This window comes from Chanodichthys erythropterus, chromosome 7, assembly GCF_024489055.1.
Source record: "Chanodichthys erythropterus isolate Z2021 chromosome 7, ASM2448905v1, whole genome shotgun sequence".
Classification (NCBI taxonomy): Eukaryota; Metazoa; Chordata; class Actinopteri; order Cypriniformes; family Xenocyprididae; genus Chanodichthys; species Chanodichthys erythropterus.
In genome coordinates, this window is record NC_090227.1 from 44,041,317 (window position 1) to 44,106,008 (window position 64,692).

General features: G+C 36.3%; 3 protein-coding genes across 3 annotated transcripts; 1 reads left to right on the forward strand and 2 right to left on the reverse strand.

Moving 5' to 3' along the window:
* Positions 1–1,615: 1,615 nt before the first annotated feature.
* On the forward strand, positions 1,616–23,757 carry LOC137023497 (NAD(P) transhydrogenase, mitochondrial-like). Its single transcript, XM_067390674.1, has 21 exons — positions 1,616–1,968; positions 4,746–4,975; positions 5,045–5,262; positions 5,339–5,426; positions 7,042–7,130; positions 7,217–7,404; positions 7,492–7,625; positions 7,709–7,900; positions 8,014–8,167; positions 10,206–10,367; positions 10,441–10,551; positions 10,645–10,790; positions 10,858–11,053; positions 14,123–14,356; positions 14,463–14,623; positions 16,356–16,535; positions 16,615–16,774; positions 19,794–19,875; positions 21,880–21,998; positions 23,247–23,362; positions 23,446–23,757. The coding sequence occupies exons 1-21, from the start codon at positions 1,866–1,868 to the stop codon at positions 23,590–23,592; spliced, it is 3,210 nt and encodes a 1,069-aa protein (XP_067246775.1). The 5' UTR covers positions 1,616–1,865; the 3' UTR covers positions 23,593–23,757.
* A 32-nt stretch (positions 23,758–23,789) lies between these two features.
* On the reverse strand, positions 23,790–29,238 carry dtwd1 (DTW domain containing 1). Its single transcript, XM_067390675.1, has 4 exons — positions 28,991–29,238; positions 27,091–27,234; positions 26,821–27,016; positions 23,790–24,016 (listed from the first exon to the last, which is right to left on the reverse strand). Exons 1-4 carry the CDS (start codon positions 29,219–29,221, stop codon positions 23,790–23,792), a joined length of 798 nt encoding a protein of 265 aa, XP_067246776.1. The 5' UTR covers positions 29,222–29,238.
* A 7,857-nt stretch (positions 29,239–37,095) lies between these two features.
* On the reverse strand, positions 37,096–44,302 carry fgf7 (fibroblast growth factor 7). The gene is made up of 4 exons (XM_067389497.1): positions 44,187–44,302; positions 42,544–42,987; positions 38,477–38,583; positions 37,096–38,316 (listed from the first exon to the last, which is right to left on the reverse strand). The coding sequence occupies exons 2-4, from the start codon at positions 42,824–42,826 to the stop codon at positions 38,101–38,103; spliced, it is 606 nt and encodes a 201-aa protein (XP_067245598.1). The 5' UTR covers positions 42,827–42,987; positions 44,187–44,302; the 3' UTR covers positions 37,096–38,100.
* Between the last annotated feature and the right edge of the window lie 20,390 nt (positions 44,303–64,692).

Below are 64,692 nucleotides of genomic sequence, written 5' to 3' on the forward strand. Positions count from 1 at the left end.
GTTAAATCATGCTATCAACATGTTAAATCATGCTAACAATGTTCTAATCTTGCTAATGTTACATGCTAAATCATATTAGCAACATGTTAAGTCTTATTAACAACAATATGCTAAATCATATGCTTATCATTCTAGCAATGTTCAATTATGTTATCAATGTGCTAAATCATGTTATCAACATGTTAAATCACGATAACAATGTTGTAATCTTGCTAATGTTACATGTAAAATCATATTAACAACATGTTAAATCATATTAGCAAACATGTTAAATCATAATAGCAACATGTTAAATCATGCTAGCAACATGCTTATCATTCTAGCAATGTTCAATTATGTTAGCAACATGTTAGCAATGTGTTAAATCATGCTATCAACATGTTAAATCACGTTAACAATGTTCTAATCTTGCTAATGTAAAATGCTAAATCATATTAGCAACATGTTAAGTCATATTAGCAAAAATATGCTAAATCATAATAGCAACATGTTAAATCATGCTAGCAACATGCTTATCATTCTAGCAATGTTCAATTATGTTAGCAAACATGTTAAATCACGTTAACAATGTTCTAATCTTGCTAATTGTACATGCTAAATCATATTAGCAAAATGCTAAATCAAAATAGCAACATGTTAAATCATGTTAGCAACATGCTTATCATTCTAGCAATGTTCAATTATGTTAGCAACATGTTATCAATCTGCTAAATCATGTTATCAACATGTTAAATCATGCTAACAATGTTCTAATCTTGCTAATGTTACATGCTAAATCATAATAGCAACATGTTAAATAATGCTAGCAACATGCTTATCATTCTAGCAATGTTCAGTTATGTTAGCAAACATGTTAGCAATGTGTTAAATCATGCTATCAACATGTTAAATCACGTTAACAATGTTCTAATCTTGCTAATGTTACATGCTAAATCATATTAGCAACATGTTAAGTCATATTAGCAACAATATGCTAAATCATAATAGCAACATGTTAAATCATGCTAGCAAAATGCTTATCATTCTAGCAATGTTCAATTATGTTAGCAACATGTTATCAATCTGCTAAATCATGTTATCAACATGTTAAATCATGCTAGCAATGTTCTAATCTTGCTAATGTTACATGCTAAATCATAATAGCAACATGTTAAATCATGCTAGCAAAATGCTTATCATTCTAGCAATGTTCAATTATGTTAGCAACATGTTATCAATGTGCTAAATCATATTAGCAACATGTTAAATCATAATAGAAACATGTTAATTCATAATAGCAACATGTTAAATCATGCTAGCAACATGCTTATCATTCTAGCAATGTTCAATTATGTTAGCAACATGTTAGCAATGTGTTAAATCAGAAAAGCACAATGTGCTCTGATTGGTTGGCTGGAGGAGTGTGTTGTGATTTGGGAAATGTCCCGCCCCTTACCATAACCACCAGTTTCAACACTCAAGCAGGCCCCGCCCCTTTATTCTGCATATTAATTATTTAAATGAGGAGTATTGTGAAGAAAACTCAATGGAGGCGTTTCAGGGAGTTCAGAAACAGACACTGATATAGAGAAGAACTGGAACTTTTTCATGCTTAAACAGCAACATCACATGGAAGAAAGCATCAGATTGGTTTATTAATACAGTAAAGCTGTGTGTGTGTGTGTGTGTGTGTGTGTGTCTTGGCATCTTTCCCTGCTCTCTCGTCACTGGTCTCGCGTGGCCGTCCGAGAGCGGCAGGTGTCACCCTACAGGCCTGCAGTCTGTGTCCGGCCGCGCCGCCGCTAGAACATGCTTGTCTGCGCCTGACGGAGAGTGTGTGTGTGCTGTTGAGAGTGTGTGTTGTGTTCCTCAGAGACGCCCGAGACATGTCGTGTCTGCTGCGCTGCGTGACCTGCTGCTCGGTGCAGCGGCCGGCGAGGAGATTCTTCCAGACCTTCTCTGTTCTGTGTGATCAACAGGCTGTTAAAGGTGAGATCTGACACTGGCGGGACAGAGAGCGTCTCATTTACAGCTGAAAGTGTTGAGAGTCATAACTAATGTGATTTAGTCTTTCTGTGCTGCAGATAAGAGAGGTCAGTTAAAGGAGAAGTGCGCACTGCATGTCACTTCCCTTTCGCTTGTGCTTGAGTACGCAAGGGCACTGGATCTCTGCCAATGAGCTTCTAATAATGTCTGCTGCTTCGCTCTGATTGGATGACGCCACTTATGGAGAGAAATCTGTTAGCTGATCCGCCGTCTGTGTGTGTACAAAATGTTCCCACTGATGCATTGTAACGTAGAGGGTAAAACCTGGGAAAAAAGCATTGTGGGAGACAGAAAACAGCTGTTGAGCCTCTAAATCAGTGCGGCTCGATGTCTTTGACGCCATTATCTAACAATGTTCAGAACCTCTGGAAACTGGAAAACAAACAGAAACCTTAGTTATTGAGTGGTGAAAATTATAATTATAAATTTTTTGCATTTTTAGCATTTTAATAAAGTTATTTTACTTTATTAAAGGATTAGTTCACTTTCAAATTAAAATTTCCTGATAATTTATTCACCGCCATGTCATCCAAGATGTTCATGTCTTTCTTTCTTCAGTGGAAAAGAAATGAAGGTTTTTGAGGAAAACATTCCAGGATTTTTCTCCTTATAGTGGACTTCAATGACCTCCAAACGGTTGAAGGTCAAAATGTCAGTTTCAGTGCAGCTTCAAAGAGCTCTACATGATCCCAGACGAGGAATAAGAGTCTCATCTAGAGAAACCATCAGACATTTTCAAAAAAAAAAAAATTAAAATTATATACGTCTTAAGCATAAATGCTCGTCTTGAACTAGCTCTCTTCTTCTTCTCTATTAGAATTCCAGCAGTGTAGACACTGCTAAGTATATTACTGCCCTCCACAGGTCAAAGTTTGAACTAATTGTTATATACTTGCACTAGCATATTGTATTAGTTCATATTTAGTTCAAACTTTGACCTGTGGAGGGCAGTAATACACTTAGTAGTGTCTACACACTACACACATTAAGTTTTCTCAGTGTGTTCCGGACTGTCGACTGAAGTTGGTCCTCGTTTGTTTTTTTTTTGGCCGATTCGACTTGTTGAATTAGCGTCGGAGCTCGTCAGGCAATCTGATCATTCTGATTGGCTGTTCAGCTACTGCCACCTGCTGGTTCGGAAAGGCATTTCATCTTACGCAGGCCGTCGGCTATTGAGCGTCGGTTTGGTGTGTCAGGCCAACTTTGGACACAGACGCTGCCGACAGTCTGCTTTCGTCGCCACTGGTTCGTCGGCATCAGCTCGATGTGTTCCTGCCTTAAAACTACATTCACCAATAGATCCGACATAACATGTTAATTCGTCTTAGCAATGTGTTAAATAAAGTTATCAACATGCTAAATCATGCTAGCAAAATGTTAAGTCATAATAGCAATGTGCTAAATCAAGCTAACAACATATTAGCAACATGTTAAATCATGTTATCACCATGTTAAATGTTGTTAGCAAAATGCTAACAACATGCTATTAACGTTATATAATGTTAACAGCATGCTAATCATATTAACAATGTTCTAATCTAGCTAGCTAAATGCGAGCAATGTTAAATCATGTTAGCAAAACATGTTACATACTAAGTCGTGATAGCAACATGTTAAATCATGCTAGCAACGTTAACAATGTGTTGTCATGTCATTTAAGCAACATGTTAAGTCATGATAGCAACATGCTTATCATGTTAACAATGTGCTAAATCATGTTAGCAACATGTTAACAAAGTGCTAAATCAATTTAGCAAAATGGTAACATGTTAAATCATGATAACATGTTAAATCATGATAACATGTCAAATCCTGCTAGCAACATGTTAACAGCATGTTAAATCATGTTAGCAAAATGCTAAATAATGCTAGCAATATGTTAAATCATGTTAGCAACATGATAGCAATGTGTTAAATAATGTTAGTAATGTTCTTAATCATGCTAGCAACATGCTTATCATGTTAACAATGTGTTAAATCATGTTAGCAAAATGATAGTAATGTGTTAAATCAAGTTAGCAAAATGCTAAATCATGCTAACAACATGCTAATCATGTTAACAATGTGCTAATCTTGCTAACGACATGCTAGCAATGTTAAAATCATGCTAACAATGTGCTAATCTTGCTAACGGCATGCTAGCAACGTTAAATCATGTTAGCAAAATGTTAAATGCTAAGTCATGTTAGCAATGTTCTGATAGTTTATTGCCTTCAAAACATTCAAACTTTAAAACAACTTTAAACTTAAACTAAAAATCTTAAAACTTCAAGTTTTTAAAACGTTTTCAGACTTCAAAGTTTGTCATCAGACTTTACTCACCTAGTTATAGTAATGTTGTTTTTGTCATTTTTATTATTTTTGTATTTCTTTTTTTAATTGTATTTCAGTTTATTTATCAATTAAACTAAATGAGAAATGTTGTTTTCATTTAATTTAATAGCTGTTTTTTGGTAATAATTCTGGTCAATAGAAATTCTAACTAGATTTAAACTTTTTCTGATAATAATGTGAGTGATATTTTCATCCAAAACTCTCCACTACAGTGATAAGGTGTTTTCCAGTTGCCGGGGCGTTGCTATGTGGTTTCCGAGGCGTTCTGAGCTGTTAGCACGTTACTAGGTGGTTGCTATGCAGTTTCTAGGGGAGCTCTGGGATGCTCCTACAGTAGTTGGTTTCTTCCTGTGTCTCTCTTGTGTGTGTGTGTGTGTGTGTGTCAGGTGTGCGGTATAAAGATGTGCTGGTGGGAGTCCCTAAGGAGATCTTCGAGAAGGAGCGGCGGGTGGCCGTGTCGCCCGCGGGTGTGGAGTTGCTGGTCAAGCAGGGCTTCAGGGTGCAGGTGGAATCCGGAGCTGGACGTGAAGCGAAGTTCTCTGACGATCAGTATCGGGCCGCTGGAGCTCAGATCACCGACACCAAAGGAGCGTTCGGATCAGATCTGGTCCTGAAGGTGAGGATAAAGCCGCTCATATCCCGCATCTGCTCAGTTCTGCTGACGGCAGCGGACTCTGTGCCGTAGGTTCGAGCGCCGGTGTTTAACGAGGGGTTACAGGTCCACGAGGCGGAGCTGCTGAAGCCCAGATCCACCCTGGTGAGCTTCATCTACCCGGCGCAGAACCCCGAGCTCATGCAGCGGCTGAGCGAACAGCGCTGTACGGTGCTGGCGATGGACCAGGTGCCGCGCGTCACCATCGCACAGGGATACGACGCCCTCAGCTCCATGGCCAACATCGCAGGGTGAGACTGACGCGTCCCGCGCTCTCTGTGGAAGTCCTTATGATGATCAAAACTCAAATCTCACTCTCGTCGGCAGGTATAAGGCCGTGGTTCTCGCAGCCAATCACTTCGGAAGGTTTTTCACGGGTCAGATCACAGCGGCTGGAAAAGTTCCTCCGGCGAAGGTACAGTAAACACGTCTGTTCACTGCAGTCACGTGTAAAACCGGCTGATCAGTGAGGATCCTGGGGCTCTATGAAGTCTGTTTGACTTTTTCCCAAATTACATTTTTCTGTTTTAATTTTTTTTTTCCTTTTTTTTCTATTTTTGTTTTTTTTGTCTGAAACTTTTAGTAATCTAAAAGCATGTCTAATTAATTAAAATTAAAAACTTGTCCAATTTAACATCCATTTATGAAAAGTTTTACAAAAATTACATCTTTAGGGCCCTCTGAAATATGTTTTATTTTTTTTTCCCAAAAAAAAATTTCCCTTCAGTAGTTCTAGATTCCATTAAATTATTACACTAAATTTTAGTAATCATTTTAGTAATTCCATTCTATTTTAATTTTAAGTGAAATGAGTCCACATTTAATTAATTAAAAATCATGAAAATTGTACAATTTAATAACAATTTATTAAAAGTTTAACAAACATTACATTTTTTAGGGCACTATGAAATATGTTTTCAGTATAATTTTTTTCCATTTTTTCTGTTTTAATTTTTCAGTTTTTTTTTTTTTTTTTTTTTTTGCAATTAAATTTTTTTTGGACTTTTGGACTGAAGTAAATTTTAGTAATCGCAAAAGCTAAAGCAAAAACTAAATGTTTAGGGCCTTATGAAATATTTTATATTTTTCCAAAATTTCATTTTATTTTTTCCCAAATTAAATTTTTTCCTATTTAAATTTTTCTGGATTCTTTTTATTTTATTTTTATTTTATTTTTACTTTTTTAATTTTAGTAATCAAAAGGCAAAAAATTTATTTAGAGGGCCTTATGAAATATGTTTTATTTTTTTCCCAAATTTCATTTTATTTTTTCCCAAATTACATTTTTTTATATTTATATTTGTCTGATTTTTTTTCTGTCTGATTGATTCAGTTTTTTTCTATTTTAATTTCTTTTTATTTATTTATTTATTTTTTACACTTTTAATTTTCCTGTTTTTCGTTTTTTTGGATCGTTTTAAGGGGAAAATAATTAACCATTAATTTAGCCATTTAAATTTTTCTGGACCCTGTTTTTTTCTATTTTAAATTTTCTGGACTGGTTACACTAAATTTTAGTAATCAAAAAGCATGTTGAATTAATTAAAATCATTGTACAATTTAACCAATTTATTAAAAGTTTAACAAACATTTCATTTTTAGGGTTCTGTGAAATGTTTTCAGTTTTATTTTTTTCCAAATTCTTTTTTTTGTCTATTAATTTTTCTGTTTTTTTTTTTTTTTTTTGCTATTTTAATTTTTCTAAATGTTCTAAATGTCTTTTTACACCAAATTCTGTTTGTTTTTATTTATTTATTTCACATTTTACTAATCAAAAAGCAAACATTTCATTTTTAGGGCCTATGAAGACATTAAAAACTTAACACTAAGACATCTAAGACATTAACAACTTAAAACTCTAGATCTATTTTGACTTTTTCACTAAATGGCACTAAGTGTGACTTAATTGTCCAAATATATTTTGAGGCCATGAGTGAATAAACAAGGCTTTCACCAATCAGATATGATGTATTCAGCTCTGGAGGAAGGGTTACTGAAGTAAATGGAGTTAAACAGAAGTTTGTGTGCAGGTGCTGGTCATCGGTGGTGGTGTCGCGGGTCTGGCTGCGGCTGGAGCTGCGAAATCAATGGGCGCCATCGTCAGAGGATTCGACACCAGGTGTGTGACGCCGCTTTATCTGTCTGACTGACTGAGATCAGCATGAGGCCGTCCTGATCGGTGTCTGTCTGTCTGTCTCCCGTTAGACCGGCAGCTCTGGAGCAGTTCAAATCGTTCGGCGCGGAGCCACTGGAAGTGAATATCGCAGAGTCGGGCGAAGGGGTCGGAGGTTACGCCAAAGAAATGTCTAAAGAGTTCCTGGAGGCCGAGATGAGTCTGTTTGCCAAACAGTGCAAGGAAGTCGACATCGTCATTACCACGGCTCTAATTCCTGGTGAACACAAACACACACATATATATATATATTATACAAAAAAAAATCTTGTATCACATTTTAGTGTGTGTGTCGTGTCTCATTCAGGTAAAAGAGCTCCAGTGCTGATAAAGCGTGAGATGGTGGAGAGCATGAAGGACGGATCGGTGGTGGTGGATCTGGCGTCGGAGGCCGGGGGAAACATCGAGACCACCAAACCTGGACAGCTTTACGTCCATCAGGTATCTGTGCGTCTGTTCTTCAGCGTGTGGCGACAGTGGCGTCGTGGAGTGAATCTGACGTGTGCTGCTGGTGTGTTGTGTAGGGCGTGACGCACATCGGCTTCACGGATCTGCCCAGTCAGATGCCCACGCAGTCCAGCTCGCTTTACTCCAACAACATCATCAAGCTGCTGAAGGCCATCAGCCCTGATAAAGAGGTCTTCCACTTCGAGCCGTTGGAGGAGTTTGATTACGGCACGCTGGATCATGTGATCAGAGGGACTATGGTGATGAAGGTGAATCAAACCCCAAATAAACTCACTCCTGTGACGTGGATGACATTAGAAATCACACAAAACTTTATTAAATTCACCATAAACTATATTCATATTTTGTTTCCCGTTTCTAGGAAGGTCAGAATCTTTTTCCCGCACCGCTGCCAAAAACCAGCCCACCGCCGGCACCCGCCAAAATCAAGAGCGTCGCCGAGCTGGAAGCTGAGAAACGGGCCGTAATTTCACCTTTTAAACGCACAATGACATCAGCGGGCGTCTACACAACAGGTCAGAAATCACACGAACAACTGAATGAACAAATTAAATGAATGAATGAAGTAATATATGAATGAATGAGTAAAAGAACTAACAAATGAATGAATGAAAGATGAAATTAACTAACAAATAAATGAATGAATGAGTGAATGAATGAAAGAACAATGAATGAAAAAAATTAATTAATGAACTAATGAACAAATGAGTGAGTGAATGAACGAATAAGTAAATGAAAGAATGAATGCACAAACGAATTAATAAAAGACTAAATTAACTATTAAAGGAATGAAACAACACATTAATTAATGAATAACTAAATGAATGAACAAATTAATAAACGAACGAGTTAACGAATGAACGAATGATCAAACAAAAGAACGAATGACCGATGAATGAATGAAAGAATGAATGAATGACCGAATGAATGAATGAATGAATGAAACTAATGAATGGCTAACTTAACAAATAATCGAATGAATGAATGAACGATTGAATAAATAAATGAATTAATGAACAAATGAGTGAGTGAATAAACAAATGAGTAAATGAATGAACAAACGAATGAATGAATAAAGGACTAAATGAACTAACAAAGGAATGAAGCAACATATGAACTAATGAATAACTGAATAAATGAATGAATGAATGATCGAACAAATGAATGAATGACCGGATGAATGAATGAATGAATGAATGACCGGATGAATGAATGATCGAACAAATGAATAAATGAACAAATGAATGAATGACCGGATGAATGAATGATCGAACAAATGAATAAATGAACAAATGAATGAATGACCGGATGAATGAATGATCGAATGAATGAATGAATGAATGAATGAATAACCGGATGGATGAATGAATGAATGAATGAACAAATGAATAAATGACCGGATGAATGAATGATCGAACAAACGAATGAATGAATGAACGAATGAATGAATGAATGACCGGATGGATGAATGAATGATCTAACAAACGAATGAATGAATGAACAAATGAATGAATAACCGGATGGATGGATGAATGAATGATCGAACAAACGCATGAATGACCGGATGAATGAATGAATGAGTGATCAAACAAATGAATGAATGAATGAATGAATGAATGAACAAATGAATGAATGACCGGATGAATGAATGATCGAACAAACGAATGAATGAATGAATGAATGAATGACCGGATGAGTGAATGATCTAACAAATGAATGAACGAACGAATGAATGAATGAATAAATGAATGAATGAATGAAAGACCGGATAAATGAATGATCTGATGAATGAATGATCTAACAAACGAATGAATGAATGAATGAATGAATGACCGGATGAATGAATGATCTAACAAGCGAATGAATGAATGAATGAATGAATGAATAACCGTATGGATGAATGATTGAACAAACGAATGAATGAATGAGCAAATGAATGAATGACCGGATGAATGATTGATCGAACAAACAAATGAATGAATGAATGAACAAATTAATGAATAACCGGATGGATGAATGAATGAATGAATGATCGAACAAACGAATTAATGACTGGATGAATTAATGAATGAATGAATGAATGAATGATCGAACAAACGAATGAATGACCGAATGAATGAATGACTAAATTAACAAATAATTGAATGAACGTATGAATGAATGAATGAATGAATGAATGATGCAAAGGAATGAAATGAATGAACAGATGAATTGATGTATGAATGCATGAACAAACAAACGAATCAGGACAAACTTTGAAGGACTTGTTTTGTAAAATACATCCAGAAAAACTATAGATTTTTTATCACAAGATCAAGTAAAGAACATTTCATAGAGTTATGATGTTTGTACAAAATTGTTTAGTCTTTTTTTCTTTCTTTAAGTTGAGTTTATTAAATGTTTGTATTTATTGAATATTGAATCTGTACCTGCTGTGAAACTGATATGACAATAAAATACAACAACAAACAAACAAATGAATGAACTAATGAATGATTCAATGAACAAATGAACACTCTCTCTCTCTCTCTCTCTCTGTGTGTGGCTGTCAAGGTCTCTCGACCGTGTTGGCTTTGGGAATCGCCTCTCCCAATGCTGCCTTCACTCAGATGGTGACGACCTTTGGCCTCGCGGGAATTGTGGGATATCACACCGTGTGGGGTGTTACGCCGGCACTGCACTCGCCGCTCATGTCTGTGACCAACGCCATCTCAGGTGAGGCTCGCTCAGGTGTGAGTGTGTGTACTGATGTGTGTGTGTGTATACTGATGTGTGTGTGTGTGTGCAGGTCTGACAGCGGTGGGTGGGCTGGTGCTGATGGGTGGAGGTTTGACTCCCTCGTCTGTGCCTGAATCTCTGGCTCTGCTCGCTGCGTTTGTGTCCTCCATCAACATCGCAGGTCAGAGCACAAACTATATTTATATATATTGCAGTTATTATTAACGGGCCACAGCTCACACACAGTACTGATGCTTCATCATGTGATCTTCAGGTGGTTTCCTGATCACCCAGAGGATGCTGGACATGTTTAAGAGGCCGACGGACCCTCCGGAGCACAACTATCTCTACTCGCTGCCCGGACTGGTGTTTGTGGGTGGATACGGGGCATCACTGGCTGGCGGATACAGCATTGAGCAGGTGCTGCACGTGTAATGGTGATGTCATGTGAGAGTCACATGACTCTATAATCTCTGTGTGTGTGTAGATGATGTACCTGGGCTCGGGTCTGTGCTGCGTCGGAGCTCTCGCCGGTCTCTCCGCTCAGCGCACCAGTCGTTTGGGTAACGCGTTGGGCATGATCGGGGTGGCAGGAGGCATCGCGGCTACGCTGGGCGCTCTGAAACCCTCACCGGAACTCCTGTCGCAGATGTCCCTCGCAATGGCAACAGGTGGAACTCTGGGTAAGAACCGCTCATTCCTGCCTCAGCACTGGATTTTATTGTTGATTCCTGGACTAACACAGTGTCCTAACCAGACGTGATGTGATAAGATTCCATCTGTCCACATCAGACGCGTCAAAATCAATCTAAAATCACAGCCAATCAGAAGAGAGTGTGGGCGGAGTCTCTCTGCAAGAGCACTGCACTCGCAATTAAATCAATCACAGCCGATCAGAACAGATTGTGGGCGGAGTCTCTCTACAAGCGCACTGCACTCGCAATTAAATCAATCACAGCCAATCAGAAGAACATGTGGGCGGAGTCTCTCTACAAGCGCACTGCACTCGCAGTTAAATCAATCACAGCCAATCAGAAGAGCGTGTGGGCGGAGTCTCTCTACAAGCGCACTGCACTCGCAGTTAAATCAATCACAGCCAATCAGAAGAGCGTGTGGGCGGAGTCTCTCTACAAGCGCACTGCACTCGCAGTTAAATCAATCACAGCCAATCAGAAGAGCGTGTGGGCGGAGTCTCTCTACAAGCGCACTGCACTCGCAGTTAAATCAATCACAGCCAATCAGAAGAACATGTGGGCGGAGTCTCTCTACAAGCGCACTGCACTCGCAGTTAAATCAATCACAGCCAATCAGAAGAGCATGTGGGCGGAGTCTCTCTACAAGCGCACTGCACTCGCAGTTAAATCAATCACAGCCAATCAGAAGAGCGTGTGGGCGGAGTCTCTCTACAAGCGCACTGCACTCGCAGTTAAATCAATCACAGCCAATCAGAAGAGCATGTGGGCGGAGTCTCTCTACAAGCGCACTGCACTCGCAGTTAAATCAATCACAGCCAATCAGAAGAGCATGTGGGCGGAGTCTCTCTACAAGCGCACTGCACTCGCAGTTAAATCAATCACAGCCAATCAGAAGAGCGTGTGGGCGGAGTCTCTCTACAAGCGCACTGCACTCGCAGTTAAATCAATCACAGCCAATCAGAAGAGCATGTGGGCGGAGTCTCTCTACAAGCGCACTGCACTCGCAGTTAAATCAATCACAGCCAATCAGAAGAGCATGTGGGCGGAGTCTCTCTACAAGCGCACTGCACTCGCAATTAAATCAATCACAGCCAATCAGAAGAACATGTGGGCGGAGTCTCTCTACAAGCGCACTGCACTCGCAGTTAAATCAATCACAGCCAATCAGAAGAGCATGTGGGCGGAGTCTCTCTACAAGCGCACTGCACTCGCAATTAAATCAATCACAGCCAATCAGAAGAACATGTGGGCGGAGTCTCTCTACAAGCGCACTGCACTCGCAGTTAAATCAATCACAGCCAATCAGAAGAGCATGTGGGCGGAGTCTCTCTACAAGCGCACTGCACTCGCAGTTAAATCAATCACAGCCAATCAGAAGAGCGTGTGGGCGGAGTCTCTCTACAAGCGCACTGCACTCGCAATTAAATCAATCACAGCCAATCAGAAGAACATGTGGGCGGAGTCTCTCTACAAGCGCACTGCACTCGCAGTTAAATCAATCACAGCCAATCAGAAGAGCATGTGGGCGGAGTCTCTCTACAAGCGCACTGCACTCGCAGTTAAATCAATCACAGCCAATCAGAAGAGCGTGTGGGCGGAGTCTCTCTACAAGCGCACTGCACTCGCAGTTAAATCAATCACAGCCAATCAGAAGAGCATGTGGGCGGAGTCTCTCTACAAGCGCACTGCACTCGCAGTTAAATCAATCACAGCCAATCAGAAGAGAGTGTGGGCGGAGTCTCTCTACAAGCGCACTGCACTCGCAGTTAAATCAATCACAGCCAATCAGAAGAGAGTGTGGGCGGAGTCTCTCTACAAGCGCACTGCACTCGCAGTTAAATCAATCACAGCCAATCAGAAGAGCATGTGGGCGGAGTCTCTCTACAAGCGCACTGCACTCGCAGTTAAATCAATCACAGCCAATCAGAAGAGCATGTGGGCGGAGTCTCTCTACAAGCGCACTGCACTCGCAGTTAAATCAATCACAGCCAATCAGAAGAGAGTGTGGGCGGAGTCTCTCTACAAGCGCACTGCACTCGCAGTTAAATCAATCACAGCCAGTCAGAAGAGCATGTGGGCGGAGTCTCTCTACAAGCGCACTGCACTCGCAGTTAAATCAATCACAGCCAATCAGAAGAGAGTGTGGGCGGAGTCTCTCTACAAGCGCACTGCACTCGCAGTTAAATCAATCACAGCCAATCAGAAGAGAGTGTGGGCGGAGTCTCTCTACAAGCGCACTGCACTCGCAGTTAAATCAATCACAGCCAATCAGAAGAGCGTGTGGGCGGAGTCTCTCTACAAGCGCACTGCACTCGCAGTTAAATCAATCACAGCCAATCAGAAGAGCGTGTGGGCGGAGTCTCTCTACAAGCGCACTGCACTCGCAGTTAAATCAATCACAGCCAATCAGAAGAGCATGTGGGCGGAGTCTCTCTACAAGCGCACTGCACTCGCAGTTAAATCAATCACAGCCAATCAGAAGAGAGTGTGGGCGGAGTCTCTCTACAAGCGCACTGCACTCGCAGTTAAATCAATCACAGCCAATCAGAAGAGCATGTGGGCGGAGTCTCTCTACAAGCGCACTGCACTCGCAGTTAAATCAATCACAGCCAATCAGAAGAGAGTGTGGGCGGAGTCTCTCTACAAGCGCACTGCACTCGCAGTTAAATCAATCACAGCCAATCAGAAGAGAGTGTGGGCGGAGTCTCTCTACAAGCGCACTGCACTCGCAGTTAAATCAATCACAGCCAATCAGAAGAGAGTGTGGGCGGAGTCTCTCTACAAGCGCACTGCACTCGCAGTTAAATCAATCACAGCCAATCAGAAGAGAGTGTGGGCGGAGTCTCTCTACAAGCGCACTGCACTCGCAACGAAATGGATTAGCACGAACTCAAATTCATAAATAACACCATTAATAAAAATACACATTTTTTGCATTTTGTATTTGTTGAATTCATAAAGTGTGACGTTTGAAGAAAGTGTTTGTGGTTTATCGAATAGATTATGACTGTTACAGTGTGTGTGTGTTTGTTTGTGTGTGTGTGATCACATGATCAGGTCTGACCATCGCCAAGCGCATCGAGATCTCAGATCTGCCTCAGCTGGTCGCCGCGTTCCACAGTCTGGTGGGTCTGGCGGCGGTTCTGACCTGCGTCGCCGAGTTCATGATCGAGCAGCCGCACCTGGACGTCCATCCGGCGGCCGGCGTGCTGAAGATTGTGGCGTATCTGGGCACATACATCGGCGGAGTGACCTTCAGCGGCTCTCTGGTGGCCTACGGGAAATTACAAGGTGGGTTCACTGAAATTAAAGCCATTTAAGTCGTTCTCTCCTACAAAATGAGATGTTTAGCCCAGTAAAGCCTGAAATAATAGCCAGAACTGGTGTGTGTGTTCAGGTGTGTTGGACTCGTCTCCTCTGCTGCTGCCGGGCCGTCACATGCTGAACGCGGGTCTGATGGCGGCGTCGGTGGGCGGGATGATTCCCTTCATGCTGAGCGACAGTTACAGCACAGGCATGGGATGTCTGCTGGGCGTCTCCGGCCTCTCCACCATCATGGTGCGCTGAACCTCACAAACACACTGCGCGTTTCTCTCATTACTGCTCTAGATATATTCATCAGTTCATCTGATCCTGTGTGGAGGGAAACGTGTTTGTGCTGGAATGATTTTTTAGTCCAGTTATGAAAACTACTGGAAAGGTCATAGAGGTCAACTCCTTAAAACAACCATGAACAACATGTTTTAAAATAGAGTTTCATTTGTTAACATTAGTTTACATGAGCTAACAATGAACAATACTTCTACTGCATTTATTATTATTAGTCAATGTTAATTTCAACATTTACTAATACATTTTAATGATCAAAAATTATATCTGTTAATATTAGTAAAAGCACAGTGAAATAATTATGAACATTTTTGACTAACATTAATAAATTTAAATTAAAATACTTAAAAAAAATTATTGCTCATTAGTTCATGTTAGTTAATGTATTATGAGACCTTATTGTAGTGTTACCAAATATATTTTGTTTATTTAAATATTTTATATATTTATCATATTTTCTTTAAAAATTTTAAAAATATGTATACTCAATTTCTACCAGATAAAATATTTTAGAGCATGCCAAAACTAGTAAAATTAAAAATGAATGCATTAACTAATGTTAACAAATGAGACCTTATTGTGAAGTGTTACCAAATATAATTTTTACATTTAATTTTTTAAAATATTTTATTTGAAAATAGTTTTTTTTACATAATTTTAAATATAATAAATATTGAAAAATATCATAAATATTGTTAAAATATCTTACTTTTTTTTGCTACATAATTTTAAATATCATAAATTTTGTTTTATTCACAGTTTCTACCAGAAAAAATATTTTAATTTTTAATTAAAAATGAATGCATTAACAAATGAGACCTTATTATAAAGTGTTACCAAATATAATTTTTATTTTTATTTAAAAATATTTTAAATATAGTTTTTTTTTTACATAATTTTAAATATCATAAATATTGGTATATAACATAAATATTGGTAATATATTTTACATATTTTAAATATTTTTAAACATAATTTTAAATATCATAAATATTGTTTTACTCACAGTTTTCTACCAGATAAAATATTTTAGATATACTGGTAAAATTAAACAAAAATTATTCATTAAATTATGTTAACAAATTAGACCTTATTATAAACTGTTACCAAATATATTTTTTATATTTAATTTTTTAAAATATTTTTATTTAAAAATATTTTTAATATTGTTTTTTACTGAATTTTAAATATCATAAATATTGAAAAATATCATAAATATTGTTAAAATATTTTACATATTCTTAATATATATTTTTAATAATTTTAAATTTCATAAATATTGAAAAATATTATAAATATTATTAACATTTTTTACATATTTCAAATATTTTTTAACATAATTTTAAATATAATAAATATTAATTTACTCACATTTTCTACCAGATAAAATATTTTAGAGCTTGGCAAAAATAGTAAAATTAAAAATGAATGCATTAACTCATGTTAACAAATGAGATCTTATTGTAAAGTGTTACCAAATATATATTTTTATAGATTTAGACAGATTTTATGACTTTTCCAGGTCTAGAAATCACACTTTTAGAATGAGGTTTCCTCATATATCCAAGTTTTTCATGAACATAAACAAAAAAATGAATTAAAATAAGAAAGATCTTGATAAGAAATATTTTTAGTTTATGCTATTTTTAGTTTTATTATTAGTGTGTGTATGTGTGTGTAGGGTGTGACTCTCACCGCAGCCATCGGAGGAGCCGACATGCCCGTGGTCATCACGGTGTTGAACAGCTACTCAGGCTGGGCTCTGTGTGCCGAGGGATTCCTGCTGGACAACAACCTCATGACCATCGTCGGCGCTCTGATTGGCTCATCCGGTGCCATCCTGTCCTACATCATGTGTGTGGTGAGTAACCGTGAGCCCGGTGTGAGACACCAGGGGAGATCCTCCAGCTCTGACGATGACCAGTGTGTGTCTTCTGCAGGCCATGAACCGCTCGCTGCCGAACGTGATCCTCGGAGGATACGGGACCACGTCCACCGCCGGCGGGAAGCCCATGGAGATCGTCGGCACGCACACGGAAGTCAACGTGGAGCAGTCGATTGAGATGATCAAAGAGGCCAGCAGCATCATTATAACACCTGGTGCGACACACACACACACACACACACACACACACACACACACACACACACACACACAATCCTGGTTCTTCAAATATAGAAACAGTCAAAACAATCAAAATAATAAATATCTGTGAGCTGAGCTGATAAAAGAGATTATATGCATCAAGTCCTGTCACACTGAACTGTCAGCCTGTTTTCTCAACACTAGAGGTCAGTGTTTGTCAAAGGATGAAGGGACTGAGTCTGAATTATGAGCTGAAAGAATCAAGGCTCTGATGAAGTGTGTGTGATAATATATTGAGATGTTGGCGCACACACAGATATTATTCGATGGAAAAAGATGTTGAATGGTGTAGTTGCAACATCTGCCAGCAGGGGGACTGACACTAACACACGTTCCTCCTGCTGTAACACATTTGGAGACGATATAAACATCACCCATGTTGTTTTATTTGAGTATATGTAAAGTTGGATATACGTACAGTTTAATAGTTATGTTGTCTTGAAATCCTTTTTCTGAGACTAAAGTTAGTCAGTATCTCCTCCTAGAGCTTTAAAGCTACATCCACTGATCTCAGGTCAGATCTTCAGACTGCAGTTTTCGTTAAACGGACGATCGAAACTACGAAAAATCATATAGAGGGGGTAATTTTCATTGAGGGGGTCAAAACTTTACTAACTCTAATAGAGTTGCTTCATAAACCAAGTATCTATCACTAGCAAAGCCTAGCAACTAGCTTAGGACATGCTAACAACGTGCTAAAACATGCTAGCAACAAGCTAATTCATGCTATCAATGTGTTGAAACATACTGGCAACTATCAACTTGCTAGCAGCATGTTACAGTAAATCATGCTAGCAATGCGTCAATTCATGTTACCAATGTGCAACAACATGTTAACAATATGCTAAATAATGTTAGCCATGTGTTAAAACATACTAGCAGAATGCTAAATCATGTTAGCAATGTGTTAAACATATTAGTAAAATGTTACAGTAAATCATGGTACCAAATGCGCTAATTCATGTTATCAATGTGTTAAAACATGTTAACAATCTTAAAACATTAGCAGCATGCTAAATCATACTTGCAACATGTTAATTCATTCAAGCAATGTGCTAAAAGATACTAGCAAATATGCTATGCTATGTTAACAATATGTTAAAACATGCTAGCAGCATGCTAATCATGTAAGCAATATGTTAAATAATGCTAGCAACATGTTAAATCATACTAACAATGTGTTAAAACATTAGCAATATTAAAAAATGCTAGCAAAGTGCTAAATCATGTTAGCAACATGTTAGCAATTGATAAGACCTGGTAGTATCATGTTAATTCATGCTAGCAAACTGTTAAAACACTTGCAACATGCTAATTCATGCTAGAAATGCACTAAAACATTCTATAAGCATGTTAGCGAAAAGCAAAATAATGCTAGACACATGCTAAGACATGCTAACAGCATAATAAAACATGCTAAAAGACAAGACTTTGTCAAGTAAACATAAAAGTTTGTCCCAATGAGCTTTATTTTTTAGTTGACAGCTGAAGTTAGTCATTTGGTTTGTTGTGATTTTGAGGATTATGAATCTGTAAAGGTTTCAGATGTCGTGACAAACCTAATTGCTATTAGCTGATGTATATCATGTGATTAAAGTGACGCGTATCCGTTTAAACTGTTGGTCATATCGCGCACCGAGACACTAATTAAAAGTCGTGCTCACAAAAATATGTTCTAAGAACGTTTTAAAACCTTTTTTTTTCTTGTTTATGCAAATGTTAAAGGAACCATTTTGCAAACATAAATGGATCGTTACTTTTGTAACAATTAAAAAATGAACGTTACTTTTGTAACAATTAAAAAATGAACGTTACTTTTGTAACAATTAAAAATGAACGTTACTTTTGTAAAAATTTAAAAATGAACGTTACTCTTGTAACAATTAAAAAAATGAACATTACTTTTGTAACAATTAAAAAATGAGCGTTACTTTTGTAACAATTAAAAACTGAACATTACTTTTATAACAAATAAATAATAAACAATTAAAAAATGAACATTACTTTTGTAACAATAAAAAAGTGAATGTTACATTTGTAACAATTAAAAAATGAACGTTACTTTTGTAACAATTAAAAATGAACGTTACTTTTGTAAAAATTTAAAAATGAACGTTACTCTTGTAACAATTAAAAAAATGAACATTACTTTTGTAACAATTAAAAAATGAGCGTTACTTTTGTAACAATTAAAAAATGAACGTTACTTTTGTAACAATTAAAAGCTGAACATTACTTTTGTAACAAATAAATAATAAACAATTAAAAAATGAACGTTACTTTTGTAACAATTAAAAGCTGAACATTACTTTTGTAACAAATAAATAATAAACAATTAAAAAATTAACATTACTTTTGTAACAATTAAAAAAATTAACGTTACTCTTGTAACATTTAAAAAAAAATGAACGTTACTTCTGTAACATTTAAAAAATGTTAGACGAACATCCAACTAAATGTTTTTGTGCTAATGTTTTGAGAACGTTATTAAAGACTAGATAACTTTAAACAAATGCAATGGGAATAACGTTTGTTCAGAACCTTGCCACAACGCTCTGAGAACGTTCCCTGTTAGCTGCATATACATAATATCTTTAGTCTCGACTCGAAACGAGAGAGAAATGGCTGAGAAAATCTGATGTTGAGCAGCCTGAAACACGGGTCACATGTGCGTGTCTCGTCTCCACACGCGATCGTCCTGTAGGGAGACATCTGGAGTTCAGGAAACTCTGCAATCTGAATGTAATCAAACGGATTTCCCTGAAAGTCCGCACACACGCGGCTGATGACACAATTCTCCACGCTCCTGCCGTTATTAGCAGGAAACTTGAAGCAAATGTGGATCTTGAAACATCAAGTGAAAAGAGTTTAGGGGATTCCTCCATGACCTCATGCTGCTCGAGATTCTGGGAAAAGACAGAAGATTAATAACTTACATGAAGTGTGTGTGTGTGTGTGTTTTCTCTCGGACAGGCTGGGGTCTGTGCGCGGCCAAGGCTCAGTATCCAATCGCTGACATGGTGAAGATGTTGAGAGAGCAGGGCAAGACTGTGAGGTCAGACACAGCTCATGACCTCTTAAATCAGCGAGAACATCAAAATAACCTCCAAAAATAATTGCATGCTGAACTCTCACACCTCCAATGTTTTTAATGTCTTGAATACTTGGCAGGTCAGCGGCGTAATTCTGTTAAAGAGAAGACAAAACACATCTGTGTCTAATAAAAAAACGCTGGTAAAAATGCAGCCTTTCTGTAAATAAAGAGGGAAAGTGTAAAACATTCTCAGAGTATTTACGCCACAGATGGTGGAGAAGCAAGAATTTATTGCGTGGAGAATCAACGGTTACACTTTATTTTAAGGTTCTCTTGTTAGAGTGAATTTATACACATAAGTTCTGAGTAATATTAATTAACAACATGTACGTACTACGTGATTATGGTTAGGTTTAGTTGCATAATTATGCATAATTTATACGCTGCAAAAAGTATTTTTATCTTGTTTTTCAGTTCAAATATCTAAACATTCTAATGACTTGAGATATTACGTCGTTTAATTAAAACATGCATCAAAATGAAGTGAGTTTGTGCATAAAACAAGAACAAAGATCTGCCAGTCAGAAAAATCATCTTGTTTTCCTTTTGAATGAAGATTATTTTTCTGACTGGCAGATATTTGTTCTTGTTTTATGCACAAACTCACTTCATTTTGATGCATGTTTCAATTAAACAATATCTCAAGTAATTTTCCTTCGCCAATAAATGTATTTTTAACAAATTCATTCTACCAATGTGCTAAAACATGGCAACAACATGCTAAATCATGTTAGCAATGTATTACAATATACCGGCAATGTTAAAACATGCTAACAAAGAGTTGAAACATGTTGGCAACATGTTAGCAATGTGATAATTAATGTGGCCAATGTGCTAAAACATGCTAACAAAATGCTAAATAATGCTAGCAATGTGTTAAAACATACTAGCAAAATGTTAATTAATGTTAACAATGTGTTAAAAATATTAGCAACATGTTAAAATATGATAACATCAAGCTAAGTCATGTTAGCAATGTGTTAAAACATACTAGCAACATGTTAAAATATGCTAACAAAGAGTTGAAATGTTAGCAATTGCTAAGACAGTAACATGTTCAGTAATGATAGCAACGTTAAAACATGCTAGCATCAAACTGTCATGTAAGCAATGTGTTAAACATGCTACCAGAATGTTAAATCATGCTAGCAATGTGCTAATTCATGTTACTGATGTGTTAAAACATGTTAACAATATGTTAAATATTTCTAGCAATGTGTTAAAACATACTAGCAAAATTAAAATGTTAACAAAGAGTTGAAACATACTAGTAACATATTACCAATTTGCTAAGACAGTAGTAACGTGTTAATTTATGATAGCAACATGTTAAAAATGCTTGCATCTAGCTAAGTCATGCTAGCAATGTGTTAAAACATACTGGAAACATGTTAAACATGCTACCAGCATGCTAATTCATGTTAGCAATGTGTTAAAACATACTAGCAATGTTAAAATATGCTAACAAAGAGTTGAAACATACTAGCAAACATGTTAACAAATTGCTAAGACAGTAGTAATGTGTTAATTTATGATAACATGTTAAAAATGCTAGCATCAAGCTAAGTCATGTTAGCAATGTGTTAAAACATGCTAACAAAATGCTAAATCATGTTACCAATGTGCTAATTCACGTAACCAATATGCTAACCACATGCTAAATCATGCTAGCAATGTATTAAAACATTCTACAAGCATACTAACAAAATGTATGATAAAACAGTTCACAAACAAATATATCGGCAGATATTTGTTCTTGTTTTAAGCACAAACTCACTTCATTTTGATGCATTTGTCTGCAAACAAGATTTAATATCTTCATTCATTTTGCTTCTCCGGTAAATATATCTTGATTTGAGAATGTTTGATATTTTTACTGGAAAACAAGACAGAAACACTGAGTAATAATTTTTAATACTGTATTATGAAGAATCTGCTCTATTTGATTATCTGTGTGTCGGTCAGGTTTGGGATTCACCCGGTGGCCGGACGCATGCCCGGACAGCTCAATGTGCTCCTGGCTGAGGCCGGTGTCCCGTATGACGTGGTTCTAGAGATGGACGAGATCAACGAGGATTTCCCAGGTCAGATTTAACAGCATGTTCATCAAAAGAGCCAGTTTGCAGGCTGACACTGTTGCAAAGTGCATCACTGCACATTTTCAAATTTTCCCATGTTTTTTACTTTATTATTCTTATCCATTTTATTTACAGTAATCAAATGTGTGCATTAAGGGCTATGCGTTAAATTTGTTCTGTATTTAAATAACTGATCTGATCATTATGTAAACTGTAGTGTTGGGTCAATAAGACTTTTAAAAATTGTGAAATATTATTACAATTTAAAATAGCTGTTTTTTTATATGAATACATTGACAAATTAAATGTATTCCTGTGATCAAAGCTGAATTTATTTGATTAAAAACACAGTAAAAATCACTAAATATTATTACAATTTAAATCAGCTGTTTTCTATGTGAATAAATAATAAAATGTAATTTATTCCTGTGATCAAATCTGAATTTATGTGATTAAAAATACAGTAAAAATGTGAAATATTTTTACAATTTAAAATAGCTTTTTTTCTATGTGAATATATAGTAAAATATAATTTATTCCTGTGATCAAAACTGAATTTTCAGCATCATTACTCCAGTCTTCAGTGTCACATGATCTTTCAGAAATCATTGTAATATGCTGATTTGCTGCTCAAGAAACATTTATGATGATTATCAGTGTTGAAAACAGTACATATATTTGTGGAAACCGTCATACATTTTATTTTTCAGGATTCTTTGATTAATAGAAAGTTCAAAAGAACAGCATTTATTTGAACAATGTCACTTTTGATCAATTTAATTAATCCTTGCTGAATAAAAGTATTAATTTCTTTCAAAAAATATAGCCAATTTTTATGCTCATTGATTTCCATTAAACACAAAGTAGCAATCGAGTTATTTGCCCGTTTGACTGTTTTTGGATTGTTTACGCTTACAGTGTGAAACACATCTCATATCTGTCAGATGCAGCCCGTCAGACGGATGAGCTGATACTTCACAGACTGCTGTGAAGTTGTTTGGCAGCGGTTGGGGACACATGTGGATTCTGATCTTTGTAATAATTCATTTTGATTATGTAATTGTGCCTAGACATGCAACCCCAAGTTGCCGCAACTGGCGTCTCTGCGGTCAGAGTCAGAGGGCAGCACGTGTTTTTGTTTAGCCGGAGCAGATAAGCATGTAGAGAATGAGGGAGAAACACGATCCCATCGCATGAGAGCTTCTAATAGAGCGCCCGTCTGAACTGTTCTCTCGTTTTTCTTCTGTGTGGCAGAAACCGACCTGACGCTCGTGATCGGAGCCAATGACACCGTCAACTCCGCCGCACAGGAAGATCCAAACTCCATAATCGCCGGGATGCCAGTACTGGAAGTGTGGAAGTCTAAGCAGGTGTGAGGTTTTTCCGTGATTATACAGATTGTGCCGTACGAACAGCAGCAGCCGTGTGAATCAGCGTGTGCGTTTGTGTGCAGGTGATCGTGATGAAGCGCACTTTGGGTGTGGGTTACGCTGCCGTCGATAACCCCATTTTCTACAAGCCCAACACTGCCATGCTCCTGGGAGACGCCAAGAAGACCTGCGACAGTTTACAGGCCAAAATCAGAGAGGCCTATTACTAACATGACATGAGAAGAGTGTACAAGAAAACATTTATTGTCAAATACACATTGAAGTGCCTTAAAAATAAAATCAGTGAATGTTTCAGTCACACTGGGAATATGCATGCAGACTTTGACTTGTAAATAAAAATATTCAAATCTAACTGTGACAAAATGCATCCATTGCGTTCAAATAAAACAGACGTGAGAGTTTCTCGTCACACTTTCCCAGCAGCCTGTTTGGCTTTATTGATCAGTTTATGCAGGAATGAGAAGAAGAACAGCAGGTTGTCGTATTCTCCTGTGTATTCGGAGAAGTAGTGGCTGTGCAGGTCCTTCAGGAAGTAGTAAACGGCCTCTATTGTGGCCAGGTACGTGTCCGGACAGCCTTTCTGATGCCGCCAAAAACAGGTTCTTCTGCTCTTGAGCTCCACATTTGGTAAAGCTGTAGAGAAGAACATTAATAAAGTTACATGAGATAAACAAACACATACAAAAGGGCTATTCGCACTGCGCTTACCCCGGGTTGTTGTCATTCTAAAACCCCTCTTTTAACCCTGGGTAAAATAATGTTAACCCAAGACAAATAACTTTAACCCAAGGTAAATAACTTTAACCCAAGGTAAATAACTTTAACCCAAGACAAATAATAACTTTAACCCAAGGCAAATAATGTTAACCCAAGGCAAATAACGTTAACCCAAGGAAAATAACTTTAACCCAAGGAAAATAATAATGTTAACCCAAGGCAAATAATGTTAACCCAAGACAAATAATGTTAACCCAAGACAAATAATAATGTTAACCCAAGACAAATAATGTTAACCCAAGGCAAATAATAATGTTAACCCAAGGAAAATAATAATGTTAACCCAAGACAAATAATAATGTTAACCCAAGGCAAATAATGTTAACCCAAGACAAATAATGTTAACCCAAGACAAATAATAATGTTAACCCAAGACAAATAATAATGTTAACCCAAGACAAATAATAATGTTAACCCAAGACAAATAATAATGTTAACCCAAGACAAATAATAATGTTAACCCAAGACAAATAATGTTAACCCAAGACAAATAATGTTAACCCAAGGAAAATAATAATGTTAACCCAAGACAAATAATAATGTTAACCCAAGACAAATAATAATGTTAACCCAAGACAAATAATAATGTTAACCCAAGACAAATAATGTTAACCCAAGGCAAATAATGTTAACCCAAGGCAAATAATGTTAACCCAAGGCAAATAATGTTAACCCAAGACAAATAATAATGTTAACCCAAGGAAGATAATAATGTTAACCCAAGACAAATAATGTTAACCCAAGACAAATAATGTTAACCCAAGGAAGATAATAATGTTAACCCAAGACAAATAATGTTAACCCAAGGAAGATAATAATGTTAACCCAAGACAAATAATGTTAACCCAAGGAAGATAATAATGTTAACCCAAGACAAATAATGTTAACCCAAGACAAATAATGTTAACCCAAGGAAGATAATAATGTTAACCCAAGACAAATAATGTTAACCCAAGACAAATAATGTTAACCCAAGGAAGATAATAATGTTAACCCAAGACAAATAACGTTAACCCAAGACAAATAATGTTAACCCAAGGCAAATAATGTTAACCCAAGGAAAATAATAATGTTAACCCAAGACAAATAATAATGTTAACCCAAGGAAGATAATAATGTTAACCCAAGACAAATAATGTTAACCCAAGACAAATAATAATGTTAACCCAAGGAAAATAATGTTAACCCAAGACAAATAATGTTAACCCAAGGAAAATAATAATGTTAACCCAAGACAAATAATGTTAACCCAAGACAAATAATGTTAACCCAAGGAAAATAATAATGTTAACCCAAGACAAATAATAATGTTAACCCAAGGAAGATAATGTTAACCCAAGACAAATAATGTTAACCCAAGGAAAATAATAATGTTAACCCAAGACAAATAATAATGTTAACCCAAGGAAGATAATAATGTTAACCCAAGACAAATAATGTTAACCCAAGACAAATAATAATGTTAACCCAAGGCAAATAATGTTAACCCAAGGCAAATAATGTTAACCCAAGACAAATAACGTTAACCCAAGGCAAATAACGTTAACCCAAGGCAAATAACGTTAACCCAAGACAAATAATGTTAACCCAAGGCAAATAATGTTAACCCAAGGAAAATAATAATGTTAACCCAAGACAAATAATGTTAACCCAAGGAAAATAATAATGTTAACCCAAGACAAATAATAATGTTAACCCAAGGAAGATAATAATGTTAACCCAAGACAAATAATGTTAACCCAAGACAAATAATAATGTTAACCCAAGGCAAATAATGTTAACCCAAGGCAAATAATGTTAACCCAAGACAAATAACGTTAACCCAAGGCAAATAACGTTAACCCAAGGCAAATAACGTTAACCCAAGACAAATAATGTTAACCCAAGGCAAATAATGTTAACCCAAGGAAAATAATAATGTTAACCCAAGACAAATAATGTTAACCCAAGGAAAATAATAATGTTAACCCAAGACAAATAATAATGTTAACCCAAGGAAGATAATAATGTTAACCCAAGACAAATAATAATGTTAACCCAAGGAAGATAATAATGTTAACCCAAGGCAAATAATGTTAACCCAAGGCAAATAATGTTAACCCAAGGCAAATAACGTTAACCCAAGGCAAATAATGTTAACCCAAGACAAATAATGTTAACCCAAGACAAATAATGTTAACCCAAGACAAATAATAATGTTAACCCAAGACAAATAATAATGTTAACCCAAGACAAATAATAATGTTAACCCAAGACAAATAATGTGAACCCAAGGCAAATAATGTTAACCCAAGACAAATAATAATGTTAACCCAAGGCAAATAATAATGTTAACCCAAGGCAAATAATAATGTTAACCCAAGGCAAATAACGTTAACCCAAGGCAAATAATGTTAACCCAAGGCAAATAACGTTAACCCAAGGCAAATAATGTTAACCCAAGGCAAATAACGTTAACCCACGGCAAATGATAAGGTTAACCCAAGGTTTGAGGAATGTACTATGTGAAATGTCAGCGTAAAAATAAACAGGATTAATTGTTAATCTCAGGTAAATTAGGAGCAATATAACCCAGGATTCCGTTAACCCAGGTTTAAAATGACCCAGGGTTAACTAGTTCAAGCATGAAAAGCCCTAAATGAGAAAGAATCTGCTGGCACCTTGAAGACGTTCATCCGTGATGATTCTGGTGGTTTGGTTCCAGGTGCTATCGATGAAAACCACTCTCTGGATCGGGCAGGTGCGAGTTTCAGAAGCCGCCTTTAATCTCTTCACTCTCTGCGCTCCACCGGCAGAAAAATACTCCCATAATTCCTCCACCGTCATTGCATCTGGGCCGGGAAACACCAGCACGATCTGTGGGAAGAACAGGCATCTGTATTACCTGAGGCGGTCTGAGCACACGGCAGGTTCACGGAGGTTTTCCTTACGTTTTCTGCGCTCTGGTCCAACTCAGGGATGCAGGGGTACGTGTAGATGGCGACGTCGTGCGGCGCGAGGAGTCTGGCCTGCACTGCCGTGCTCTTGCCGTCTGTTTCATTGGGGTGTTTGATGATGTCGATCTTCACCGGCAGCTGAAAATGGCAGACAAATGTTTTATGAGCTTTAACAAACACACCATGTGCTTCAGAAGAACTGCTCCAAGCGCTTCTTTTTACATGGAACATGAAAAGAGACGTTTATTCATATGAGGAGCTGACTCTCTCAAATCATTATTCCTAAAAAAAATAAAACTATGAAAAGAATGAGTGTTTGGCAGCCCTGAGTTTCCTGAGGGATTTTTAGAAACGATTTATTGGGTAACTTTTATGATGTCGAAAGCCAAGTCTCTTCCAGTAATGTTCACCACAGACCTTATTCTACTCGTAATTCCAAACCGATAATTCCTAAAAGACAGTTAAAGGATTAGTTCACTTTCAAATTAAAATTTCCTGATAATTTACTCACCCCCATGTCATCAAAGATGTTCAAGTCTTTCTTTCTTCATTCAAAAAGAAATGAACATTCCAGGATTTTTCTCCATATAGTGGACTTCACTGGGGTTCAACGGGTTAAAGGTCCAAATTACAGTTTCAGTGCAGCTTCAAAGAGCTCTACATGATCCCAGACGAGGAATAAGAGTCTTATCTAGAAAAACCATTGCTCATTTTCTAAAAAAAATTTAAATTATATACATTTTAACCATAAATGCTCATCTTGAACTAGCTCTCTTCTTCTTCTCTATTTGAATCCCGGCAGTGTATACACTGCTAAGAGTATTACCGCCCTCCACAGGTCAAAGTTTGAACTAACTGTTATATACTTGCACTAGCATATTGTATATGACAATTTAGTTCAAACTTTGACCTGTGGAGGGCGGTAATACTCTTAGCAGTGCATACACTGCCGGGATTCAAATAGAGAAGAAGAAGAGAGCTAGTTCAAGATGAGCATTTATGGTTAAAACGTATAAAAATTTAAAAAACATTTTTTAGAAAATGAGCGATGGTTTCTCTAGATAAGACTCTTATTCCTCGTCTGGTATTGTTTAAAGCCCTTTGAAGCTGCACTGAAACTAATTTTGACCTTCAACCGTTTGTGTTCCAGTGAAATCCACTATATGGAGAAAAATCCTGGAATGTTTTCATCAAAAATCTTCATTTCTTTTCGACTGACGAAAGAAAGACATGAACGTATTGGATGACATGGGGGTGAGTAAATTATCAGGAAATTTTAATTTGAAAGTGAACTAATCCATTAATTAAGTCATGAAGAATTAGGTTGGTCTACAGATTAACTTTGCAACAGCTTCATTTGTGCACATGTTAATTCGACACATGCAAGAACCAATGAGATTTCTGCTTCTCCTTATATGGTGCTGATCTTTTTTCTTCCCTAATCCGAATAAAACGGCTTCACGAACAAGAACAAATGTAGGGCGGGGCTTTATTTTGTCTGTGGGGAAATGATTGGATGATTTTGGTTTGCTATTGGTAGATCTCATGTGAGTGACAGGTTGCCTCCCCCCCCCCCTCATCATCAGAGAAGAGAAGACAATATATTCCATTTAAAAAAAAAAAAAAAAAATTGACTATTTTCATATGATTTAATTTTCAGAATCTTGCTATTTTTGGAGTTTGACAGCATCAGTATCCAAAAACTTTCATAGAATGTAAAAATGCAGATATGATGGTGAGTAAATGAAGACAGAATTTACACTTTTTGTTTTAATAACTGTTCTTTAAAGGTGCAAAGATAGAATTTAATTTTTTTAAGTCATTATGCTAACTTGTTCAGCATGAAGGTGAGTTATTTGATTCTACAGCGGTTTAATGTGATGTTTTCACGGACCTTGACGCTCGGAACATCCCGCGGCTCCAGCCCGACCAACGCGCAGCAGCTGTAGCAGTAGAACATGCGCGACGCGCCGCACCGCGAGCACTTCATCCGGCCCGCGCGCTGCGCGTCATCCAGCGGGGCGTGCGAGGCGAGCAGCAGGCCGCTCAGAGAGCTCCTCTCCCCCGCAGCAGCGCAGTCCTCATCCGACATGACTGTAACCAAACGCGTCCACACACACACCATAGACTGAAAGTGATGACAACAATACCACGTGTGCAATGCGCGCCGGAAGCACTCACGAGCTCGAGGAAGCAGGAAGAGTGGTGGGTTACCTAGCAACAGACGCGGATTGTTGTTTGAGATGGATAAACAGACAAATAAGATTTGCTCCCTCGACGAATTTATTAAATCCCAAGGACTGGTGAGTTAAATTGACAATTAAACAGAATAAAGCAGCTAAGTTAACTATAATTATTAATTTATGTAACGATAAATGTCATTATTGGATGAGTCTCAGGAAATCCCGCCAAAACTTCTGTGGCGAGGAATACCTCACGTACATTACATACCACAATAAAATGACGGTAAAAACGACGATTTAAACAACAGTAATACATGTTTTGACAAACAAAATGTTTTATAAAATGATAAGCTTCACATTTAAGCCTTTAAAACTTTTTTTTTTTTTAAAAACTGACGGGTCAAAATTATAAATTATTATATTTATATTAATTTAAAATACTCATGGAGCGATGGAAAACTTTTGCATTGGGATATTATGACAATCCAGCACATTTTCCCTTCAAATTCTCATGAATCAAGGGCTGGGTATTGAGACAATTTTCACGATTCGATTTGATTATGCTTCCGATTCGATTCCTATTCGATTACAATTTCAATTCGATTCGATATCAATTATTTTGGATGTAGTATTTAAGTTACAGTATATGGCAAATTTTCTAGAAGAAGAAAAATCTCTCAATTAATGCTGTAAACTACACATGGGAGTCAGCTGGTACTTCTATAATAATATTGAAGGTTAATTAATTAATTTAATTAGCTTATTTATATACAAACACTTAAATTACACTCAATGATGTTTTTATTATAAATAAAGTTTAGAATTATAATCATATTTCTACTCCAATTAATTTTTTTGAAATATAAACATTTAAATCGCTGCTGTCATAACTGATTTATTCAAGCGTGCATTAAATATTTGAGAACATTAAAAATGATAATGAATATGTAACGGTGCATAGCTATATTTATCAGAATGTTGCTTTCTAGAGTTCACTTTTCTAGCTGACTAACGAGTTTATGGTCACTGAATATGTTTTTCTGAGGTAAATGTGACGTTAAGTGACATTGTTTACAAGCTGTTCTTTAACTTTAACTGAGGCGCTAAAGCGATCTGTCACGCCACATTAAACAGCCGCAAAACGGTATTTATTTTTTGAATCTCATAATAAGATGGATGTCATTTGAAATCTGAGACTTTGCTTCATATCAAAAGTAACAAAGCACAAAGATTATTGTGATTTATTGAATGGGAGGCACTACATCAGGGAACTCCGGTCCTGGAGGGCCAGTGTCCTGCAGAGTTTATCTCCATCCCTGATAAAAACTCACTTGCCTATAACTTTCTACTAATCCTAAAGACCTTGATTAGCTGGTTCAGGTGTGTTTGATTAGGGTTGGAGCTAAACTCTGCTGGACACTGGCCCTCCAGGACCGGAGTTGTCCATCCTGACTACATATTCTGCTCATTCATCAACTGAAAACAGATTAGACTAATCGAGTCTTGGGATTTAAGAATCGATATCGGTTCGTAAAAATGAGAATCGTTAAAATCGAGAAATCAATATTTTTTTACCCAGCCCTAATGACGATATAAAATAAAGTATTTATACATCATGGTAGTATTTGTTGCATATAATTAATGCTAGTTTTATATTGTTGTATGATGCATTGTCATGAAATAATATCACAGTGCAAAACATATTAATAATCACATTTGGTACTAAAAATATGCCTTATTTCGTTATGTAGAATTAAAATATTTAAAATGAAATGTGACATTATCGAGTTTTTGTGATCCACTCAATTGCGTTTTGTTGTTTTTTTAATCTTATTTCATTTAACATCTATTCCATAAATGTACAGTGCTTTACAGGGTATTATAAATCGGATAGTTCTGGTGTTGTGCCGAATTTCGAACCCCTGCCAGATTAGTACCCCCTAGTATTGGCAATTAGGTAGCGACTTCAACAAGGGGGGTAATAAAATTTGTCAGGGGGTCAAAATTTGCCACAACACCGGTCCTTGTTTTTGATTGGTTGAGCTGTGTTCGAAGCCATTGTAAATTAGGCCCTGTTCAACGATATCTAATATTAACGTTCACATTAACGCACAATATTGTTCTGTTTATTTTAAGCGCGCTGCAGTTTTATCGTCTGCCGCTTTAAATAAGCAGGATGGAGTCTGATTGGCTGTCAATGTTTTTATCGTTCATCAGCTGGAAAAATTTGTTCTGAAAGTGATTCCAATAATACCGTTTCTCTGTGCCGTTATCGTTATATTTGTGGTGCTATTCTTTTATTCTTTTCGCCCCGGACATGACATGCAAGAAAAAAATAGTAGGCTAAATCATGCGCATGATTTACTAATTCGTTCCCTCGATTTACTAAAATGTGCGTACGATTTACTATTTCGTTCCCTCGATTTATAAATCATGCACATAGTAAAAATAGTAAATTGTGCACACGTTTTGGTAAATCATGCGCACAATTTAGTAAATCGAGGGAACGAAGTAGTAAATCGTGCAGGGCTCCGTATGTTATATTTATATCGTTATAGTTATAACGAACGGACTAACCATTTTATAAAAGCAATAAGCCCCGTAAAGCCACGTTTCGGTTTCATTTTCACAGTTTTTCTTGTCCTCGTTTTGCCTCAAGGTACGTTTACACGACAACGATGTACTAAAAACGGAAACGTTTTTTCTTTGTACAGATGACAACATTATCAAAACTATCTCCGTTCAAACGGATCCACGAAAATGACTAAAAACGCTGTATTATGCATGCCAGACACTTTGTCACTTTGTAAAGAAAGGCGCATACGGATTCTTTGACAGAGCACTCGCACCACACGCGCATTCCTATCCACCTTATTTTTTCAGTTTACTGCACTTCGATATTTGTATCGTTATTTCCCTAATACATCTGAAGTCTCACACATTCACAGAAAACACCTTACCATCACATTGAAAAAGACTAAACACGTAATGTGCATGACATCTCCGTTTTCCCATTTGCATTTTTGCATTTTACACGGAGATGACAACAGTATCGTTTTCAAAAAGGTCCACTTTGAAACCCGTTTTCAAAAGCTTGCATTTTCAAACCACTAGAACACCGTTGTCGTATAATTGAACGGCCAAAACGCATGAAAAGTTTTCCGTTTTTAGTTGAAAACGGTGTCGTGTAAATAGCCCCTGAGTTCCTAGTCATTGTTAGTTTCCATGGTTGTTAATAAATATTCGCACCTGTTCTGTTTTCTGTTGATTACACTGTCTGTATTTAAGCCTCAGTTCATTTTCCGGGATTGTCTTTATTTAGTTTGTTTTCTTCTGCAAGCTCCTGTGTGTATCTTTGTGGATTAATAACAAAGTGTTTGTTTGGATTCTCCTGCTTTGTGCGATTTACTACAACCACCAGTAGGTGGCACTGTGGTTTACAGTGAATTTAGAACAGTTATGCTCGATGCGGAGCTTATTGCTTTAATATACCATTTGTTTCAGGTTGATTGGCCAGTGACGTGTGAGGAGAATCTGGACGAGTCTTCCTCTCTTCTCTACCGTCACTCTGGAGAAATATATGAAGACCTCAAAGCCAGAGTCCCTTTTCCCAATGACACCATTGAATCCCTTCAAAAAGACCTGCAGATGCTTCAGATTAAACTGAATCTTCAGAACTCCGTCTTTTCCCAAGAATCCGGAGCTGCAGCCGTCTGTCTGGGCACGTCTTTTTAATGCATCTGGACTTCACACGGTCTGCGCTGATCATTTGGCAGAGAGTAAACGTACTGATCGCCTTTAATACTTTTAATTTGTCACCATCTGTTTGTGGTGAGGATGAATGAGGCTGTTTGGCTGGTCACAGCAGATTCAGATGAAGACAATAACACACTGATGTGATCCGAGACGACCGATACTAGATCCTCTTGACTCAGGCACTCCATCACAGATACAGAGCTAAATAATATTAGAGAGAATGATTAAAAAGGCACATGAAACTGCTCTGAAGATCTGCCAGCGCTTCACTTCATCAGACTGTTGTAGGTTTATTGCAGTGACACACACAAAAAAATATTGTTTTATAACATCTCTGAATGTCTGATATTAATGTTTCTCTGTCTGATCTGTTACAGCGGTTTTGATCATCTCAGCCGTGATTCTTCTGTTCGCTCAGGTATGATGAAGCTGAACTTTTCTGACATCAGCATCACAAATCAGAAAGAGATTTTATTTGTATTCTTAAATGATTAACGATGCTCTGTTAAAGTCAGGATGACGTATTGTTTATTGTGCCGAGTGAAACGCTTCTCAAACAAGAACAAATGTAGGGCGGGGCTTGATTTTATCTGGGGAATTGATTGGATGGTTGTGGTTTGCTATTGGTGGATCTCATGAGAGTGACAGGTTGCCCCGCCCTCTTCATCAGAGAAGAGAAGAGATGCTGCAAGAGGGAGAAGTTATGATTCAAGATTAACAGGAACAATAACCGATAAATCACATTAAATTAAATCACAAAACCAGTATTGTCAATGTTGGTTTCATGGTGACTTTAAAGTCCATTGAAGTTATTTAATGCAAGCCACTGGCACTGCTGAAGTGATGTTGTCACGTGGTATGTGTTACTTTTCTGAGCGCAGGCAGGGCTGGACCAATCACAGTCATGATGAGACGTTTTATTTAAGCATTTTCTAGAGATGACCTCAGATACTAACTATTTAAACATGCAAACCTGTACAGACGTGTCCAGAAAGTGCAGCAGGCGCCCTCTGGAGGAGAAACCGCTTATGAAATCCCTTTTATTTTTATCCAAATTCTTTTCCATTTTAATTTAGCTGGTTTTAAGGGGTTTATAAAATGTTCATTGTCATTTCTAACGCATCGATCTTTTAAAATGTAATTAAATGAAAACATAATTCCATAACAAAAGATTGCATTTTTTGTGTATGTGAAATAAAATGTTGTACAGTTTAATTTTTTTATTATTATAAATAGTAATCATAATTTCTTTGACAGATATATTTATATATATTTGCTGATAGTTTTTCTCAAATTACATGGTGAAATTCTGGTGAAGTGACATTTTATTAAAGGGTTAGTTCAGCCAGAAATGAAAATAATGTCATTTGATGAAATCGATGGTTCAGTGAGGCCTGCATAGCCAACAATGACATTTCCTCTCTCAAGATCCATTAATGTACTAAAAACATATTTAAATCAGTTCATGTGAGGCCTCACTTGAGCCATCGGATTTCAACAAAAATATCTTAATTTGTGTTCTGAAGATGAACGAAGGTCTTACGGGTGTGGAACGACATGAGGGTGAGTAATAAATGACATTATTTTCAATTTTACGTGAACTAACCCTTTAACGACTGGATTTTGTGTTATTATCTGATACAGTTATCTGACAGCGTGTCAGTCACGTCTCTCACACTCTTTCTTCTGTCTCTGTAAGGACAGCCAGCTGCTCAGGTGCGTGTGGACTTCCTGTCTGCCATCTGGTGATTGGTTCATGTGAGGTCACATGTACTCATCCCTGCGTCTGGACTGATTCCTGCTGTGTGCAACAGTCTGCAGGTGAAACTGGCCACATGTTGCTGGAATTATTCAGTTAATGCAAATCAGAACTCTCTTGGTTCAGTGTCTGTAAATCTCAAGAAAACATTATTAACTAAAACTTAAAAAATAAACTTTTTAAATTAAAGATTAAAAAAAAAAAAAACTGAAATAAAAATGGATAAAAACTATTTAAACGTACTAATAAAAATGATGAAAACGCACAACACAGTTACCAAAACTTTAACTAAAATTAAAACGGAAAATTTCAAAAAATAAAAACATTCAAAATATTAATAAAAACTATAATAGTATATACATACTACTAAAATAACACTGGTCTAAATCACATTTTTAGTTTTTAGGACCATTTTTCTTTTTTTGCATTCCTGCATTTCATGATGTCTTTATTATGCATTACAGTAATTAATGGGTTGAATTCTGCATTTAGTTGTTATGAAAATAATGTTACAATGCAATTATCCTAAAAATAGGTTTCATTAATTTTTTTAGGCAAAATAAAGTGTGTTTTTTCTTTCAATGTTAAATTGTGAGCCGGTCAGGGTCTCGGGGGATTCGCCCATATGTGATCAATCTCTGTGTTGTTTTAGACTTTATCAGGTCTCATTTAGATTCAAAGCTTTGATAAAACTCAATCGACGTGTCCACAGGTTCCACTGCCAGAATCGCCCACGGTTTTGATTTTATTTGGACTCAAACATGCTGAACTCATGCTGTGCTGAAGGCTTTCGACCACGTGACCAACAAACAAACGAACAAATGCCAGATGAATGTGAGACACGTTTAAGCTGAGCTTTTATCATAGAGATACAGGACAAACTTCATTAAATGACAAGTGATTCTAAGATTTATTCTCAGACGGTGATGAAACGCACTGATTGTAAAGTCCAGATGGATTCGAATCAAACCTTTTATCTGATAAATGAATCATGTCTCTTTTACTGTGAGGCCCGTCAGTCGCCGTCGCTCACAAACGGCCCTCAGTGAGAGTCTGTTTACATTCAGAACATGTTACAAATTATACGCTAAAACCAACTTTGCGTGACTTGGCAGACGTGCTCACCTTACTCTAACTGTGTTTGGGTCAAGAGAAGGGTGTGTGTGTGTGTGTGTGGCAGTCGTCCAGCACATCTCTCTCGTTCACCTCACGGGAATCATGTTTCGCTCATTCCCTCGAGATGCTACAACTGACTCCATCGATCTGGATAAATACATCCACAAGAAACAACATGTACACTACATAAACACTGAAGACTGAGCGACTTGTCAAATCAGTACATATATGATGATTAAATATTGATTAGAGTGTCATTTATTTTATTAAGAGTAGACAGAAAGTGTATCGTGAGACATGAAATCGCTGAGATAACACTTATTTTGCTGGAAGCCCATTTCAGCCACATAAGAAAAAAAAATCATGCTTTTGTAAATCATAATTATGACATAAAAAGACTGAGTGAGATTTCACAAAAAAAGTGATGAAAAGTCAATTATGACATACTAAGTCATAATTATGAGATGTTAAAAATATGCCAAAAAGTCAAAATTATGACATGATCATAGTTATGAAATACTGTCATAATTGAAATAAAAGTTGAGATTATGACATAAAGTCGTAATTTTGACTTTTTGTCATAAATGACAAAAATTCAGTTTTGACAAAAATTATGATAAAATCAAAATTATAACATTAAATCATAATTATGAGATTACTATGATAGTCAGAATTTAAAATTATTGTCATAATTATGCATAAAAAGTTATGACATACTAAGTCATAATTGACAAAAGAAAAAAAATCTAAATTATGACAGTAAATCTTAATTATGAGATAAAAAAAAAATCTAAATTATGAGTTAGAATTTTTACTTTTGTTGAAATTGTGAAACTAAATCATAATTAGGACATACCAAGTCATAATTATGAGATTAAACAGTAGAAATGATTAGATAAAAGTTTCTTTCATCGTTTTGACTTGGTATTAGTACTTTGAATGTCATTTATCTCAAAATTTTGACTTTTATGATTTTTTTTCTTATGTGGCTGAAATGGTCTTCCATAGGAAGGTCTTACTTGTAAACCACTGATTTTTACTGTGAAAGGTCATTTTCTGTCTAAACAAAAAGTCCTGTCAATCACTGTGGTTCTTTGATGTCATCATTATGATGATTAGTGTTCAATAGCTTAATTTCTTGCAGTGAATTTTCTCCCAGCCGGTTTAGCGAACGCAACTGGCCGATCAGTGTTCAAAAGAGAAAATAAGATAAATGAAGTGAGCCATTTGTAAAGCCGATCATCTGTTTTTTGTGTCTAGATAAAGGCCTCGTAAACATCTCAAAACACGCCACTCCAGAGAAAGATATATACATGTTTTATTGAGATTGATCTATAATCATATAAAACCTCAGATTTCACTTAGTATCCTAGCAGCAAAATATAAACTCCTGCTTGACTCTCTGTGTGAGTGTTTGCAGCACAGAATACAGACGATTATTTCAGAGCCAGCGACACATATAAATATCATAAATAACACACAACGACACATGGACACAATCACATTAGAGCACTGAGTGATTATGTGGAAACTAAATACGGTCAGACAAACCCATTTCACCATAATGCGTTTGATTTCATGATTTGATGTCTATATATGATGACGGTTGATCAATGATGAAAAGGAAAGTCGTTTATGAATGAGTGATGGAAGATTGTGAAGACAAACATTGTATTTCTAAGAATACAGTCACTAGAAGAGCAGGAAGATGAATGTTAATTGCATGTGATTTTTAGAAATAATAAATGACCCAAAGATTAAACAAATGAAAGAGCTGATTTTCTCATTGAAATGGAAAGGAGAACGGAATGTCTCAAACTAAATGAAAAGGAAAACTCCTCAGGATGAATGTTAGTATATAAACCGAATGTGTGCGATACTGATCATTCGTATAATAAATGCACTGCAGTGTTTATTTGGCGTTTTCATTCTTAATGGCTGTGAAAGTGCAGTGAACAGAAACATAGACGCTCTGGTTATTCTCTCTAAAAAGTATAAAAATAGTTTTTATCTCAAAACACAGAGGAGTATTTATAACTGTTTGTTTACACGAGTCCAAAACATTTTCATATATAAACCCTGGTGCCGTTTCACCAGCTTCTTCTCGTGTGTGAGCGGCGAAGAAAGAAAGTGTGTTTTATTGATAATGTTTGCAGCTGAATTACTGACAGTAATCTCACATGCATCACTTTACGCCAGCTTCTTCTCGTCTTCCTTGCACTTTCGAGGGATGAAGTGAGAAGTGATGCTCTCTCTCCTCGTCTTCTTCCCTTTCAGCGGCCGTCCGTTTTTTGACAGAGCGATGAACATCTCTTTGCCGTCTTTAGTCTTTTTGACCGAGGCGTACGCTGTGTAGTAGTTCTCTAAAAACACTTCTTTGAAGTTGCAGCTGTCGTTGTAGTCTTTCTGTTTGGGAGAGGTGAAAACAGGTACGACAGAACTTTAATTTGCCGTAAAATCTAGTTTGCTCATTCGCTATATTTACTCTTAAATCAGCCATGAAACGTGAGAATGCATTAGCTGGAATCAGATTAAAAGATGTGTTTGCAGGACGGAGAGGTTTTACTTTGCCCTGTAACATTCCGGTGCGGTTCATGGAAATGTAATACTGGCTCTTCAGTCCTTTTATGGCCAACACGCCGCCCTCAGAAACCGTCCTGATCTCCAGAACACCTGAAACACAGACAGTGGATCAGCCTGAGCGTCTGAAGAAACGCAGCGCTGTGTGTGTTTACAGCCAAATATACTTTGAGGGTCACATTTGCTTTGATTTAACCCTCTGCCGCTCCTCGTTTAGGGGTTACATGAATATTTTGAGGGAATGTTATGGTAGTAAGTAATATTTATGCAGTAATTATGTTCTATTTGTTTCCTTAATTTTTTACAAAACAATATAATTATTGAATTTTTCAATTAACCCCTTCATTGCTGCGTGCTTTTTTCTGCATCATGGCTGATTTGTAGATTGTACCCCCCAAAATTTATTTTTTATTTATCCATTCATTTCTATGGCAGTCATTTTTAACTATTTTGTGACTTTTTTATGACCATTTAACCTTTTTGAATCATGTCCACATTTTTTTGTGTTCACATAGTGTCACATCAGTCATACCATTTAGATGAAGTACAAAAAAAAAACAAAAAAAAAATTTTTTGGTTACCAAAAAGTAAGTATATTTAATGTTTTGCATTTGAGGGAGTTTTATGGTACTAAGTAATATTTATACAGTAATTATGATCTATTTTTTTCCCACAATTTTTGTTACAGTACAATTATTTAATCCATGCAAAGTATTTTTCAGTTAACCCCTTCATTGCTGCATGGTTTTTTCTGCATCATGGCTGATTTGTAGATTGTACCCATCCCCCCAAAATTCTGTATATTTTATTTTTTTATTATTTATCCATTAATTTCTATGGCGGTCAACTATTTTGTGACTATTTTTTGGACCATTTAACATTTTTGAATCATGTCCACAATTTTTAATTTTTTTTATTTTATTTATTTTTTTGTGTTCACATACCAAGTGCCACAACAGCCATACCATTTAAATAAATAAAAAATAAATAAATAACATTTTTTGTTCAAAATTTGATCGTAGAGCACCGAAAGGTTAAATCTGATGGGGGGGAAAGTGGTTCGTAAATGCAAACATTTAATTCTTTGGATATTTGGCCACTTAATTCATTTCAAAACACATTTAATTTAATTTATGGTTTAAAGATGACGTGTGTCATTTTTTGGTTTTAAAATACTAACTAATATGACAGTCGAAGGTTGATTCTTTTGAATCTTATGAACTTATGAACTTTTTTTGTTTGAGAATCCCATGCCATGACGTGGCCTGAGCTGATTTTTCTGTTTAATGACACTTCACCTTTCAAAAATCCATTTTTATATGGAAAACAGTTTCATTTCTGAATATAAGATCTTAACTGAAGATGAAATATCAGTATCAGATGGTTCAATCAACAGTGAGTTAAAAGTCGACAAGCTCCAGTTGCACTCCATATCAGATATTTCACAGCTGAAGGGCCTGTTTGTTGTTTTGCTCATGTTTTCTTGTCGTTTTAAGCTCTGTGTGTGTGTGAGTTGTGTAAGGACACTCAAGTACATGTGTGCGTCTCTGGAAGTGTTTGGTTTACATGTGAGCAGCTCTAATGGTATAATAAGCTGCTGTCACGGCACAACTCTGACAGAACCTCAAAACGCGTCTGCTTTTCTCTCCCACGGCGCTGTCCACCCCTCTCCTACCCTCACTGCATGTCTTGCATGCGCTCTGTGCGTGCAGTTGTCGGCCACATCTGGCTGTATCAATTTTTCTTCTTTTCAGCGCCAGCTGACGTAATCATTTTCCCTCTGGAGCAGAGATGCATGCCGTCACGCCAACACGACGACTTTCTTCTCATACACAAACAAAACTACTAATGACCAAACATGCTTGAGGCTGATGTTATACTGTAAAGGGATTAAGAAACATTTTAATTATTATTAATTATTATTATTGTTATGCATGTATCATCAGCCTCAAGTCTGAATTTGAGTTTCATTTTGCTTCACAATTTGTTTTTGACATCTTTTTCAGTGAGTTGTACTTCCATTGTAACCACATTGACTTTTAACTTCTGACCACTAAGTCCTCTAACGAAGTGAAACAAGAGCTATAAATACGGCCCCAACACAGAGCACCTGTTTCTCTTTACGCCTGTCACTCCCTCGTCTCACTGCCTCGCGACCTGCTAATAATCCCACTGGAATTCTGACCAGGCCGATTCCTTCACCCTCAGATACAGTGGGATTTCACTGTCTACTAATATAACATAAGAGTCTTTACCGGACATAAAGTGACATAAATGAATGTGTAGTCTAATAATGCTTAATAAACATTATTAGATTATAAAACACTCAACAAATCAATAGTGACATTTAAAGTGACATGCAACTATGATATTTTTTGAAGTTCATATTTCAATGTACATAATGCACATGATCAGTTTAGCATGATATAATGTAATATTGTTTGTGAATCTAACTAATGAAAGCTTTTGTTGCTCTATCAGTGCTTTAAATGTATCAGTGTTGCTCTGTTGCTACTTTAAATGTATCCATATCGCTCTATTGCTACTTTAAATGCCTCAATGTTGCTCTATCGCTACTTTAAATGTATCAATATCACTCTATTGTTACTTTAAATGTATCCATATCGCTCTATCTCTACTTCAAATGCCTCAATGTTGCTTTATCGCTACTTTAAATGCCTCATTGTCACTCTATCGCTACTTTAAATGTATCCATATAGCTCTGTTGCTACTTTAAATGTATCCATATCGCTCTATCGCTACTTTAAATGTATCAATATAGCTCTATTGCTACTTTAAATGTATCAATATCACTCTATTGTAACTTTAAATGTATCCATATCGCTCTATCGCTACTTTAAATGCTTCATTGTCACTCTATCGCTACTTTAAATGTATCAATATCGCTCTATCGCTACTTTAAATGTATCAATATAGCTCTATTGCTACTTTAAATGTATCAATATCACTCTATTGTAACTTTAAATGTATCCATATCGCTCTATTGCTACTTTAAATGTATCCATATCGCTCTATTGCTACTTTAAATGTATCCATATCGCTCTATTGCTACTTTAAATGTATCCATATCGCTCTATTGCTACTTTAAATGTATCCATATCGCTCTATTGCTACTTTAAATGTATCAATATAGCTCTATTGCTACTTTAAATGTATCCATATCGCTCTATCGCTACTTTAAATGTATCAGTGTTGCTCTGTTGCTACTTTAAATGTATCCATATCGCTCTATCGCTACTTTAAATGTATCAATATCGCTCTATCGCTACTTTAAATGTATCAATATAGCTCTATTGCTACTTTAAATGTATCAATATCACTCTATTGTAACTTTAAATGTATCCATATCGCTCTATTGCTACTTTAAATGTGTCCATATCGCTCTATTGCTACTTTAAATGTATCAATATAGCTCTATTGCTACTTTAAATGTATTCATATCGCTCTATCGCTACTTTAAATGTATCAGTGTTGCTCTGTTGCTACTTTAAATGTATCCATATCACTCTATCACTACTTTAAATGTATCAATATAGCTCTATTGCTTCTTTAAATGTATCAATATCACTCTATTGCTACTTTAAATGCCTCATTGTCACTCTATCGCTACTTTAAATGTATCAATATCGCTCTATTGCTACTTTAAATGTATCAATATAGCTCTATTGTTACTTTAAATGTATCCATATTGCTCTATCTCTACTTTAAATGCCTCAATGTTGCTCTATCGCTAATTTAAATGTATCAGTGTTGCTCTGTTGCTACTTTAAATGTATCACTATCGCTCTATTGCTACTTTAAATGTATCAATATAGCTCTATTGTTACTTTAAATGTATCCATATTGCTCTATCTCTACTTTAAATGCCTCAATGTTGCTCTATCGCTAATTTAAATGTATCAGTGTCGCTCTATGGCTACTTTATTTGTCTGATACATCCTCCGTGAAGCTCCTGCCACTGACCAAATGTGTTTTTTGAAATTAAGGTAGAAGCTCAGTCAGACATGTCAGAAGTGAGTGATAATCTCTTACTGTAGCAGTTGTTGGGATCCTGCGTTCCATTGATATTCCCGTTCTCGTCGATCATCAGAAACCACTGTGTGCGACTATAGAGGCGTCGGATTCGAACGTCCCCTCCTTCCATGTAGTCGTAGTTTCTGGTGTGCCGTTCATGTTTGGAACAGTCAGTCACAGACGCCTGCCCAGCGACTCTGTCGCCATCACACACACACACACGGCTGACAACCAGCACGACGTGCAACCACAGTCCACACGGCAACTTAGGCAGTTTCCATGGCAGCGTCCATTTGCGCATTATACTGCGTTTCTCAAGGAGTTCATGATCCACATACTGAAGGCAAAACTCTGGTTGGATCTTCAAGCCGTGGGAGATCCGCTTGGACCCTTTCCCAGTAAAATCCTCAGATTGTGGAGTGAAGTCGGACCTCCTCCTGCAGCATCAGAATCTCCTCAGAGCTGGAGGAGGCAGCAGTGTATTAGTTTCTGTTGTTAATGACAGTCAAATGATACAAATCAACAAACGGGTGCTTCACTCACTGTCCATTTCTGATGAAGATACAGGAGACATACGCTTCATCACAGTTCACCTCAATAATCAACATCATTCACATATGAATCAGATTCTGCATGTTCAGTGTCTTTAAAATTAGTGTCTCACCGTTACTATATCGCTACTTTAAATGTTTCAATGTTGCTCTACTGTTACTTTTAATGTCTAAATGTTGCTCAATTGTTACTTTAAACGTTTCAGTGTCATTCTATCACTACTTTAAATGCTTCAGTGTTGCTCAGTTGTTACTTTAAATGTTTCAATGTTGCTCGATTGTTACTTTTAACATTTTAAATTACTTTAAATGTTTGTGTCACTCCATTGTTACTTTAAATGTTTCAGTATCGCTCAATTGTTACTTTAAATGTTTCAATGTTGCTCGATTGTTACTTTAAACATTTTAAATTACTTTAAATGTTTGTGTCACTCCATTGTTACTTTAAATGTTTCAGTATCGCTCAATTGTTACTTTAAATGTTTCAATGTTGCTCGATTGATACTTTAAACATTTAAATTACTTTAAATGTTTGTGTCACTCCATTGTTACTTTAAATGTTTCAACGTCGCTGAATTGTTACTTTAAATGTTTCAGTATCGCTCAATTGTTACTTTAAAAGTTTCAGTGTTGCTCAGTTGTTACCTTAAATATTTACATTTTGCTCTATCGCTGCTTTAAATATCTCCTTATCACTTTTTCAAATGTTTCAGTATCACTCTATTCCTACTTTAAATGTTGCAATATTGCTGTTTCGCTAATTAAAATATAATATAAAATAATTCTCTCTGACACTTCTTCATATGTTTCAGTATTGCTCTATCACTGGTTTAAATGTCTCAGTATCCCTCTGTCTCTACTTTAAATGTCTGAATATTGCTCTGTTGCTAATTTAAATCTCAATACCACTTTATCTGTAATTTAAATGTCTGTCACCACTTTAAATATCACTACTCAATATTGCTGCTTTAAATGTCTGAAAACTGGTCAATCAGTATTATAAATGTCTCAGTATTGCTCTACCGATACCTCAAATGACATTATATTTGTCTCTCTGCCTAGTTTCTGCCAAACTAACTTACGACAGAATATATTGATTTAAAGTGTTACCTCCAGGATGTGCGCTTCAGTCCAGACGATTCCAGAGAAACTTCCAATGTGACGCACCGAGAGAGGGAGTTTTGGGGCAGCCCGTCTGCGCTGTGCATCTTCTCGTGTTGCTGAACGCTGCGCAATCTCTGATAAAAGCCTCTCGCTGACCTCACTTCTCTGCAATTACGCCTCAGCCACTCAGCTGTCACTGGGATGCTGGAGCGAGAGAACGAAAGAGAGAGAGAGAGAGAGAGAGAATCATCCGTTTCTGCTAGCCAGGCCTCCGGTGGACGTGAGAGGGAGCCGTAAACATGAGCGCAGCCGTTCTCTCTCTTTCTCTCTCTCTCTGAGGTATGCAGGAAGAATCCTGCGAGATCTGCACGCAGACTCTAAGAAACTGCTGTTGCATCGACATCCACCGATTTATTCAAAGAAATCGCGTGCCGTGACTTTCTCAAGATCCCGCAGTTCTCATATGTGATCTGAAGGGTCTCGTCTGTCATTTGTTGCTGTCTTACAGACAAACATCAAAGCATGAGTTGAATTCAAAGGCTGATAGTGAATCTATGAGGGTAATAAATCTAACGAGGCGGGCCACAATTGAGGAAGCTAAACAGAGGGCCGTTCACTGCTGGAATGGTTCATCTCTGCAGAAGGTCAAGCACTCTTTCACTTTTCCTGTTTGTATTTAGGAGGCAAATTTACAGTTTTACACACCTGGCCTCCGCAGCTCTCGGCACATCAAACGTTCCCAGCGTTTGGAGCCCTGAGGGAGACGCTGCGCACGGCCGACAGACACGCAGACCTCTGGACGCTCCAGTTTGCTCTTTCATTTCCCAAACGATGGCTCGTAAAACGGCTGATCTAAAAGCTCACGGTCATTTGCAAACGGAGAAGCCTTGTATTTCCTTTCACTTTAAAAACGTAATTAGGTTTTACAGGAGCATGCGATCTAAAGTTTCTGTACAGGAAGATTCTGCTGCAACCAGATTTTACATTTGAACCTCAGAATAGAAAATTTGATGTTTTCATCCTCCTTACAGCCGCTGCATGAAACATATTTAGTACAAATCTGGGTCGTATTTTCTTTCGTCTGGTGTAGTTTTGTTTGTTTTTTTGAGGATGAGTTCATGTTCCCAGCTAACAAAAATATGTTCGTTTTGCCATCACGTTATGAAAACATTATTTCTGAATGCTCAAAACGTCCAGAAATGTCTTTTCTTGGTTATGCGAACGTTAAGGGAACGTTCCATTTTATTTTTTGCAAATGTTATGGGAAGGTTACTTTTTAATGTTCGAAAATAAGTAGTAACACTTAAAAAATGTTTGACGAACATCCAACTAAAATGTTTCAGAAAAAATACACATAAATAATGTTTTTGTGCTGACATTTTGAGAATGTTATTATAACATTGAACAAACATTGTTTGTTCGGAACATTGAGAGAACCTTCCCACAACGTTCTGAGAATGTTACCTGTAAGTTGGGTTGACATTTGACTATTAAATACTGTAGAGTTTGACTGGATGTCAACAGACTCTTTACACAATGTGTTCCAAATTATTATGCAAGTGACATATCAGTAAGATTTCAGTAGAATAAATATTCAGATTTTAGTTTTTCTAAGAAAATGTCTTTTTAGATAACTGGTATCAATCTCAGACAAAATAATTGGCCAGGTCTATGGAAACCCTACTTAGAGGTTGTTCCACATTATTAAGCAAGTCACAGTTCTCATGCAATATGAGGAGGAAGAAAGATCTTTCTGAAGATGAAAAGCATGAAATGGTGCAATGTTGTGCAAAAGGCGCGAAAACAACTAATATTGTGTAAAACTGAATGGAGTTTATCAAATTATCATAAGATTTGTGATATATGAGTGATTTATGATTTAAAATTTAATTTTGATCTAAAAAGACATGGATAAATAAACAAACATTTTCTTAGAAAAACTAAAATCTGAATGTTTATTGTATTGAAATCTTACTGATATGTCACTTCCATAATAATTTGGAACGCAGTGTAGAGGAAGAAATGTTTATTTTTCTGTGCTAATCATGCATGGTTAAATCATTGTAATTCTCATTATGCATTTCTGCAAAATGAATAAATGTTGTTTATTCCCTGCTGTTTAATTGTTTTACCACAGTTAAAGAGATTCAAAGCCGAGTCAAACTTTGAGAAAGGGTTAATCTGATGCTGATCTGCATTTGTCGCTTCTCTAAATGAGTTTCATCCTGCATCAGGTTCTCACTGAACTGAATCTCTCTGCGTTCACTGGACTGTATCGCTCACTATGTTTACAGTCCCAGCGGCCATTTGAGTTTATGGCTGAAATGATAGAGCGAGTGACACATCAAAGCAGTTCTGGGGGAGAGAGAGAGAGAGAGAGCTCATGTTTGTGAACTTTAGACGACTCTCTCGGACGGATTTGCAGCTCTCCTGCTGTTTTAATTGCACCTGAAACGGCTGTTATAACCCAAACGAACATGCAATCCCGTTTTTACGCTGTTTACTCTTGGCTTATGGAGAATAACTTTGACATATAATATCACTAAACACCAGAACTGATGAAAGTGTGAGCTTGCTTTGTCTGTGCTTCATCAAAGGCAGGATGGTGCTTGGCTCTCACCTGCTCTCAGGGTTTAAGGTCAGTCTATTCTGAGGAGCGAGTGGAGTTCGGGTTAATCCGCTGCTTTCTACATTCCCTCTTAATTGGTGAGCTCATGGGATCATGGCTGTTAACGGTGGGCTGTTCTTTAAATAGCTACGGTTGTGTTGCTCGAGTCTTGGATGGACTGAGGAGAAAAACGTGTGCATGTGAAAAATCAACAGCTCATTACAAATGTGAATGCTTCTGATAATGTTTGATTGCATTAGTTCACTTCTGTTATCTGTGTTGCTCCTTTTGTTTCTGTTGTGACATCATCATCATCAGACCTGGAATCGATGGTGGCCTGTAGAATTACATGGTAAGACGTTTGAAGCACTGCTTAGGGTCTGACTGGTTAACACACTTTATAGCGCCACCAACTGCTCAAATTTGACTCTTTCTTATGCTTATATCTTTGGTCTAGAAATATAATTTTTTCCCCTCTGATTTCTCATATTGTCAGAGTTCACGGAAGTCGTTAGTTTGTATCAGACATTTTTATCACGCAATTCTGACATTATAACTCGTAATTCTGACTTTATATCTCGCAATTCTGACTTTATATTACAATTCTGACTTTATAACTCGCAATTCTGACTTTATATCAAACAATTCTGACTTTATCTCGCAATTCTGACTTTATATCACACAATTCTGACTTTATCTCAAAATTCTGACTTTATATCTCGCAATTCTGACTTTATATTACAATTCTGACTTTATATCTCGCAATTCTGACTTTATATCACACAATTCTGACTTTATCTCGCAATTCTGACTTTATATCACACAATTCTGACTTTATATCACACAATTCTGACTTTATAACTCGCAATTCTGACTTTATATCACACAATCTTGACTTTATATCACACAATTCTGACTATATCTCACAATTCTGACTTTATATCACACAATTCTGACTTTATATCACACAATTCTGACTTTATATCACACAATTCTGACTTTATCTCGCAATTCTGACTTTATATCACACAATTCTGACTTTATCTCGCAATTCTGACTTTATCTCGCAATTCTGACTTTATATCTCACAATTCTGACTTTATATCACACAATTCTGACTTTATCTCGCAATTCTGACTTTATATCACACAATTCTGACTTTATATCACACAATTCTGACTATATCTCACAATTCTGACTTTATATCACACAATTCTGACTTTATATCTCGCAATTCTGACTTTATATCACACAATTCTGACTTTATCTCGCAATTCTGACTTTATCTCGCAATTCTGACTTTATATCACACAATTCTGACTTTATAACTCGCAATTCTGACTTTATATCACACAATTCTGACTTTAAATCACACAATTCTGACTTTATCTCGCAATTCTGACTTTATATCACACAATTCTGACTAAATCTCACAATTCTGACTTTATCTCGCAATTCTGACTTTATATCACACAATTCTGACTTTATATCACACAATTCTGACTTTATCTTGCAATTCTGACTGCATATCACACAATTCTGACTTTATATCTCACAAGTCTGACTTTATATCACACAATTCTGACTTTATATCACACAATTCTGACTTTATCTTGCAATTCTGACTTTATATTACAATTCTGACTTTATAACTCGCAATTCTGACTTTATATCACACAATTCTGACTTTATATTACAATTCTGACTTTATAACTCGCAATTCTGACTTTATATCACACAATTCTGACTTTATATTACAATTCTGACTTTATAACTCGCAATTCTGACTTTATATCACACAATTCTGACTTTATATTACAATTCTGACTTTATAACTCGCAATTCTGACTTTATATCACACAATTCTGACTTTATATTACAATTCTGACTTTATAACTCGCAATTCTGACTTTATATCACACAATTCTGACTTTATATCACACAATTCTGACTTTATATCACACAATTCTGACTTTATCTCGCAATTCTGACTTTATATCACACAATTCTGACTTTATATCACACAATTCTGACTTTATAACTCGCAATTCTGACTTTATATCACACAATTCTGACTTTATATCACACAATTCTGACTTTATCTCGCAATTCTGACTTTATATCTCGCAATTCTGACTTTATATCACACAATTCTGACTTTATATCACACAATTCTGACTAAATCTCACAATTCTGACTTTATCTCGCAATTCTGACTTTATATCACACAATTCTGACTTATATCACACAATTCTGACTTTATCTTGCAATTCTGACTATATCACACAATTCTGACTTTATATCACAAAATTCTGACTTTATATCTCACAATTCTGACTTTATATCACACAATTCTGACTTTATATCACACAATTCTGACTTTATATCACACAATTCTGACTTCATCTTGCAATTCTGACTTTATATCACACAATTCTGACTTTATCTCGCAATTCTGACTTTATATCACACAATTCTGACTTTATATCTCGCAATTCTGACTTTATATCACACAATTCTGACTTTATATCTCACAATTCTGACTTTATATCACACAATTCTGACTATATCACACAATTCTGACTATATCACACAATTCTGACTTTATATCACACAATTCTGACTATATCTCACAATTCTGACTTTATATCACACAAATCTGACTTTATATCACACAATTCTGGCTTTATATCACACAATTCTGACTTTATATCTCACAATTCTGACTTTATATCACACAATTCTGACTTTATATCACACAATTCTGACTTTATCTCGCAATTCTGACTTTATATCTCGCAATTTTGACTTTATATCAAACAATTCTGACTTTCTCGCAATTCTGACTTTATATCTCCCAATTTTGACTTTATATCACACAATTCTGACTTTATATCACACAATTCTGACTTTATATCACACAATTCTGACTTTCTCGCAATTCTGACTTTATATCTCCCAATTTTGACTTTATATCACACAATTCTGACTTTATATCACACAATTCTGACTTTATATCACACAATTCTGACTTTATCTCGCAATTCTGACTTTATATCTCGCAATTCTGACTTTATATCACACGATTCTGACTTTATATCACAAAATTTTGACTTTATCTCGCAATTCTGACTTTATATCACACAATTCTGACTTTATCTCGCAATTCTGACTTTATATCACACAATTCTGATTTTATCTCGCAATTCTGACTTTATATCTCGCAATTCTGACTATAACTCGCAATTCTGACTTTATATCATGCAATTGTGATTTTATATTTCGCAATTCTGAGAAAAAACTCATTGTGGGATAAAAACTCACTAATTGTGGGATAAAAAGTCACAATTACCTTTTTTATTTTTTTATTTCATGGAGGATACAAGCTTCTATAGTTTTCTATGTGAATATATAGTAAAGTGTAATTTATTCCTGTGATCAAAGCTGAATTTTCAGCATCATTACTCCAGTCTTCAGTGTCACATGATCCTTCAGAAATGATTCTAATATGATGATTTGCTGCTCATGAAATATTTATGATTATCAGCAATGTTAAAAACAGTTGTGTACAATTTTTTTCAGGATTCTTTGATGAATAGAAAGTTCAAAAGAACCGCACAATGATTTTCTTTATCCTGTTGATGTAAAGACAATACATCAAAATATTTCTTCTCAGGAGGCAGCTTTGTCACTTTTTTTGCATCCCTGTCTCAGGAATATATGATTGTATTGTTTTCTTCATAGCTGATTTGAATAATTTGATAATATTGACCGTGTGCAGAGTTTAATAATGCTTCTGTGCAGCATAAAAATGCTCTACTCCCACATAACTCGTTATGTGGGAGTAGAGCATTTCGAGCTGCACCTTCAAAACAAAACAAGCTTCTCTTTCTCTGTGTCTTGATGTGGCTGATGGTAGTAAAGTTAAATGACACCATCATGAGGCTTCATTCATCATCTCAGAAATGCTCCTCTGCCCTTTAATCAGTGTCAATGTGGGTTACAACTACAGCACGAGATTTATAAAGCTGCAGACGTTCCACACAGGTTGAAAAGTTCATGTGCACCTCTGAAGATGATCCACAGATTCTGAATGAGCAGCGCTTCAGATGTTGGTCTGAAGACAGACAGGTGTGTGTCTCGCCCTCAGAGGTCAGCTGGAGAGTGTGTGGGTGGGCCAGTGGTGGGCCACGCAATGTGCTCAGAAAGGCTTTTTGTTAGTCTGGTAGTGCTCTGACATTCACATGATGTTTAGAAACAGTTCTGTTTGAATAAATCTGAATTCTTAAACTGTTTATGATGCGCTGAACTGAAGCTCACAGAGGACGATTCACATCTGAACAATTCAATCGACTGCAGACGCTTTCAGACAGACTGAATTTGTTCTTTGAGTCACGCTGTTGCGTGAGATTTCTCAGCGCTCACGCTCTTGTAAATCATAATTGAACAGTAGTAATGCAAAGAATGAGCTCAAACATTCTGTTTTTGATTTCAGAGTCTGTAGTGCCAAGAGAGAGAGAGAGAGAGAGTCCATAACTGCTGGCCAGATCACCTCACACACTCTCTCTCTCTCTGGAGTGGACTGCAACTCTGTTTTTGTGTAAGCTGATATATGATCAATTCAGTTCAATTGTATAGCAGATGTCTAAAGCAACTTACAAATGAGGAACATCACTAGTAATTTGTGATGTTGACATGCAAAAAAAAGAGCCAGAGAACTGTCACATCTTCGATTTGTCTTTTGCTTGTGTTTTATGTTGCTGTGTTCCTTTGTTCAGTTTCCCACCACTCATTTGTTCCCATGATTATGTCTTTAGTTAATTATCTCGTTTCTGTTTCCTATTTAAGCTGCACCCTTGCCTGCACTCTTTGTCTAGTCACTGTTATGTTAACATGTGTTTGCACTGCTTGGTTGCCTGCTTTTTGAGTTAGTTGCAGACCATAACAAGCACTCAAGGATGGATTACTGCATTGCCAGTTTTTCTCCATTTTAACACCTATTTGCCACTTGTTTGCCACCTGTTGGAGTTTGGGTTCCTTGGCGCTGTCGCCTTTGGCTTGCTTGGTTGGGGACACTTGACATTTGATATTCAACAGTGCTTTGATCTGCCTGCATTGACACTATTCTTGAAGAGCTGCTGTGCAGCCAAAATAATGTACCAGTTATCACTGTAAAGCTGCTTTGACACAATCTACATTGTAAAAAAGCGCTATATAAATAAGGGTGACTTGACTTGACTTATGATATTAAACAAAGTCCCAGCTTTCAAACTGAGTAGTTTTTTAAGAAATTCGAACAATAAAACCGTTTTGTGTCTCTTTAATGTGTCGTGACAGATTGCTGTAGCGCCTCAGCTCAAGCGGCTCGTGAACCGATCATCTCTTCCTATAGTTCATTTATAGCATCAAATAAACATGAATGAACATCAGAAGGAATGTTGTTTCAAACACTGAAAGACGTCAGTATATGCCATTTTTAAGTTTAACCAAAGACTATAGAATAACACAAGACGTGTCACTCGTATTATTTTGAATGGGAGAAAGTGTAACGCGCAATATGGCGGAATAAGTCCCGCCTTCTAAATAAGAGCCAATCGCCGACTGGTAAAGTCATCGCATCACTTCAGCGGCCGTTAGAATCACCAGTGTCTATAGAAAGAGACGCGCATTTAGGTCTGCGCATGCGCATTAGCTTGATCCAGCCTGAAAAATACAGTTTTTTTGTCATGATTTGATCATTTGGAAACTAAATTTATGAGCCGGTTGTTGTTAGATTTCATTGGTGATTTCAAATATTAAATTTAATCGTAAGGTTGGCAAACAGTTTTGGAGAATTTGATGTTTCCCCATTCAAAGAGATTGCATGATGCCCAGGATGCCCGAGAGGCGTTTCAAAGATGGCCGCCGAATGAAATGACTTGTCTTAAAGAGACTTTGGTTTAACTCCACCGAGGTTAATCTTCTAATGCTGCGTTCACACCAAACGTGAATCGCGCGTCAAATCCGCGTCTAGTTGGACGCTTGAACATTTTGAAGTCAGACGCACGTCAAATTCGCTCTATTCGCGTGTCGAAACAAAGTGTGTTCAGATGTCAATTCACGTCATGGAAAGGGCTTCTGTCTGGCGTGCTGCCCTGTGTATTTGCCGGCCTCCTTGCTAGATAATGGCGGATATGGATGTAAGGCGGGCTAGTATCAACGGCTAAAATCATGCAGAGCATTTTACAACTTACCAGATTGTCCGATTTCCTTGCTTATTCTCTTCAAGGCAAGTTCCTTTTTATTCCTGTCTCGATAAAAATATGATGACACATCATAGAGCTCAGGGTGGCCACACACAGCGACTATTATTTTGTTCTCCATCTTTGTTCTCATCTCCACAGCTGATAACGTCATAAACACGTGACTACCAAAGCAGAGTCCCTGATTGGTTAACGCGCCGAGAATATTCACCAAAGTTCAGATTTTTCAACACTAGGGCGTCAGATGCTCGATTCACGCCGCAGGACGCGCGTTTACATTAACTTAACATGTAAATCAGACGCATTCGGTGTGAACACAGCATAACTCCTGACTGCTTTGTCAGACAAAATGGCGGATTTGGCGTTCTGATTGGTTAGATGGCTTGTCAATCAAACTCCAGGCGAAGGGTCAATTGGTCAAGAAGTACCACACTGTAAAAAGGATTGTTGGTTTTACTTAAAAAAGTAAGTTACCTGGTGAAATTAAAAATTTGCGTTAATACGATGAAGGCGATTGGTTTAATCAACAAAAACTCAAAATATATTTTATCTGAACCACATTAATTATTGAAGTTGATTTGACAAAAGAAAAAATGTGAGAACAAATCCTGAAAAAAAAAAAATATATATATATATATTTATATTTATTTATTTATTTTTTACGGTGAGAGCACCAGAGGGTTGAAAAAAAAAATTTCTACAATTTTTTTTTTTTCACAGTAATGCCATAAATGAATCATTTTTGGTTCCTCAAAGAACCTTTCAGTGATCAGTTCTTAAAAGAACCATTTTAATAATCTAAAGAACGTTTTTCCACTATACAGAACCTTTTTTTTGCAATGGAAAGGTGGATGTTAAAGGTTCATCATGGAACCATCGATCCCAATAAAGAGTGTAGTATTTACAAATATATTTATATATATAGTACAGTATAGGTGAAGTTTAGAAGAGACTGATTGAGAGGATCCAGTGTTTTTCCTGAAGCCGCGTGGATGTCTGGTCTCTGCTAAAGACAGAATCGCTGCCAGACGGCATGTCCATCAAACGCATGTGTTTGGGTGGGTGATGCGAGGCTCCTGTCATCATCAGTGTGATGTAATGCTTTGACCCGTGAGCTGTGCAGTCCGCTCGCTTTATTTCAGCAATCGCTATCATGAACTGTGTGAACTATCATGAACTCGTCTGCACTAGAGCTGCACGTGTGTGTGTGTGTGTGTGTGAGATAACAGATGTGGTTTTATGCCTGATCTGAAGAAAAGATTGTTGCTAAATGGAACTGTGATTATCAACATATCATCTACTGTATATGTAAGTGATGTCCGAATAGGGGATATTTGCTGTTAATGACGCTACAAGTTCAACTGAAACATCAAAATATTTGATTTTTTTTTTAAATATTTTTATATACGAGGAGAGAACAAAACACTAAACAGGGTGTTTATCTGACAAAATTGTTTGGCAAAAAAAAGGTGAAAATACAGCTGAAAGTTTATTTTATATGCAAAAAAAATGCATACAAAAACAAAAGCTGACAGGAAAAAGCATACATATCAGTTATTAATATTTCATTGTTTCTTGTTTTTGCATGTGTAACGTTGAGTCAGAGGATGAAGAAGATTGTCTAAATCATTCAAATTGAAATGTTATTTATTAATCAAATCCAAGAGTGATGAAACACAAATGGAACAGCGTGTAAAACACAACAACACCAGGCAGAGCTAAAGGGCTTATAAACTTAACATAATGAAACTGAACACAAACAGGTGTGATCTAATTAATGAGTAACCAAGGAGTAACAAACTAGTGGCGGGAAACTAAGAAGAACAAGGGAAAACTAACTAAGGTAGACTAAACAGCAACTGAAAATAATGAAAATGATACCCAAACTGAGCATAACCGTGACAGCTTTTGTAAGACAGTCTGGACAAAAATTATGTCGCACAATTCGGCATGTTTCATTGCATTATTATCAATCGCAATATGATTATAAAATATTTAATATTTCAATAAATGTCATCTTATTTAATGCAGTTTAGTTTTAATGGAAAACTTTCTCTGTCAGTATTAGTGTGCAGCCCAAAAAAAGTTTTTTTGATGCTGTTCACTTTATTTAAACAACTTATTTTGATTCAACATCATTGTATTAGGTTTCAAATGTTGAACTGACTTGAAATGATTGCTTTTTGACTTAACTTGATGTTTTCATATTAAAATAACATGTTTCAATCAAGTTAACTCAACCAGGACTCAATCAAACAGGACTTTCACTTCCCATCATGCTTTACAAAGGGGCTGATTTGGGTAATTAAAATAACTGCTTAAAATAAAGTGTTATTTTAAGCAGTTTTTAGCAACATTAGAAATTGGAGAGAGTTTTTAATGTTTACTGTTCTATTATGTTGGTTTTTAAAAGTCATTTTAATAGTTTTGGGGTTACCATTGTGGTGAAGTGTTGAACATATGCTTGGGTTAGCTATCAACAATTAAGGTTGTTTTAATAATAAAAGCAACTATTTTGGGCATGACATAGATGGAATAAAACCATCTTCTGGCTAACACCTAACAATAAGAGTCTTTACAGTGTAAAGATTTAGTAAAAGTTGTGAAAATTGTTCTTGAACTAATCAATTAAACTGTATTGTTTGTTTTCATTTCAGTTTGATATTAATTTTAGGATAATTAAACTTAATGGTTTTGGACAAAATTAAGAATGTTAACCAGGTTCAACTAAATAGCGTTGAATTAAAGGATTAGTCCACTTTTAGATAAATTTTTCCTGATAATTTACTCACCTCCATGTCATCCAAGATGTTCATGTCTTTCTCTCGTCAGTCGAAAAGAAATGAAGGTTTTTGAGGAAAACATTCCAGGATTTTTCTCCTTATAGTGGACTTCAATGGCCTCCAAACAGTGGAAAGGTCAAAATTACAGTTTCAGTGCAGCTTCAAAGAGCTTTAAACGATACCAGACGAGAAATAAGAGTCTTATCTAGAGAAACCATCGGCAATTTCCACAGGTCAAAGTTTCAACTAAATTGTCATATACAATATGCTAGTGCAAGTAACAATAAGTCCAGTGAAGTCCACTATATGGAGAAGAAAGAAAGACATGAACATCTTGGATGATATGGAGGTGAGTAAATTATCAGGAAATTTTAATTTGAAAGTGAACTAATCCTTTAACCTTATGTAAAAAAATTTAATAAACTGAAATAAATAATGTTAATTAAATGCAAAATAACCAAGTTACATGGAACCTGTTGACATAAAAAAAAATTAAGTAAATCCAATGTATCATTTTTTGTCAGTGTTTTTGGTTTAGTCTATAGTATTTTTTATAGTATCTGTGTATACAAAAACAACAGTCTGTCCTCATTTATATAGTTAAGTGTGTGTGTGTGTGTGTGTGTGTGTGTGTGTGTGTGTGTGTGTGTGTGTGTGTGCACCTCTCTAATTGCTCCTCACATCTGTTCACAGTTCGCATGCAAAGGTGTAATTTGCAGACTCTTGCATCTGCTCCGAGTGTCTGTGTGGAGCTGCAGGATCTGCATGTCATCATGGCATGATATTATCATCCGTTCTCTCTCTCTCTTTCGCTCAGGGCAGATGATTCTCTGTCGTGGCCACACAGACTGTGCCCCCCCACCTCGGGTAAACACGACTGATTATCCAACAGTAAATCAGAGCTGGATTTTTTTTGTCCTGGTGGGAAGTGGGAAACGTTCCGGAGGGGTTTGGAGGACCACAGCACAGCTTTACACAACACTCGGGTGCATGGAGAATCCGGTCATGTTGACCTCCTGTTACTAATGTCTCAAAGCCGTTGATCTTTCAGAAGCGTTCTCTCGCTGAGCACATGTGGAGCTGTTTTCTGTTGTTTTCCAGTGATGGTCAGTCAGGGCAGACCTGCTGAAACTCACTAGAGATTCATTAGAGCTTGGCTGAGAACGCCGTTGGCAAAGACTTCAATATCTACGTCCATAACAATAGTTTTATGCTTTAACTTGCATAATCATGTCTCATTACTCACATTACATCATCTTTTACACCTGCACACAATCCGTCCTGGAGTTACAGAGAGTTTGTGTCAGAGGTGAAAAACAGTTTACAGTTTCCATGGTCAAATGTGAGCAAAGTGCCAGATGATGATAGGCTGTAATTTGTGTGATAATATTTACTTCAGACAGTCGGCCCACTGAAAGACAGAGAACGATGTTATGACCTTATTGTTCCAGTGGACTGAAGTTCTTCTTTTTCCTCACAGCTTCAGCTTTTCATTGCAAACAGCGACATGAAGGTCTTTATGAGTGAACATCTGTATCTGGTAAACATCGCAAACACATCAGACTTACTTCACCTGCATCATGTCACATGATGTCACTGCATCTTATCCGAGTGTATTCTAATGATTTGACGAGAAAAAGGCTTGTTATAGTGTGGACATCAGAGCATCTGCGTGAATGTGTGTGAACTTTATTTCGTTATGTGAAGGACAACATGTTCTCACAAATATAATAGATCCTCTCAAAGGAATAGTTCAGGAAAAAACAACATTCTGTGATCATTAATTCACCCTCATGTTGAAAAGGAGGTACAAAAGGAGATAGAAAAAACACCAGCAAATTAAGAAAACATCTTCATCAGTTTGACAACCAAATACAGAAACACTGCAAATACTCACAATGCAACCAAATTCAGAAACTTGCATCAAATACTCAGAATGCAACCAAATAGAGAAACGCGCCGCAAATGCTTACAACGCAACCAAATTCAGAAACACTGCAAATACTCGAAATGCAACCAAATTCAGAAACTTGCAGGCAATACTCACAAAGCAACCAAATACCGAATCACTGCAAATACTCACAACACAACCAAATACAGAACCGCTGCAAATACTCACAACAGAACCAAATACAGAAACACTGCAAATACTCACAAAGAAACCAAATACAGAAACACTGCAAATACTCACAACAGAACCAAATACAGAAACACTGCAAATACTCACAACACAACCAAATACCGAATCACTGCAAATACTCACAACACAACCAAATACAGAACCGCTGCAAATACTCACAACAGAACCAAATACAGAAACACTGCAAATACTCACAAAGAAACCAAATACAGAAACACTGCAAATACTCACAACAGAACCAAATACAGAAACACTGCAAATACTCACAACACAACCAAATACCGAATCACTGCAAATACTCACAACACAACCAAATACAGAACCGCTGCAAATACTCACAACAGAACCAAATACAGAAACACTGCAAATACTCACAAAGAAACCAAATACAGAAACACTGCAAATACTCACAACAGAACCAAATACAGAAACACTGCAAATACTCACAAAGAAACCAAATACAGAAACACTGCAAATACTCACAACAGAACCAAATACAGAAACACTGCAAATACTCACAACACAACCAAATACAGAATCACACTGCAAATACTCACAAAGAAACCAAATACAGAAATACTGCAAATACTCACAAAGAAACCAAATACAGAAATACTGCAAATACTCACAGCGCAACCAAATACAGAAACACTGCAAATACTCACAACACAACCAAATACAGAAACACTGCAAATACTCACAAAGAAACCAAATACAGAAATACTGCAAATACTCACAGCGCAACCAAATACAGAAACACTGCAAATACTCAATACGCAACCAAATACAGAATCACACTGCAAATACTCACAAAGAAACCAAATACAGAAATACTGCAAATACTCACAAAGAAACCAAATACAGAAATACTGCGAATACTCACAGCGCAACCAAATACAGAAACACTGCAAATACTCACAACACAACCAAATACAGAAACACTGCAAATACTCACAAAGAAACCAAATACAGAAACACTGCAAATACTCACAAAGCAACCAAATACAGAAACACTGCAAATACTCACAAAGAAACCAAATACAGAAACACTGCAAATACTCACAACACAACCAAATACAGAAACACTGCAAATACTCACAAAGCAACCAAATACAGAAACGCTGCAAATACTCACAAAGCAACCAAATACAGAAACGCTGCAAATACTCACAACACAACGAAATACAAAAACACACTGCAAATACTCACAAAGCAACCAAATACAGAAACATTGCAAATACTCACAAAGCAACCAAATACAGAAACGCTGCAAATACTCACAAAGAAACCAAATACAGAAACACTGCAAATACTCACAACACAACCAAATACAGAAACACTGCAAATACTCACAAAGCAACCAAATACAGAAACGCTGCAAATACTCACAAAGAAACCAAATACAGAAACACTGCAAATACTCACAACACAACCAAATACAGAAACACTGCAAATACTCACAAAGCAACCAAATACAGAAACGCTGCAAATACTCACAAAGTAACCAAATACAGAAACACTGCAAATACTCACAACACAACCAAATACAGAAACACTGCAAATACTCACAACACAACCAAATACAGAAACACTGCAAATACTCACAAAGCAACCAAATACAGAAACACTGCAAATACTCACAACACAACCAAATACAGAAACACTGCAAATACTCACAAAGCAACCAAATACAGAAACACTGCAAATACTCACAAAGAAACCAAATACAGAAACACTGCAAATACTCACAAAGCAACCAAATACAGAAACACTGCAAATACTCACAAAGAAACCAAATACAGAAACACTGCAAATACTCACAACACAACCAAATACAGAAACACTGCAAATACTCACAAAGCAACCAAATACAGAAACGCTGCAAATACTCACAAAGCAACCAAATACAGAAACGCTGCAAATACTCACAACACAACGAAATACAAAAACACACTGCAAATACTCACAACACAACGAAATACAAAAACACACTGCAAATACTCACAAAGCAACCAAATACAGAAACACTGCAAATACTCACAAAGTAACCAAATACAGAAACACTGCAAATACTCACAACACAACCAAATACAGAAACACTGCAAATACTCACAACACAACCAAATACAGAAACACTGCAAATACTCACAAAGCAACCAAATACAGAAACACTGCAAATACTCACAAAGTAACCAAATACAGAAACACTGCAAATACTCACAACACAACCAAATACAGAAACAATGCAAATACTCACAACACAACCAAATACAGAAACACTGCAAATACTCACAAAGCAACCAAATACAGAAACGCTGCAAATACTCACAAAGAAACCAAATACAGAAACACTGCAAATACTCACAACACAACCAAATACAGAAACACTGCAAATACTCACAACACAACCAAATACAGAAACGCTGCAAATACTCACAAAGAAACCAAATACAAAAACACACTGTAAATACTCACAACACAACCAAATACAGAATCACTGCAAATACTCACAAAGAAACCAAATACAGAAACACTGCAAATACTCACAAAGCAACCAAATACAGAAACACTGCAAATACTCACAAAGAAACCAAATACAGAAACACTGCAAATACTCACAAAGCAACCAAATACAGAAACACTGCAAATACTCACAAAGAAACCAAATACAGAAACACTGCAAATACTCACAACACAACCAAATACAGAAACACTGCAAATACTCACAAAGAAACCAAATACAGAAACGCTGCAAATACTCACAAAGCAACCAAATACAGAAACGCTGCAAATACTCACAACACAACCAAATACAAAAACACACTGCAAATACTCACAACACAACGAAATACAAAAACACACTGCAAATACTCACAAAGCAACCAAATACAGAAACGCTGCAAATACTCACAAAGAAACCAAATACAGAAACACTGCAAATACTCACAACACAACCAAATACAGAAACACTGCAAATACTCACAAAGCAACCAAATACAGAAACGCTGCAAATGCTCACAAAGTAACCAAATACAGAAACACTGCAAATACTCACAACACAACCAAATACAGAAACACTGCAAATACTCACAACACAACCAAATACAGAAACACTGCAAATACTCACAAAGCAACCAAATACAGAAACACTGCAAATACTCACAACACAACCAAATACAGAAACACTGCAAATACTCACAAAGCAACCAAATACAGAAACGCTGCAAATACTCACAAAGAAACCAAATACAGAAACACTGCAAATACTCACAACACAACCAAATACAGAAACACTGCAAATACTCACAAAGCAACCAAATACAGAAACGCTGCAAATACTCACAAAGCAACCAAATACAAAAACACACTGCAAATACTCACAACACAACCAAATACAGAAACACTGCAAATACTCACAACACAACCAAATACAGAAACGCTGCAAATACTCACAAAGAAACCAAATACAAAAACACACTGCAAATACTCACAACACAACCAAATACAGAATCACTGCAAATACTCAAAAAGAAACCAAATACAGAAACACTGCAAATACTCACAACACAACCAAATACAGAATCACTGCAAATACTCACAAAGAAACCAAATACAGAAACACACTGCAAATACTCACAACACAACCAAATACAGAAATGCTGCAAATACTTACATCGCAACCAAATATTTTTGTATTTCTTTATTTGCGTGTGTTTTCTTCAGTTGCAGCACAATAAATTGAATTTGAATACAAATATATGTTCTAGGAATGTTTTACTCATGTTCCCATATGAATCCATACAAAATCCCATATGAAAACATTACTTCTTAACACTTTCAGAAATTTAAAAATGTCCAGTTTTTTTAAATGTTTTTTTTTTTCTTGGTTATGTGGATGTTAGAGAAAACATTAAGGGAATGTCTTCTACATTTTATCATTTTTGAATCGTTACTTCAGAATGTTCTCTGAACCATCTGAAATAATGTTTAAAACATTAAGCCTAGTGTCTTAATAAAATGTTTCAGAAAAACATTCCGTGAATGATGTGTAAATAATATTTTTGTGCTAATGTTTTGAGAATGTTATTAAGGAACAGATAACTTTGAACAAACGTCACTGGAAGAATGTTTGTTCATAACTTTCCTTTTAGCTAGGTAAGGGACAGATGCTGTAAAAAGTCAGTAATCATAAATGAGTCTTAATAAAAAAAACTATAATATTATAATGTGTATGAATGTAGCCTATAGGGTCTTCATCTCAATTTAGAAACAATGGTAGTATAAGTGTATGACATTGATGGATTCGGTTAAGTCTGATCTCTGTCTCCTCTCTTCTCAGTTTCTTTGAATAATTGTAAGAACAAGCCATCAGTCATAAGACATCAATAATAATGCTGTGAGAAAAGATAGAAGGCTTGTCCCAGAAACTCTGTATGTGTGTGTGTGGCCTCATCGCATCCACATGGTTCGAGTCTGCGCGCGCGCATGTGGTTGCGTGCGAGACTCCAGCGGTGCGCGTGCTCTCAGGCGTCTGGGGTTTGATGTGTAAAAAACAACCCCGTGGACTTAAATGAGTGTATAAAAGCAGAATCACGCGCAAGCCTTGTAAAAAGTAAAAACACAACATGTGTAGTCACGCATCCCGTTACGGTGACCGGAGGGGGGCTGCGCACGCTCCTCCGTGAGATCTAAAACTCTGCCGGACTTTTTTTAACCCATAAAATTACACGCACAGAGCAGCAGTGGATGCGTGCCAAAAATAAGTGAGGGTCAAAAACAGGCTTACATTAATGCTCATTAGCAGAGGCATAAAAATTTTATTGGAAAACTGACATTAAATGGGCAATAAAGTCTCATTTAGACGTGTTTGACAGCAGGACACATAAGTGTTTGAAAGCCACATAAAAAACTTGCTTTGGTAAATCACAATAACATATCATAATTGTGATATTAAAAAGTCAAAATTATAAGATAAATCGAAATTATGACTTTCTCTGTCATAGTTATGAAAACTTTGAGTTTTTAAGTCATAATTTCAACTTTTAATGTCATAATTATGATTTATAAAACATTTTTTTCTTATGTGGTAGAAATAGTGTTCCATATTAGTTTTCTAAATTCTGTGATCAAATGCAACATCAAACCACATTAACCACAGTCCAGCCCTTACAAAAAATAAAACCCACAAAACATGGTTATTGTAGTTAAACCATGGCACCCACAAATTAACCATGGTTTTGCCACATTAACCATATTTTAACCATGGTATTTTTAGTAAAACTGTGGTTATACAAATGGTAATCAATCTGTCATAGTTACTACATCTTTACTTTAATAAAACCATGGTTAATTTTCATAAGGGAAATATGCACACTTATATCCTACTATTCACTAGGCTAGATGTAGTTAGCAGCCAGTGATACCCAGGTGAAAAAATACTATAGTAATTTATAGTAAATACTATAGTGTTTTTGAAACATACTATAGTAAAGTACTTAATTTATTGTGGTAATTCTGTAGTTGCTGTTATAATATAACAACTATAGTAATATAAAGATAAATTATTTTACCCAATATTGTACTAAGTTTTCTACAACTTTAGGGTATATTATTCTACAATATACACTGCAGTTTACTGTAGTAAAAACTAAAGTATACTACAGTATTCACAACTGTTTATCAGTTCACTATAGTTAATACTACAATATGCTGTAGCATTCATTAACAAAGTGTTGTAAATACTATAATATATACAGTATACTACAATTTACTGTAGTATGGTTCACAAACACTATAGTATTTTTCACACTATGCCAATAATACTAAATAATAATGTCTTAATATGTATTCCCACATATTGATTGATTTTGTGTGTGTTGAAGTGTTAGAGCAAAATTAATAAAAGTTAAGAAAGAACGGTGTCGACCTCCTCCAGATCCTTTGCACAAAGGCTTGTAGGTAATATGACCCGAAAAGCATGTGTGGATAGACTTTGAAAAGCTTCCAGACTGTAAATCATCCAGACACCTTTATCATACTATTTTCAGTGTAGCCTGCATGATTTGGGACGCACTAATTCTGGGCTGTTCCATCTGGCAGTGAGAAGAATTCCTAGTTTGTTTAGTCACAACCACCAGTGTTTAATTTAATCGTTTTTTTTTATGTGTCTGTTAATTACACAACAAATACTCTAATGAGCACACACAGGTGAGCAGCGCTTTGATCGCTTTCAGATTCCCAGGTGGAAAAAAAAAAATAATAATATACTTAAAGTGCTCTATTTTCGTGCACTGATTTTGTACTTAATATACTAAAAATTCTTCTTTAGTACTTTTTAAGAACATCTATGTTTACTCAACTGTGCTATTTCGAGACAGCATGAAATGTGAACTAAAATGTGCTTTTAATATACTATCTCGATATTTATAAAATATATTTAGTTACCACTTGTAGTACACTATGGGTTCAGATGTACTATAATTGGTATCTAAATACATTTTTTTTTAAAACAGAGATAGTATTTTAAAAGCACATTTTAGTTCATATTTCATGCTGTCTCAAAATAGCACAGTTGAGTAAACATAGATGTTCTAAAGTACTAAAGAATAATTTTTAGTATATTAAGTACAAAATTAGTGCACTTTAAGTATATTATAGCAATGTACTTTTTTTTCACCTGGGTTTTCAGGTCATTTTGCTGAGAAAGGCAAGCAAGTAAGTTTGAGATCCATATTTTTTC

Coding starts and splice junctions, on each gene's coding strand:
- LOC137023497 (XM_067390674.1), top strand. CDS start 1,866: ATGTCGTGTCTGCTGCGCTGCGTGACCTGCTGCTCGGTGCAGCGGCCG. Junction 14,624..16,355: donor CCGGCCTCTCCACCATCATG/GTGCGCTGAACC, acceptor ATGTGTGTGTAG/GGTGTGACTCTCACCGCAGC. Junction 19,876..21,879: donor GAGCAGGGCAAGACTGTGAG/GTCAGACACAGC, acceptor TGTGTCGGTCAG/GTTTGGGATTCACCCGGTGG.
- dtwd1 (XM_067390675.1), bottom strand. CDS start 29,221: ATGGTGTGTGTGTGGACGCGTTTGGTTACAGTCATGTCGGATGAGGAC. Junction 27,235..28,990: donor GGGATGTTCCGAGCGTCAAG/GTCCGTGAAAAC, acceptor TGCCATTTTCAG/CTGCCGGTGAAGATCGACAT. Junction 27,017..27,090: donor TGGACCAGAGCGCAGAAAAC/GTAAGGAAAACC, acceptor TTCTTCCCACAG/ATCGTGCTGGTGTTTCCCGG.
- fgf7 (XM_067389497.1), bottom strand. CDS start 42,826: ATGCGCAAATGGACGCTGCCATGGAAACTGCCTAAGTTGCCGTGTGGA. Junction 38,584..42,543: donor GGATCCCAACAACTGCTACA/GTAAGAGATTAT, acceptor TCTGTGTTTCAG/GTGTTCTGGAGATCAGGACG. Junction 38,317..38,476: donor CCGGAATGTTACAGGGCAAA/GTAAAACCTCTC, acceptor TCTCCCAAACAG/AAAGACTACAACGACAGCTG.